General features: G+C 39.0%; 1 protein-coding gene and 1 long non-coding RNA gene across 3 annotated transcripts; one reads left to right on the plus strand and one right to left on the minus strand.

Moving 5' to 3' along the window:
* Positions 1 to 31,026: 31,026 nt before the first annotated feature.
* TM4SF1 (transmembrane 4 L six family member 1) lies at positions 31,027 to 39,912 on the minus strand. 2 transcript variants are annotated; one of them, XM_023215404.1, is made up of 5 exons: positions 39,470 to 39,912; positions 37,782 to 37,871; positions 37,545 to 37,690; positions 33,693 to 33,873; positions 31,027 to 31,876 (listed from the first exon to the last, which is right to left on the minus strand). In XM_023215404.1, exons 1-5 carry the CDS (start codon positions 39,644 to 39,646, stop codon positions 31,862 to 31,864), a joined length of 609 nt encoding a protein of 202 aa, XP_023071172.1. In that variant the 5' UTR covers positions 39,647 to 39,912; the 3' UTR covers positions 31,027 to 31,861. The 2 variants fall into 2 exon arrangements, with proteins under 2 accessions (XP_023071172.1, XP_023071174.1); XM_023215406.2 differs by having other exon boundaries at positions 31,728 to 31,876; positions 33,673 to 33,873; positions 39,470 to 39,880.
* LOC111544735 lies at positions 39,877 to 47,280 on the plus strand. Its single transcript, XR_002732268.1, has 3 exons — positions 39,877 to 40,411; positions 45,695 to 45,870; positions 47,066 to 47,280. It is a non-coding gene; the product is annotated as an uncharacterized LOC111544735 (long non-coding RNA).
* The last annotated feature ends 20,284 nt before the right edge of the window (positions 47,281 to 67,564 follow it).

Genomic DNA, 67,564 nt, shown 5'->3' on the forward strand with positions numbered 1-67,564 from the left:
CTGTGCATTACCCCTCTCTTCTTCATTGTAAATTGGTTTCAGATTTGGAGGTTCTGATTCCTTGGTAGTAGCTTCCTACAGGAAGGCACACTGGTTACAGTGGGAGAGATATACAGATTAGCTAGATAGATTAATGATGTCTGCTGTGGGGATGGGGTCAGAGAAGAACAACCTGCATGGCTAGTATTCCCTAGTCTTTGTCCAGCCCTAAACGATGTCTCTACTGATGGTATCATGTCACAGGTAGTTATGAAGGCTTGGTGAGAAAGTACATGACCAATTGTTATTTGGAAGATCGTTCCAGAAGAATGACAGAAGTGAATGAAGAGGATATTCCTGGCTGGAAAACTTGATAAAATTGTTGAAAAGGGAGCTGAGTAATTTATTTGTCTTTGGTTACCCTATTAGTGAAAATAGCTAATGAAGTCTCCCCAGATAACTCAGCATTTTACTTAATTTCATTTCTAAGAAAACACTTTTAACCTGCCTCTGGAAAAAAACTATGTTTGCTCATAAATAGCATTCTTAAAGCCATTTGCCTCCGGTAAACTCTTAATTTTTTTGCCAAAGAATTCTTACTAAATCAGGGTTTTCTTGCTAGTCCTCCAGTAACTGGGAGGAGCCACTGGGATGCCTTGCTTTTTGGCTGCTTCTGGTCTTGGCTTCCTGTTCTCCACAGCAGAGTTGAGGAAATCCGCAGGATGCCTGCTACTAGGGGACAGGGTGACTCAGGAGGAAAGACTCCACCTAAAATAGTCGTGGTATGCAGACTCTGAGTCACTTCACTTTGAAATCAGTTAATATAAGATCCTGGAATTAACCCCACAGGTGATGGGAAGTGGGGAAGAAGGAAATATCTGAAAAAAAGTTTATCCAAAAGAGAAATTGTCCATGAATATGACTTTTTAACAGCAGAAAAGGCTAATATTCAGGGAGAAATCTCACCTTCAGAGTTTAAAGTAGATAAACTGTGATTTCTTCCCTGCAGCATGGGCATAAAGCACTGGTCTGGGTCCAACTTAGGGACCCACTGGGAGTGAATGTTTGCTTAAAAACACATTAGAAAAGCAACAGCAGGGCAGCTGTGTAAACAGAAGTGTGCTGTTTTGATGCAGTTTTCCTGAATTTTGTATTTATAATCCTTTCTCTGGAATTATCTGGCCAAAATGTCCATAGTGCCAATAGATTCCAGGTTTATCTCTAATTAATGATAAACATTAAGCTTTTTCCCTACTGAGACAGGGAGAAGAATATTCCTATTTCTATTCAAAGTTCTCCAAAGCAACTTCCTGTATTTGAAATGTCCTCTCAGACCATTGTTGAATCTTCCCTTTACTCCCATCTGACTGGCTCCCTGCCTCCTAGAATTGATTTATTTATTGAAGCTCCATAGTAGGGGAGCAAGAAACTGTATTCAGTCATTTATTTTTAAAACGTGTATTAAACATTTACATGAAGACACATGATGACTGATGCAAAGAACACTCATTCCCTCAAAATGCTCAGAGTCTAGTTGAGGAAATAAAAAAGTTAAACAACAAATTTGTAATACAAAGTGTTGAATATTCAATAGATTTAACCGTAGGCTTTTTGAAAGACACAGGAACCTTGAATGGAGCTGGAGTTCAAGTGAGATTTCTTGGAAGTCTGGGGTACAAAATGGAGTCTTCAAGGTTAAGATGCAAGTATCTGGGTAAACTGAGCCTCAATCAAAGCTAAATGTTGCCAGGTGTGGTGGCTCATTCCTGTAATTGCAACACTTTGGGAGACCGAGGCTGGAGGATCACTTGAGTCCAGGAGTTAGAGACTAGTCTGAATAACATAGGGAGACCTCATCTCTGCATAAAATTTTTAAAAAATTAGCCAGTCATGGTGGCACATGTCTGTAGTCCCAACAATTTGGGAGGCTGAGGTGAGAGGATTGCTTGAGCCTGGGAGGATGAGGCTGCAGTGAGCCGTGATTGTGCCACTGTATTTCAACCAGGGTGACAGAGTGAGATCCTGTCACACACAAATAATAAACAAATACAAATAAACTAAAAACGCTAGATATTCACTGGTAGATAAATGCAGTGTGAAGCTTGATTGGATATTGGTTTAGAAAAAACATGGTAAGACACATTTTGGGGATGATTGGAAAAAATATGAATATATGAATGTAGACAGTATTAGACAATATTAGAAGGTTGTTATTAACTTGGATGTAATGATGGTGTTATGAAGGAGTTGCTCTAAATTTCCCTGAAATGGTTTAGCAAAAGAATAAAGAGAAGGAGGAGGAAGAAGAGGAGAAGAATGGTAGAAAGATAAATGAAGCAAATGTGACAAAATATTAACAATTGTTGAACTTAAATCTGAATGTTCATTGTACTAGTTTTTCCACTTTCCTGAAATTTTTGTAAAAAGTAGTTGCAACAGAAGAAACTAGCAGACACTCAGTTACATGAATGGCAATGTTTTCCAGAATTCAGAGGATAATTTCATCTTGGGAATACAAAGAAGAAAATAAATGCTCTGTCCAAACTACTGCACTTGCCAGCACAGGCTCACTGTGTTAGAAAAGAGTGGCACCCGCTGTAACTTGGAGCCAATTAAGCTTAGCTGTGTCCAACTGCTTGTGGGATGCAAGAGATATGATTGGGAGGGTGGGTGAGGATGGAGCTCAGAGCTTGAAGGATCTTCTCTATGTCATGCTGAGTAATTTGGACTTTATCGTGAGGATGTCAGAGACACTAAGGAGTTGAGGGCATTTTTAGAGACTCATTCTGGTTTCTGTTTGAAAGACAGATTAGAGTTTGGAAGGTATAGGACTAAGAGATCAGTCCAGAGGCAACTACAGTCGTTCCATCAGAGATAAAGGCCAAATGCTGATGTGAAGGGGGAGCAACAGAAATTCTCATTCATTGCTGGTGGGAATGCAAAATGGTACAGACACTTTGGAAGGCAGTTTGGCAGTTTTGTTTTTGTTTTTTGTTTGTTTGTCTTTGTTTTATTTATTTATTTATTTTACAAACTTAGACATGCACATACCACATAATTCAGCAGTTCCACTCCTAGATTTTTATTAATGAAAAATGAAAATATGTTCACATAAAAACCTATAGAGGACTATTTAGAGTAGCTTTATTCATAATCACCAAAAACTGGAAGCATTGACTGGCAAATAATTAAATAAAGTGTACATTCATAAATAGAATACTTATCAATAAAAAGGAAAGAACTGCTCATACTACAACATGGATAAATCTCAAAAGCTTTATGCTAAGTGAAAGAAGCCAGACTACATACTAAGTCACTTCATTCATATGACATTCTGAAAAAGACAAAGCTGTTGGAGCAGAAATCAGATCAGTAGTTACGGGGAGCTGGGGTGGGGGAAGCAGTTGATGACAAAGAGGCACATAGAATTTGCTAGGGTCATGGAAATACTTTCTACAGTATCTTTCTGGTGGTAGTTACACAACTGTATACGTTTATCAAAACCGTGTACCTATAAGTGTAAATTTTACTCAATGGAAACATTCTATAGGAAAAGTGAAAGATGTTTTAGTGATCAAAAGATGGATACACTAATAAAAGAAGTAGTGATATGAGAGAATAGCACCTGAGACAGCCAAGTGACTACCGCAAGGATGAAATGCTGAACCAAGTTACCTCTTGGAGTAATTCAGAATGTACTAAAATATTTTTGTCCATTTTCATGTTGTTACGTTAGAGGCTACTGTGATCTGAGTGTTGGTATTCCCCCTAAATTCATATGTTGAAACCTAACTCACAGTGCAATAATATGAAGAGGTGGGGCCGTTAGAGGGTGATTAAGTCATTAGGGCTCTGCCTCATGAATTGAATTGATGCCCTTATAAAAGAGGTTGAAGGGAGCTGCCTTTCCCTCCTGCCACATGAGGACACATAGAAGGTGCCATCCATGGAGCAGAGAACAGCTCTCACCAGATACTGAATATACTGATGTCTTTTCGTGGACTTCCCAGATTCTAGAACTGTGAGAAATAAATTTCTGTTCTTTGTAAATTCATGGGTTTAAAATATTTTGTTATAGCAACTTGAATGGAGGCAGAGGCCAATTTGGCACAAGTATTATTAACTTTAAATGTGTATAACTTTAAAAAGCACGTAAAGGATTCTCAAGAAGAAATTTGTGTTCTAGGATCACACAGAGTTAAGTTTCTCTGTGTGTATATACGCGTGGGAATGCCTGTCTTGAAGCACTTCCTTGGGATGTATTTTTCATTGATTTTATATGTTCTTTAAACAATTAAAATGTATAAAAATGCTTTCTTAATTCTAATCAATAAAAAATACTACACATCCATCTTTTATAAATGAGGAACACCTATAATATGGTGGTGGCACTGAACATGGAGATAATTTAAGAGTAGAATCTTTTCCAGGAAGAATTTTTCAGATAAGATATGGTTGCACATGGGCATACAAACCTATCAAATAAGAATTCTACTGTGGAAAGAAAGGACTGGAAATCTATCTCCCCATCCATAGAACACTGGTGAAATAGATTATGGAATGAACTACTATACGATTGTTAAAAATGAGATAAATATATTTTTGCTGATATGCAATGATAGCTAAGTTTAAAAACAAACAAACAAACATGTGACTGGGCACAGTGGCTGACACCTGTAACCCTAGCACTTTGGGAGATGGAAGTGGGATGATCACTTGAGTCCAAAAGTTCGAGACCAGCCTGGGCAACGTAACCAGACCCTGACTCTACAAAGGATTTAAAAATTAGCTGACCGTGGTGGCACACACCTGTAGTCCCAGCTACTCAGAAGACTGAGGCAAAAGGATGGCTTGAGCCCAGGAGTTCGAGGTTGCAATGACAGAAAGAGACCCTGTTTTCAAAAAAATAAGAATAAAAAGACTGTGTATAAAGTGTTCCCATTACATAACAAAAGTGTGTGTATACACACACACACCTGCATAGGCATAAAAGATCTCTAGAAGACTACAATAGGAAGCTGTTGCATTAGTCAGGATCCATTCAGGGGACAGAAACCACAAATAATGTGAATACAGAAGGTTTAATATGAAGAATGATTATTTACAGGGAATTTACTAAAAAGGAACACTAAGAGAACTCTAAACAATACCCTAGGGCTGACAAAGAGTACCAAGGAAGAAATGAGCTTGGAAAGGGGTGTCCCTCAAGGTCGGATCCAGACTTCCTGGGAGAAGGTGCAGTCCTCTGGATGTGCATTTTGCTGGACTGCTCCAGGTCAGAGCGGATCCCCAGTTGACAGGTTGGGAGTAATAAGCCAGGGCTAGCGAGGTGGAAATCCCCCCACGGGGGAACCAGCAGGCTGAGGCTGGCAGGCAAGAAATCAATGGCTGAGGGGTGCTGACAAAATTCATGGGGAAACTGCCCATGGGGAGTGCTGTTAAACTTGTGGGAAACTGATTGGGCCACTGTGGGGACACACTGGAAAGCTTCCAGGATGCTGCTGCATGACCATTGAGGAACTGGTCACAGGGAAACCAGCTGGGGCACCCACCAAACTTGGTGTGAGCTCCATCACTGCGTCGCTCACATACCAGCCCAACACCACAGGAGCAAGAGCAGAAGGTCTACCAGAATCAGGAAGGAAGAGAATCCCCTTTTTTCTTCCAGAGTCCCTCCAGGCCTTCTAGTGGCAAAACTTAACACTGTGTCAGCTGGCAAAGGAAAGATGTTTCAGTATCTCAAGCAGAGAAAGGAAGGGTGCGTTAGGCACAGAAAGGCAATAGGTTCATAAATGCCACAGCTGGTAGCAGTCGTATCTAGGGAAAAAAACTGGATGATGAGGCTCAGATGTGAGAGAGAAACTTACTTTTCACTGTAAATCTTTGTACTGCTTGATTTGTGGGAAAAACATTGAGAAATGTCCTTACTGCATCAAGTATGAGTTTCATGCTTCAGAATAATAATGACACTGCTGATAGTAAATGACAGCCATTGTTAAATGCTTTTGGTATATTAACTCACCAAATTTTTTTCCCCGGTTACAACTATTAGACCCAATTTTTACACAGGAAGAAATCGAGGCACAAAGAAGTTAAATAATGTGCCAAAGGTTCTCAAGCAAGTGAGAGTTATAACTGTGATAATCTGGCAGCAAAATCTGTGCTCTTGACCACTACATACCCTGTATTAATTTACTGCATCTATCAGTGTTTACTGTGGCATAAAACACAACAAATGAACGGAGTGATAGTCATTAACACTAATCATCTGATATTTCCAAATCATTGACTCCCCCTAGGGGTGAGTTGGGTCATGTGATTAATGAGCTGTATGTGTCATTTCCAGTCAAGCATTTTAATTGTGAGAGACTCTCCATGGCTGGTTTTTGCATCTTGCATGGAGAATGGCAATGTTAGAGATGACTCTACAATTGTAATATGATGAACAGACTTTCTATATTGACTCTAATGGGCATATCACATAAGCAAGAAATAAACCTCTGATTTTCTAAGCCCTTGCTATTTTGATACTGCTGCTTACTGAAGCATAATCTAGCTCATTTTGCTGATATAAATGATGTGTTTCTGATTAGAGTTAAATAGAAAAACATAAGTTTTTAAAAATTCCAAAAAAGTAAATATATTACTTTATTCTAAAATGTTTCTCCTGAAAATGTTGTACTTTGAAAAACTGAAGGAATAATACAATGATCACCGTTTATCTTTCAACCAGATTTATCAATTGTTCATGTTTTATCCTCTTTATCTTTCTCACATAATTTCTTTCTGAACCATCTGAAAGTTGTAGACATCATGAAACTTCACTAAAAAAACTTCATAGGCACCTTCTAAAACCAAGAACATTCTTCTACATGGCCACATTGAAAATGGAAAATCTTGATTCCTTATTGAATTACCATATTTTTAAATTCTACAAAGTACATAAAATAGTTTTAGAATTCCAATACCAATATAACTATAAATTATACATCTCTGAAGTAAAGTTTAGATTTCTTGTGGTCCCTTATTTTCTTTAGAATAAAAAGACACTAAGCATGGGTCATCAGGGTACTGTGTTTGGTATGGAAAAGAGTAATTCAAGTAACCTTTGGGTTTATTTTTACTTTTCAGATATTAGAAATGGAATCTCATTATGTTGCCCAGGCTGGTCTCAAATTTCTGGCCTCAAGTAATCCTCCCTTCTCAGCCTCCTGAGTAGCCAGGACTACAGGCATGAGCCACCATGTCCAGCTCTCAAGTAACTTTGAAAACAGTACTCTGACTATATATTCTTAGTAAGTTGTGTTCTAAGGACAAAGGGGTCTTGCAAAGAAATCTTGATAGTAATTTGACATAGACATTCATTTGTTTTCTTTTATATTCTCCTTTAGGGTTTGCTTTTTAAAATCTTTTAATTAGATGAATCACTTTTACTTGGTTTGACAGTCAGCACAATATAAAAAGGTATATTTAAAGAAGTACCACTCCCATCCTTTGCTTCCGTTCTGTTCCTACGCTCCTCCATAAGTAGATATTTTCACTAGTCTCTGTTTTATCCTTTTTGTTTCTTTTTGTTTTGTTTTGTTTTGCAAAAATAAGCACACACACACACACACACACACATTTCTTATTTTCCACACGGTAGTGTCCTATATATGTTCTCTTTTTATTTTTCACTTAATAACCTCTCCCAGAAGTCACTGCATATTAGTTTATAAAAATCTTGTTGTTGGTCAGGTGAGGTGGCTCAAGCCTGTAATCCCAGCACTTTGGGAGGCCAAGGTAGGTGGATTACTTGAGGTCAGGAGTTCAAGACCAGCCTGGCCAACATGGTGATATCCCATCTCTACTAAAAATACAAAAATTAGCCGGATGTGGTGGCATGCGCCTGTAATCCCAGCTACTGGGGAAGCTGAGGCAGGAGAATGGCTTGAACCCAGGAGGTGGAGGTTGCACTGAGCCGAGATTGCACCACTGCACTCCAGCCTGGACAACAGAGTGAAACTCCATTTCAAAAAACAAAAAACAAACCAACAACAACAAAAAACGTATTGTTATTGTTATTGTGTCTGCATAGTACTCCATCATGTAGCTGTGCCACAGTTTAATTTATTAGTGGCAGCTTGGGTTGCTTCCAGTATTTCACAATATAAATGATATTGTGATGAAAAATTTTGTATGCGTGTTCTTTCATATTTGTGGAGATGTACCTTCAAGGTAGTTTCCCAGAAGTGCATTTTCTGGGTGGAAAGGTAAATAACCATAATTATAACTGTTAGATATTTCCCAGTTTCCTCCATCAGGGATTGTATCATTCTGCATTTCCACCAGCATTGTATGACAGTGCTTGGCTCCCCCCAGCCTCACCAACAAAGTGTGTTCTCAAGTGCTTGAATTATTGCCAGTGTAATAAATAATAAATGATATCTCTACATATTTTAATTTACATTTTTCTCATTATCAGTTGAACATCTTTTTATGTGGTTAACGGCCATTTATATATCTCTTTCTGTGAACTGTTTATGATTGTGTCAATTTTTCCATCGGGTTTTTAAATTTTATTCTTTTGATTTTTAGTCACTCTTTATATATTAAAGAGATTAGTCCTTTGCAATATAAGTTACAAGTATTTTTACTAGTATTTATTTGTCTTTTGACTTTGTTTATGATGTATGCCTTGCCAAAAAAAAAAAAAAAAAAAAAAAAAAAAAAACCTTTATTTTCATGTAGTCAAATTTATCACGATTTTCTATTATTGCTTTGGGATCTCATTTTACAGCTTTGAAAATAATTATCTCCAAACCCAGTTATAAAAATTTATTCATGCTTTCTTCTAGTACTTTTTTGCTTTACTTTTTTTTTTTTTACATTTAGATTGCTGATCCACTTGAAATTTATTCTGATATATGCTGTGAGATAGGGATCTGAATTTATCTTTTTGAAATGTCTATTGTAGTTATCACTATACCATTTTTAAAAGTTATTATTTTCTTTAGTGATCATCTTTGTTATTTACTAATTTTTATATGTCGAAAAACAAATCAGATCAAGTTAGAAAATTTTAAAGAATGTATCATACTTACAAAAGAACAGTTTTCCAACCAGGAGAATTTGAATAAATGTAAGAAGGTAATAATGGTAAGAAGCTCAACTTACAGCAGTTATAGCACAGTGTTCAAAGCATAAAGGAGAAATTATTTTCACCGTTATTGTGATTGGCTATTATACATTCACATTCTTTTTAGGACAAATAGTACTGTTCAAGTTAATTTATCTATAGCTGATTGGCTTAATTTCACTGAATTATACTGGCAAGGACATAAAGCTATGCTTTGCATTTTGTTTATGTTTAGAAATTAGCATTTCAGGAAAATCGAGATGAACTTTTGGTTATATAGTTAAAGATATAAGCCTTGGGGTATATCTAAACTGTAGCCTCCATTTATTTTTTTCTTTAACACATAAATACTTGGGTCTATTTGGAAATGTCTAGTCTGTTCCATTTGTCTGTCTCTATTCATACTATATTTTTTTTAATCATAAGCAGGTGTTACTCTCCTATTTCTCTTGAAATATAATTATAAGTGCTGTGCCCATGGGACTTGGTGACTAACTGAATGTGGAGTTTGGAATAGAAGAAAGTGTCCAGGCTAACTCCCATACTTCTTTCCCAGATGACTAGGGTGGAAAGTAAGGCTGTTTGCCAAGATGTGGCATGGAGACAGCATAAGGAGAGAGTATTAACAAAGGATGGAAACTTTGTATTGCACTAGGAGTATGCCTAGCAAGAGGAAACCAGAAAAAGAACTGAGAGCAAAGAGTTAAAGAGATGTGTATTAGTTTTGTTACCTACCATCGGGGTCTTGGGCTCTCAATGCAATAAAAATTGAGGCCAAGGGTGGTGGCTCATGCTTGTAGTCCTAGCACTTTGGGAGGCGGAGGCAGGAGGATCCCTCAAGGCCAGGAGTTTGAAACCAGCCTGGACAGGATAGTGAGATTCTGTCTCTTAAAGAACGAAGAAGAAGAAAAATAAATTGACATGAGATCAAAAGAGTTTTCCCAGACAAGGCTCAAGCATAAGGGAGGGAGCACAAGAAAGAGATAATTTGGCTGGCCTCCTCGGAAGGTGATAGAAAGGCAGTTTTAAAGGAGTGAGGTTTAGAGATGCAGAGGCGGATAACTTTTAACACCTGCACAGTTTGATTTCATGCTCCTTCAAATATCACATGTCTTATTAGCATGTTAACTCTCTACCTCTGGGTGTGATTTTTAGTATTATAATGAAGCTAACCTTAAGGATTGGTCACTCTCCTGGCTTTGTATGCATGCGGGAGATAGGGTTAACTTCCTTGAGTAAGATTTGTGGTGGGAGCTGCTTATTTCAGCTTCCTTAAGGTCCTGCAATCAGTGGGTATAGCACCTTGAGCAAGATTTATAGTGCAAGGTCTGGATGGTCTGGTTGGGGTCTGGTCCATGCCAGCCCCCAACAGCTTACAGTAGAGGTCCTCGGTAGTCACAGAGCAAGTAGGCAGTGAGTTCATTCCAGATCTATCACAGCCTCTTATAGCTGACATAACAAATTACCACAAACTAGGTGGCTTAAAACAACAGAAATGTATTGTCTCCCAGTTCAGGTGATTAAAGGTCTGAAATTAAGCTGCTGACAGGGTTGCTTTCTTCTGGAAGTTTTGAGAGAGAATCTGTTGCATGCCCATGTCCTAGCTTTGGTGGTTGCCAATAATCCTTGATGTTCCTTAATTAAGCAGCATCACTCCAATCTCTGCCTTTTGCACAGAGTAGATTCTTTATAACTGTTCGCTCAATGAATGAACGAATTAATGTATTTTAAAGTAACTGACAGTACAAAGCATATTATTATATAAATTGCTTTTTCGTTATTGTCATAATTTCCTTTTCTTCCTCTTAAAAATAAATTGATTTACCTGGTACCTTCTGGTACAGATTTATATAGCAATATTTGAAACTCTTCTCTAACCACTCCTGAAGTGAGGACTCTTAAACTGGGTATTTCAGTGTTAGTTTCTCACCACTAAGATGTAGATTAATTTAAAGTCCCATATAGTCTGTTTATACTGATGCATCTTGGAGTAAATTACAGATGATATAAAATAAAACTGAATTAGAAAGTGTATTTTATTTAGCACTTATATGGTGCTTACTATATCTTCCAGCTACTATTTTAAGTATTCTACCAATACTAGCTCATTTAATCCTCACAACAATCTAATGAAGTGGGTACCATTACTATCTTCAGGAAAATAAGGCACAGCAAGGTGAAATTACTTGCCTGAATTCATACTGCTGGTAAGAGTTAAGCTAAGATTAAACTGGGTAATGTGGCTCTGCGTGGAGTCTATGTTCTAGGCTGTCTCTTGAGAAAGTGCCTTTAACATTTTGTTAGGTTGGTAGTTGCCTTTTTCTGCAGCGTGGGATGAAGAAATCAGCCTGCATGTTTCTCCTGTGATCCCCATCTACAAGCACCACACCTGCATCCAGCTGCTCACAACACACACAACTCTGTAAGAACACACAATCAGGTACACACACACTGGGCAGTGCAAATCGGAGAACAAGAAGCCATTTTCTAAAGTCACCACAACACAGAAGGCATCTTTCTGCTTAGAAACATCCTCCCACCTCTAAGTTGACATGACTAATTAAAATCCTTAATTCGAATTCTGGTTACTTTTTATCTTTCTCTTTAAAATTTCATGTACTTTTGTGCTCCATATTTGCATAATGAAAAAATACAGTAATTATTTTTCCATAACAAAGGAGTCATTAGGCAGAGCCCTCTGGGTAAATGGGTGTTTTAGATGAATGTTTTAGATTTGTCATGATAGGTCATTGATTAGGATAGAAAATAGAGTACACTGCAGTATTGTTTTTGTGAAACCTTGTATGCAGAATTTCTATTTTATATATAACAATTCCCTATACAAGGTAATTCTGCCTACAAGATTTTCTATGCCTGAATTAACACAGCTCTGCTACAAGGTGGTAGAAAGGTTAGCGCTGGACAGCAAAAGCTATGACTTATGAAACAGCCGTTTTTACAGTTTCAAAAAGTATAATGTCTAATCTCCACTGGGTACTTATATTCCATTCATATATCATGGTTTACAACGTACTTTACTGACACAGTCTCATGGACCTAATAACTACTCTGCTAGGTATGTAGGAAGGACACTGTCATCTCCATTAACACGCGAAGAGATAAGAAAGCCAAGATGGGAGAGGTGGGAAAGGCAGTCTCTTGGCTATGCTAGGCTGGAGCTGCCCCTGGAATCCACCTTTCTAGGCATTCCACAGTTGCTGGTTGAGGAGCCTGCCCTGGTACTGATCACAAATGCCTCACGGGGTTAACAGGATGGGAGATAAAATTAATTTTGAGCACCAGTTTGTAGAGGTGACTCCCTTCCCCAGTGGTGTTTCCGACACCACTTCTAGCTCAGAATGTGGGTGTGTAAGGGGGAAGTCCTCATCAGCAACTGCTCTGGTTGCCTGTGACCCAAGCATAGATCTGCTCAACCTCCATATTCAGTTAAACCAGTGGGTCCCAACCCTGGCTGCACATTAATTCCTGATTAAAAATCCTAAACCCAAAGCATACTGCAGATCAATTGTATCACACTATTTGGGGTTGGGGTTTGGGTAACAGTATTTTTAAAACTCCTCAGGTGATTTTAATGCATAGCTGAGGTCAAGATCCACAGAATTAGAGAAATACGATGTTCAATTAAGTTCAGCCTAAAGCTGCCTCCTTACATATTTTAAATCTGGCCTAAAGTTTTCTCCGTACATAGTGAACTGTTACCTAACTAGATGTGTAAACGGGCTGTTACCTACCCTTTTAGTCTTTTACTCTTTTACCAATCACTGAGTTTTGGCCACTAAAGGTGGCCAACTGTTCAAACCATGTTCAAATAATGCAAATGCCAAGCTGTAACCAACCCAGCTATTTCTGTTCATCACTTCTGTTTTCTGTATACCACTTTCTTTTTTCTGTCCATACATTTTCTTCCATCACACGACAGTGCCAGAGTCTCTCTGAACCTATTTTGGTTCAGGAGGCTGCCCAATTCATGAATCCTTTTTTGCTAAATTAAACTCTGTTAAATTTAATTTGTCTAAATTTTTTGTAAAGAGATAGGGTCTCACTCTGTCACCAGGGTGGAGTACAGTGGCGTGATCATAGGTCACTGCAGCCTCAAACTTCTGGGCTCAAGTCTCCTGCCTCAGCTTCCTAAGCAGCTGGGACTACAAGTGTGAGCCACTATACTTGGCTATTTTTTTTTTTTAATATGGGGTCTTGCTATGTTGCCCAAGCTGGTCTCAAACTCTTGGCCTTAGGGTGTCCTCCCACCTCAGCCTCCTGAGTTGATGGGACTACAGGCATAAGCCACTGTGCTCAACTAGAAAATTTTTCTTTTAACAATGGTGAATCTCATCTGGTCTAAACCTGTAGCTCTTTATTAAATGGATCAACTCTTGATTTGAACATAAGAGAAATGCATTGATGATCTGATCGATCTACACATTTTTGACTCATTTTCATGATTATAATAAAGCTCAATTTATAAAACAATCCTCAGCATTTCACTTTGCCAGTATTATCTAATTTAAACCTCTCTGAAGGTAGATCTATAGTCTCTCTAAGTCACAGGTGAGAAGGCTGAGGCACATAGGGCGATGTGCTCAGATCACACAGTTGGTAAATGTGGAACTGGGATTCAAAACCAAGTATCCTTGACTCCAACACCTGACAATTTCTGAGCAGCATTCCCTCCCATGTAAATTACTGATTTCATGAACTGGCTCTACTTTTGGTTTTTGGCATTTGTACATACATTTATGCCTCTCAAAGTTAGTGGTGGCAACTGAAATTAGCTCACATCTTCCTCCTCTCTGCTCCTAAAACTGTCCTGTACTTCTCTCCAGCCAAGTGGATTCCTTGAGTGGAGAGGCTGTGTTTGTTCTATACTGCTATCTGTTCCATGCCAGAAAAATGCCTGACACTGGGGCTCACACTCTAAACCACATGAACTATAGACATTGACTAATTCACACAGTCATATTCCTATGTATTAAAAAATGCCACAAGAAACAGACTGCGGTGTTCAACTAGAAATAAAAGCAAACATTCCAACTACAAGACCATAGTGAGTGGCATGAATAACTTTCCCAGGACATTCTTTAAAAATTATACAGTTCTGTATAAAATTGGAGACATTTCAACTGAAAGATACGTTAGAGAAAAACCTAATAATTCAGTGTAGTGTTATTTGAAATTCAAAAATTGGGTCATCCCACTCTCCCCTCTTCCAAAAAAAAAAAAGTTTGCATACCATGAAGTGAAACAGGAAATGAAACAAAGCTGTGTTTGGTGGCCTGGAGTGTGATGCTCAAGGGCTCCCAAAAACTTGCGAAAGTCAGTATTATGTAGTTAAGAATTTTCAGAAATGTAAGTAAAATCTACTTGTAACATTTGATTTAACCAGTAGGAACTGCTCCAACAACTCAATGTATCAACTCCGAAAACAAATTACTGTATCCCCTGCCTACCCTAGTAATTAGAAGGTCAGTGTCTTCCTCCTGAAGTGTACCTCTCAACCGTCCAAGTTTGGGTTTAGGCTAGCCTGGTATCTTCAACCCAAGGAGGGACCACTGGTCAGGGCTGTCTTTACTTCTCTAGGCCACACGGTGTCGCTGTTGAAGACCAGTTGGTTCACCAAACATCATCTCTGCTGTGAGGATCCAGCGGGGTGCCAGTCCCTGCTGGGGCCACAGGGCCCTTTTTGGAGGACAGTGGCCTCCCACAACATGTAGCTCTGCTCGGGCCCCATTGTGGCAGCCCTTTAAATTCATAAAATCAGTTTATGAACACCGGAGCTGGCCCCAGAAGCTTTGAGTCAAATGGATTCCACTGTTTACAAACAGATTCCACTGTTTCCTTCTAAGGATGGCCAAGGGGTAGGTGGCAGTGTTATTACCACCACAATCCTGCAACCCGGAAAACATAAAGGGTCTCTCTAATACCACCTTTTTCTAGACAATCTAGGTTACTCACCCTTTGCTTACCTCTCTTCTGTGGTTTAAATGATATGTATCCCCTTAAGAAAAAACTCCTCCTGGGAGTTCATAAGGCTCTTTTCCATCCTGGCCCATAAGAAAAAGCTGCTTGCACTTCTCTTACTAAAAACTGAAGAGCTACAAGAGAAGATTAGCTTCTCCTGTAGGGCTAAGATAAAATAATACAATTATATTTTCATTCTATCATTTTTATTTTTTAGTACAGTTCGAGATCTATGATATAATATCTTTGTGATTTTAAATGTATCTAATCCCCTCAGGGGTATTTTATCCTTTTATTTCCCCCACTACCAGACCTGCCCATATTTTCACCATACTCTGCTTAAATATTGTCTGGCCTAATGCCATATTTATTGAGAAGGAAGTGAACTTGTTCAAGTCAGGGGCAAATGTGAGACTGAGGGCCTTGACTACTAGTACATGCACTTTCCACAACACAATCCTGTGTCTCCATTTCTGGAGGTATTATTAGGTTTGGAAGGCCAAATAATTACGTACAGATTGGATGGGAGCTAGAAGTGAGTTGAGATGGGTGGTTAAGTTAGGTCTGTCAGCATCTGCACTGGTTTTCTGCATGCCAGCACTGAATACACATGCATTTGACCAGGGGCCACTGAGTTCCAGTTGCAACTGGTCATTGTAGCCACCTCACTCACCATGCTCTCTATTTTCCATATCCCTCTCTCCACCCCAGGTATTTGTCAGGTTCCCACCATGTCCACTCATAGCAACCATGTGTTATTGTTTTGACCACCTGGAACCCCCTTTTTCTTACCTTTTGAGAACTACCCTCTAGTATTCATGTGATCCTGTTCAGTTGGCCAATCATAGTGGCCTGTTACAGCTACCCACTGAATTAGGTAGATAGACTTTGCAAGGACTGTCAAAATATCTCAACTCTGGGGCCACAGTGAGTTGTTCCTGTGACCTATCTTAACCCTTTTGTACTACTATAACAAAATACTACACTCTGGGTCATTTATAAACAATAGAAATTTATTTCTCACAGTTCTGGAAGCTGAGATGTCCAAGGTCAAGACACTGGAATTTGGTGTCTGATAAGGGCCTTTTTTGCTGTGTCCTCATATGACAGAAGCCAGAAGGACAATAAAGGGCCTAATCTAGCTTTCTTCAGCATTTCTTTCAAAACAGATACCAGTAAAATTCTAAGATTTTCTGACTTGATACACGATAGGTGAAAGCTCTTCATCCGTCACCAACAATACCAGCTAGTCAAACACAAAATACTCTCTTCAGTATCTTTCTGTCCTTCCAATTGTCACTTCAGATACACAACTGGAGTTGATACAGACTGAAGTTATTGAGTTTGACAGTAATATAAATTTAAGTGTAGACTCTTTCAACAGCATCCACATGAGGTAAAAAGGAAAGAGACTAACACTTATTTCCTATTTTCTTTTCATCATTCAGTGTGTTGGGTTCTATGATGGCCAATCTCCAAGGTGGTTCCCAGTGATCCCTGCCTCTTGGGTAGTCCCTTCCCATCTTGTACTACTGTTGGCCACTGTGACAATAGAATATGAAAGAAGGAATAATAGGTAACTTCCAAGATTAGGTATAAAAGACTGCAGCTTCCATCTTGGGCTCTCTTTCTCATCACTCACTCTAGAAGAAGCCAGTTGCCTTATTGTAAGAAGCTCTATGGAGAGGTTCACAGTGTGGAGAACTGAAGCCTTCTACCAAGAGCTGTGTAGGTGATTTTGGAAGTGGATCCTTCACTCTAGCAAACCTTAGATGACAGCAGACCCAGCTGACACCTTGACTGTAACCTCTTCAGAGATCCTGAGGCAGAACCTGAGCTAATCTCCTCCTAGATTCCTGGCCCGCAGAAACTGCGAGAAAAAAACTGTTGTTTTAAACGATTACATTTTGAAGTAATCTGCTATGTAGCTGTAAATAATGAATAAGTGTTTTTCCAAGGTTACCCCTTGAACAATCCTGAGGGATAGTTATTGTCATATTTAACTTAATCTAAGATGCCTCAATTTGAGGAAGACCCATCTGTGAGCCTTTCTTCTGTCCATGAGCTAGTCTATGAAATAGTTAAAAGGGCAAAAAATACTGCTAATGAATCTATGACCTGCCCTCAGTTGTAAGATACACTCAAATTTCAGGTATGTTATTGGGTGACAAAAATGTACATCTTATAATTGATGAAACATATTGCCTGCATTTTTGTAACAGGGATTTCTTCTCATTCATTGGGAAAATAAAAGCTTTCTTTTCATCCCCATTATTCAGCTTTATGAGGAGTAGTCAGTCAGTATATGTTTGTTGAAAGGTTTTGTTTTTAATAGAGGTGGATATAACATGACTTCTAGGGTAAACCAGGACTCAGCAGAGAATTTTTTTTTTTTTTTGAGATGGTGTCTCATTCTGTCGCCCAGGCTGGATTGCAGTGGTGCCATCTCAGCTCACCGCAAGCTCCGCCTCCTGGGTTCACAGCATTCTCCTGCCTCAGCCTCCCGAGTAGCTGGGACTACGTGTACCCACCACCACACCCAGCTAACTTTTTGTATTTTTAGTAGAGACAGGGTTTTACCGTGTTAGCCAGGATGGTCTCAATCTCCTGACCTCGTGATCCGCCCACCTCGGCCTCTCAGAGGGAGCACAGATCCTGTTCTTAACTATTGATCCACGTGGAAAGTGTTTTGAAGACATAAATTCTTCTGAATCTCATGTTAGTCAAAGGAAGGCTCTTTTCCAGATTTCTTACACAGCACTGTCCTCTACATTTTCTTTTGCTTAACTGATAATGTATTGCCTATGTGGCCCTTTAAAATCAGCCTAAGGCAGTTCCCAGCTCCTTAGAATAACTGACACTGAATGTCTACACCATGCCAGCCAGCATTCTCACTTACGTTATCTGAGCCAGACATTATCATTTCTGTCGGATGTATGAGGGAAGAGAAGCTGAAGGATGCTATGAAACTTGCTTAAGATCACAAAACTAAAAAATGATAGAGGCTGGAGTTCTACCAGGCTGTTCTCACCGCCCGCCTTCCTGTGTCATTGCACCGTCTCTAAAGAATGGTGGTGTGGCCTGTCCATTGGCCTTAAAGGATTTTCACAGCAAAGCAAAAAAGGCAGCCAAGTTAGGCGAGAGTTTTCAGACACCTCTCAATGTGACTTTTACATGAATAACATGCTGTCTCTCATCTTGGGAACACAGAGTGTTTCATAAACATTATCTCATTAGTCCTCACAATACCAGACATTTTCAAACAAATGAGTTAATGTTTGCGGAAAGTCCTTGAGATATGAAGATTGTAGGCACAGTGTGAAAGTACAGCATTGTCCTAAAGCCTGAACAAGGCTGTCAAAGGGTCACAGCCTTGGAGAGCTTTCCTATGAAAATGTCAGATCTTTCAAGTCATGGAGATGGAGGAAGGAATCAAGCTGGTCAGGTCCAACAAAGCCATCTCTGGTTTGGGGATGGAATAGATGTATAATTCAGAGATGCCAAAGGGGATTCCACTGGCAACTCAGATCAATTACTGATCCTGCTTGACAGGCTGAGGAGAGATGGATTTCAAAGCCTAGGCTCATTGGCAAACAGTTCTGGGAATGAGTAGCGATGTTTACCATGGGTGTAGAACTGAGAACTGGAAGCATATGTTCTAGGAATTTACCATTCTTGAGATCAGTGATTCTCAATCATGGCTGTATACTAGAATCATCTGAAGAGCTTTTAAAAATACTAATACCCAGGCATTGCCCCAGATCAGATGAATTAGAATTTCAGCGAGTGGGGCTACTCATCTATATATTTTTTTTAAGTGCCTGGATAATTCTAATTGGCAATTCTAATCTAACTCTAAGTGAGCTCCAAGTGGTGAGTCTAACCTGACTCTAATTGAGTAGCATTCTCTAGGGCAGTAGTTCTCAGCCTTGACAGTACTTTGTGATTCACGGGTTCTATCAAAAACTTACTGATGCCTAGGTTGCACCTCATATATCCTGATTTAATTGATTTTGGGTTTGGCCTAGGCTTTGGGAATTTTGAAAGTTATGGGGTGATATTTTTAATACAGACCTTATTTTATTTTATTTTATTTTATTTTATTTTATTTGGTTTTATTTTTCCAAATATACAATTGGTTGGACCTGTTCCTGCATCTTCACCAGAAGCTGGAACACCTCCACACTGGGTGTTTCTGGTATAAATTATTTGAGCTCTGTGCATTGAAACCAGTTTGATAAGTCTTTTACTAAATAGCTCCTGAAAGATTGCCCTGGACAGACAACTTTTACTCTTCAGTCTCTCAGAGACCTCAGCTGGGATTATAAGCTTACAGCTGGGACTTCCCTACTGAGTTTGTCATATGTAGCTTTGTCAGGCAAGACTAGGTTATTGAGCTTGTCCCAAACTTCGCCTTTGGACCACTTCTTCTTTCTGGCCTTGCCACCAGATTTGTTTACTGGGTCTCTGTCTTTCTTGGCTGACTTTCCAGTGTCTTTCTTCTTCTTGTCATCCTTGGGCAGCATCGCGATGCCCAGGGGGTAGCAGTAACCACTTTAACCTCGCTAAGATGTCAGACAAAAAACTATTTAGTTTTAAGATCACTTTTAAGTTCACAGCAACATTGAACTGAAAGTAAAGAGGGGTCAGTTCACATATACCTCCTTTCCCTACCCTCAACCCCACAGCCACCTCCATACACACAAAATCTCCTTCACTTCCAACATCCTGCATCAGAGCAGTAAATTAGTTGCAATTGCAAATGATGAACTTCCATTGACACAGCATATCACTAAAAGTTCATAATTTACATTAGAGTTCACTTGCTGTTCTATATTCTATGGACTTGGACAAATGAAAAATGACATATATCCACCATTATAATGTCATACAGGGTAGTTTCACTCTCTTAAAAATCCTCTATGCTCCACCTATTCTTCCCTCCCTCCTCACTAACACTTGGCAACCACTGATCTAGTTACTGTCTTTATCGCATTGCCTTTTCCATGGCATTTATAGTTGGAATCATACCATACGTATTATTTTCAAACTGGCTTCTTTCACTTCATAATATACATTTAAGGTCCCTCTATGTCTTTTCATCACTTGATAGATCATTTACTTTTAGGGCTAGATCATATCCCATGGTCCGGAAGTCCAGATGTACCACAGTGTATTTAGTCATTCATCTACTGAAGGACATTTTGGTTACTTCCAAGTTTTGGCAACTATAAATAAAGGTGCTATAAACAGTCTCGCATAGGTTTTTGTGTGAACATAAGATTTCTACTTCTTTGGGTAAATACCAAGGAGTGTAATTATCAGATTGTATGGTAGGAGTATATTTAGTTTTGTAAAAAACTGTCAAGCTGTTTCCCAAAACTGCATTCCCATCAGCAATGGATGAGAGCCCTTCTTACTCCACATCCTCACCTGTATTTGGTGTTGTCAGTGTTAAGGACCTTGACCATTCTAATGGGATTATAATGGTATCTTGTTTTAATTTGAAATCTCTAATGATTTCTGACGTTGAGCATTTTTTTATACGCCTATTTGTCTTCTGTATACATTTTTGATGATGTGTCTGGTCAGGTCTTTCACCCCTTTTTTCATCAGGTTGTTTGTTTTCTTATGTTGAGTTTTGAGAGTTCTTTGTGTTTTTTGCATAACAGTCCTTTAACAGATATGTATTCTGCAAATATTCTCTTCCAATCTGTTGTTTGCCTTCTGATTCCTTTTGATAGTGTCTTTCATAGAGCAGAAGATTTTAATTTTAGTGAAGTCCAACTTGTCAATTATTTCTTTTACAGATTGTGTCTTGGGTGTTATATTTTAAAAAGTCATCTCCATAGGTCATCTATGCTTTCTACAATGTTATCTTCTGGGAGTTTTATAATTTTACTTTTCACGTTTAGGTCAATGATCCATTTTGAGTTAATTTTTGTATAAGGTATAAGTTCTGTGTCTGGATTCTTTTTTGTGGCATGTGACGTTCAGTTGTTTCAACATCATTTATTGAAAAACAACTGTCTTTTCTCTATTGTATTGACTTTGCTCCTTTGTCAAAGATTAGTTGGCTATATTTATGTGGGTCAATTTCTGGGCTCTATTCTGTTTCATTGATCTATTTTTCTATTCTTTCACCAATACCATATTGTCTTGATGACTGTAGCTTTTATAGTAAGTCTTGAAGTCAGACAGTGTCAGTGCTGTAATGCTGCTCTTCTCCTGCAACATCGTGTTAGCCACTGTGCATCTTTTGCCTCTCCTTATAAACTTTAAAATCAGTTTTGACACCCATAAAATGACTTGCTGGGATTGCATCAAACTAAAACGCTTCTGCACAGTAAAGGAAACAATTGACAAAATGAGAAGGCAATCTATGAAATCGGAGAAAATATTTGTAAATCATATATCTAATAAGTGGTTAATGTCCACAATATGTAGGGAACTTAATAGCAACAAACAAATGAACAAAGCCAGATAGACGTTTTTCCAAAGAAGACATACAAGTGGCCAACAGGTTTATGAAAAGGTGCTCAGCATCACTAATCATCAGGAAAATGCAAATCAAAACCACAGTGCCATATCACCTCGTACCTGTTAGGATGACTATTATCAAAAAGACAAGAGATAACAAACATTGTCAAGGGTGTGGAGAAAAGGGAACCCTTGCACACTGTTGGTGGGACTGCAAGTTAATACAGCCATTATGGAAAACAGTATGAAGCTTCCTCAAAAAATTAAAACTAGAACTAATATATAATCTAGCAATCTCAATTCTGGGTTTAATACATTCAAAGGAAATGAAATCAGTACCTTGATGAAATATCTATACTTCCATGTTAATTTCAGTATTAAGTGTCCATTGACAGATGAATAGATGAAGAAAATATATATGAAATATTTTAAGTCATAAAAAATAAGTAAATTCAACTTTCAACAACATGGGTGAACTTGGAGGACATTGTGCTAAGTGAAATAAGCCAGACATAGAAAGAAAATATTACTGCAGGATCTCACTCGCATGTAAAATCTTAAAAAGTTGAACTTATAGAAGCAGTGGATAGAATGGTGGTTGTCAGGGACCCGATGGTGGGGAAAATCAGGAGATATTAGTAAAAGATACAGACTTTCTGATATAAGATAAATAAGTTCTGAGGATCTAATGTACAGTATGGTGCGTATAGTTTATAATACTGTATTGTATACTTGAAATTTGCTAAGAGGGTAGATTGTAAGTGTTCTCACTACACACACACACACACAGAGAGAGAAATGGTAACTATGTGGAGTGATGGATGTGTTAATTAACTTAACTGTGGTAATCAATTCACAATGTATATGTATATCAAATCATCACCTTCTACGTCTTGAATATATAAAACTTTTATTTATTCAGTTATACTTCAGTAAAACTGGGAAGAAGAATCCCAAAGTTCATGATTTGTGTGAGGAAGGGGAAAATGGGGCAAGAACTAAGGAGGCAATTGTATAATAGAACTACAGTTCTAAGTTTTTTATGGCCAAAATAATAATCATATCTGATGCATAACTTTATAGTTTATGATGAATTTTCATTTGAGATCTAATTGAACCATCCCAATGTTGGTAGGCAGGTAGAGGTAATACTATCATCTCTGTTTTACAGATTAGGAAACTGAGGCTCAGAGAGAAAAAGTGACTTGTCCAAGATCAGCAACCATGACCCAAACAAAAGGTTCTTGAGTGAAAGCCCAGCACCCTTTCTGTTTCTTCAGTTGTTCAAATCATACGGTGCTCAGCTACTTAAAGCTACTTTCTATGTACTTCACAGTTGTCATTTAATACCCTGTGACATTAAGAACACAATTGTCAGTTAATTCTCTGTGACATTAAAGAGAGAATAACTTCCAAAGAAAAAAATTAATATTCACAAAGCCAAATGGGAAAAAAATAAAAAAACAAAACAAATAAAAACACCTACTTCTGATCTATGGGAACTGTTTAGTTTGCTTTACCTTCAAACCTGTTTCTGAGTGTTGCCAATGGGGGAGTGGAAGATGGGGAGCCATGGAAAGGATGGTGCTTAAGGAGGACCCAGAGAGCCTCTGTAACCCTCCTCATTCTTTTTCTCTGTGCCTGAGCCCAGTTCTCCCACCTGGCATGGCTCTGCAACCATGAAACCCTGATGCCCTCACATGCATAAGGAGCCCTGACAATGTGGATGTGGATATGTCTCTCATTCTGCAAAATGAGACTCACGATGGCCTCCAGTGTGATGTTTCTTTGGGCCAAAACAAAAAACAAAAAAAAACAAAAAAAAACACCTGATTGCTTTCAGGTTGCCTGACTCACAGGTCTCGATGCTCTGGCCAGAGATACTGAAGACTGAATCACCTAGCTTGCCTTTGCAGAAACTGTTTACTAATATGTCATTTCATTTCTGTCTTTTTCCAACCTTAAGCTTTGTGTGCCCCTCATCCACAGCATGTCCTTGCCCCCCATACCTCTACTCCCATGCATAAAAGGATGCATAGGCAAATGTACATGGAAGTCTCTTTTCAACCTCTGCAGGGGATTGTAGGTGACATATACTATTGCCCACACTTACATACAAGTGTACCCTATGATAAGCATTATTGGGATTAAGAAATATTGAGTGGTACTTCTATCTCTGAAATTCTGTTGTCTCTCCTATTTAGAGAAGACTCTTGCAAGTCAACTACAATAAGACTTTTTTCCTCCAAAATTGTGACACCGGAAATCAGGACTCGCCTTACAAACCCAGGGAGCTGAATTGTTTAAAGGACATATAGTATTTTCCTAGAGAATTGAAGCAAGAACAACAGGGTAGAAGCCCTGCAGACCTGTTTGAGTGCAGAAGACACGGACAAAGCATATCCATGTTCCCATCCATTGAATAGGCCGCAGCTTATAATGTGATAAATTTTATTTTCTCATCCTAAGCTTTTGGTTGTCATTGAAGTACTCTTCCAAATTCCACATATCTATTGTCATTTAATGAGAATTTACTATGTTTCCAGCTCTGCGATTTTCGTTACATCTGCTATTCATTCTCTTTCCAAAGCTGTGGCCCTACGGTCTCACAGTTAAATAATTCAGAAGTTTTGAGTTAAATAGGTTTTTACAACAAGATTTTTAAGAGCTAGTGGAATGTCCATGTGTTTAGTGAATCTTTTGGAAAATTTATTTGGTATGTATTATTTCCCAGACTTTTTCAAGGCATCTCATAAGACATGTTTAGTTCAGAAGATGCTGCTGAGGTCTCAGAGACTGCTATCCCCTTCTCTGTTAGGAGTTGAGTTGTGTCTTCTTAAAAAAGATATGTTGAAGTCCTAACACTTTAGAATGTGACCTTTTTTGGAAATACAGGCTTTACAGAGGTAATCAAGTTAAAATGAAGACATTAGAGTGACACTTATTCCAACATGACTGGTGTCCTTATAAAAAGGAGGAAATTTGGACAGAGAGGCAGACATGGGGAGAGGGAGGACAATGTGAGGAGACAGGGAGAAGATGACCATCTACAAGCCAAGGAATGTCTGACATTTCCCAAAGCTAGGAGAGAGGTCTGTAACAGATCCTTTCCCAGTGCCTTCAGAGGGAGTATGAGCCTACTGACACCTCGATTTCAGACTTCTGGCCTCCAGAAACATGAGACAATATATTTCTGTTTTTCTAAGCTACCTACCAGTTAGTCAGACTTTGTTTTGGCAGCCCTAGGAAACCCATATGTTCTAGTTGGTGGTAGGTAAATCAGGCTCAGTTTCTCCCCTCTTTACTTCTTTGTTTTAAAAAATATATTTGAAAACTTCTATCATAAGTATAAAATTAACAAAAAATACCCATTTATCTCCTTTTCCATTGTAATAGAAGTATCCATTTTTTTCTAGGCAAATAGCCAGCTACATTAGAAACAAACTTTTTCTACAAATGACCACAGAATAAATATTTTAGGCTTTGTGCGACATGTAATCTCTGTCAACTGCTCAACTCTGCCATTATAGGGGAAAAGCAACCATACACAACATGTAAATAAATCAGTGTTGCTGTGTTCCCATAAAATTCTATTGACAAAGCAGGCAACAGACCAGATTTGTCCCTTGGGCCATAGTTTGCTGACCCCGGATTACTGAGCACCTACTATATGCCAGGCACTATTCTAGAAGTTGGCAATGCAATAGTGAGCAACATAGTCAAGGTTTCTGCTCTCACAGAGCCGGAAAATCTTGTTCACAGCTGTGTCCTCAGCACCTTGTGCAGTGCATGACATACAATGAGCAATCCATAAATACTGAATCAGTGAGTGACTGGAAGTCCCCCAGGCAGGAAGAGATGAGCCAAACCTTGAGAGTGCTAGGCTAGAGGAAAATTCTGGGAACCCTAGGATGCTAACTAATGCAAAACAAAAGAAGCTCCACTAGCAGTTTGATTCCTTGACAAAAAACAAACAAACAAACCAAAATCAGTGAGTTCTCATATGCACCAAATGCACCAAAAGACATGTACAAAAATGATCACAGCAACATATTTCCTAAGATCCCAAAACTGAAAACAACTCAATGTCCATCAATAGAATAACGGATGTGATTCTACTCCACTGCAACATTTCACACAGAAGTTTTGTGTTTTATTTTTATGTATTTATTTTTCATGTCAATGAATTCAAAGGAATCACACATAGGTTTTTGTATAGAAACAACACTAGTTTCCTAAGAGGTGACTTTTCAAGATATCTATGTTCACTAGTTGTAGCTTACAACTAGAAGGCTCTGTGTGTCAAACATTCCACTTGCTACTAATTCTTACCACACCCCTCTTTGTTCCCAGAACATGTACCCCACATGTACCCCAGAACTTAAAGTATAACAAAAAAAATTAAAAATAAAACAATTAAAAATTAAAAAAAAAAAAGAAAAGAAAAAGAAAAGGAATGGTGAGAGGAGATAACTTGGCTTTGCACACAATCTTAGTGGGAAAGTTTCTAGTTCCTCATCTTGAAGTATTATGTTAGCTGCTTTTTGTAGATGTTCTTCATCAAGTTGAGGAAGTTCTCCTCTATTTCCAGCTTCCTGGAAGTTTTTATCATTAATGAGTGTTAAATTTTATCAAATACTTTTTCTACAACTAGTGATATAATCATGTGATTTTTCCTCTATAGCCTGTTGGTGTGATGGATTACATTAATCAATTTTCAAATGTTGAACCAGACTTTCATACCTGAAATAAATACCATTTGGTCATGGTGTTAAAAAAAAAAGAAAGAAAAGAAAAAAAAACAAAAAACAGGAACTCTTTGGTAAAGATTATGATATAATTTCTTAAGACTGGTGGAAACAGCAAGGCAAGGACTTTGAGGTAGGGGGTTCAAAGGCTCTAGAGATATAAACTGCTGATGTTTTCTATTGAGGAGATGGTGGATCTTTCAGAGAGTTCTAATAATAAATAATAAAGTTATTTGCTTAAGAAAGAGTCTCCTGGAATAGTAAAACTGTGCTCAACAAGAGTATGGAATAATAAAACCATGAGGATGTCAACAGTAAGCTGTGGAGCAGTTTATGGTTTCAGTTCTCCATGCCCAAGTTGTGTGAGTCTTGGGGGAGGAGGGAGTAGATGATTTGGGTTCTTAATATTTGTGGGATTCATTCATGCTGTTTCATGTATTGAATATATGACAGTTTATTATATGGATATCATCTATCATCTGAGACAGAAGTGGCCCTTTCAATTGTCCCTTAATCTTGCACACAAATCAAGGATATCTGTACACATGTAACAAAGAGAAGTGTGGTGAGATTTGGTAGCTGGTGGAATGCTTGACACAGAGCTTTCTAGTTGCAGGCTGCAACTACTGAACACAGGTACTTGAAATGGCATCTCTTGGGGAACTGTATTATTGCTCCTATATGAAAATCTGTGTGTGACATGTTCATGAGATATCTACCGTCTCTGTCTCAAGGAGTTAGCTACATTAACTGAGGTTACATCCAGAACTATTGTGTCCTCAAAACTGGGGGGCAGGGAGGGAGGAGAGATTGTTTTGATTCTATTTATTTATTTAAGACAGATTCTGACTCTGTTACTCAGGCTGGAGTGCAGTGGTGCCATCTTAGCTCACTGCAACCTCAGCCTCCTGGGTACAAGCAATTCTCCTGTCTCAGCCTTCCCAGTAGCTGAGATTATAGGCATGCACCACCACGTCCAGCTAATTTTTGTATTTTTAGTAGAGATGGAGTTTCACCGTGTTGGCCAGGCTGGTCTCGAACTCCTGACTTCAGGTGATCCACCCGCCTCGGCCTCCCAAAGTGCTGGGATTACAGGCCTGAGCCACAGCGCCTGGCCTTGATTCTCATTATTTACAAGGATCATCCACATTGTCTCATGCAGAAGTAGTTTGTTCTTTTTAATTGCTGTGTATTAGGAAAGTGTGTGTGTGTGTGTGTGTGTGTGTGTGTGTGAGAGAGAGAGAGAGAGAGAGAAATGAGAGCAAATAATTGATTCTAGGAAGTAACATGAAATCTAGCTCCAGAAAAATGTAATAGACTTCTTTAACTATGATAATTAAAGTATGTGTCTAAATTGGCCAGGACTTGCATACACAAAATATTTAACGTTAAGAGAAGGACGGCCAGGGAGGGTGGCTCATGCCTGTAATCCCGGCACTTTGGGAGGCCAAGGCGGGAGGATCATGATATCAGGAGTTCGAGACCCCTAACCTGGCCAATGTGATGAAACCCTGTCTCTAGTAAAAATACAAAAATTAGCTGGGCATGGTGGCATGCGCCTGTAATCCCAGCTACTCTGGAGACTGAGATAGGAGAATCGCTTGAACCCAGGGGGCAGCGGTTGCAGTGAGCCGAGAAAATTAAAATAAGGAAAATCCAAGCTGTGGTACACAAAGCCCTGATAAAAAGCCAATGCTCAAAGTAAAGGTATGTCATTACTTTATTTTTAGAATACAGAAAACAGATACATGGTTGATATTTGTAAAAATCTTACTTAGTGGCTAGACTAAGTAGAAACTGTGCACTTAACATTTCCCAAACACACAATAGAAATTATGGGCTCCCCATTATATTTTTAGCCTGTGGTTACTGCCAGCCTCACCTGGCCCATCCCTTCACCTAATTGCAGGCATAATTATTCCCCCGCGTTTACGGCAGGATGACTCCTCTGTCCAAGCACAAGAACAATGGTTTTCTCACATACCCGGGGAGTTTCCCTTAAACACTGTGGACTGTTCCCTGAATTATTTTAGGACTGCATCTTTCTTCTCATCTCATTTTTGTTTTATTTCTAAAAGTAATATGTGCTTATGGTAGAAATTTCAGAAACTATAGATAAGCGAAATGAATCAAGACAAAAATCACATCGAAACTGATTAAAATTCCTTTTCAGTAATATATTTAAATGGTATGTATAATATACATACACCTAGTAGAGAGAGATATAGAACCCTTCTTTTCTATATTTTCGAAACTTTCTCTTTCATGTAATGTTGTGCCGTTCATACATTTACCTGATTTAACAGCCACTGACTAGATTTATCAAACCAATTCCTTATTATCAGACATTTAGGCTCTTGTCATTTTTTTCCTGGTGTTACAAACAATACTCCATAATTACTCCTGGAAGCTGAACTACTGTGAACATCCTTGATGATTCTCTTAAAATAAATTTCTACAAGTAAAAATACTTGGCTAAAGGATGTGCGGGTTTTATATATTGTCGACACATATCACCAAGTGGCTTTTCTGAAAAGTTGCATCAAATCCCATACCTGTTCTCATCATGGGTAAGTGTCAGAGAAAACAATAAAAAAGAACTCACACACACACAAGAAACTCAAACTGTGGTGAAGGTAACATTCTATCAATTGTCTGAGATTTCAATACATGTGATTTCCTTTGTGTAGGAATGTGTTTATAAATTTGGTCAACTATGGTAAATTGACACTCAGAGGCTATGTGCACTATTCAAGTGATTCAGATTCCACAGTAATTTTTATTGTTTTAATGTTGCCAGGTAAGAATGAGCTGTTTTGGTACAACCCCTGAGGGAGTTTCCAGCCAAATTGAAAGGCCTAGAATATTACAAACATGGAGTGTAGGCTATAAACAGAACTTAGCGAGGGTGCAAGGTAACTTCATGACAATGTCTACTATTAAAGGATTCACAAACAAGGGGAAATGTTGAGTCACTCAAACTTAGGCTCTAGGATAGGGATGACTGAGGCTCTCAGGGGCCAAAGTCCCCATTAGGCGGGTGGAGTATCTGAGTGCCAGTGTAGGATAAGAGGAAGACTCTAACCCCTGGGCCCTGGTGGCAGAGAAGGTAGATGAGGCAGAGGAGAGGAGCAGGGAAAACACAGAGTTCATGTTACACCTACTTGGATTCAAATCAGTTTTTTGGTTTTTTTGGCTATAGTTTTTTCATTTGCTAAAGATGTGGCCTTGGACAGATTACTTAACCTCACTGAGCTTTGAGTCTACAAAATAGAGACAAGTAATACCTTCTAGCGCTGTTGAGAGATTTCAGTGGAATATTATGTGTAAAACTAATTACAATGAGTGACATACTGAAGGGACTCAAGAAACGGTTGCTGTTATTATGATAATGGTTGATAATTATTATTGCCATTTCCTTTGAGGATAGATTTAGGAAAAAATGATGCTTATGACTGATTATCATGCCTTTGTTCTTGGATCCTGTATTGCACGGGTTTTTAATCTGGTGTCCAGGAACTCCCAAAAGGCCCCATGGATAAATATCTGGGGGAATGGGATGTTAGACGGGAAAAAAGTGTCATTTTTTACTAACTTACAACAAAAATTTAATATTTCCTTTAATTATGACTATGCAACAAACCAAAGTAGCATCAGTAATACTGATCATACTTTGATCTACAATAAAAAATTTGCATGTTTTTATATCACACAAAATTTGCTGCAGGTATCTCGAAATATCATTTTAATTGAAATCGTATTTCAAAAGTACGATACTTAGGGGGTGGGGGGCCAAGGGGAGAGAGGGCAAATACTTAATGCATGTGGTTGATGATGGGGTGATAGGTGCAGCAAACCACCATGGCACATGTATACCTGTGTAACAAACCTGCACGTTCTGCACATATATCCCAGAACTTAAAGAAAATAAAATAAAAATAAAAATAAATAAATAATAAAAGTGCTTAGCATATTGGCTAAATCTGCTCCGAAAAAAAAAAAAGTACGATAGTTCCTAGACCCACTCATTAGAAGGCTGTTAGAACACACGTTATCACTGTCTGTCCACAGGTGTTGAAGTGACAGACTAGATGTCAAGACAACTACACTACACATTTAAAAACAATTTTCATAAAATATTCTAGTGTATTGGTTTTCTTCATAATTCTGTGCATTTTATGTATTTATGAACACTATTCTTCGAAGATGCCTGTAGGCTTCACCAGCCTACCAGAGAGACCGTGGAACACAACGGGCTGAAATCTTCAATCAGGGGCCGCCCACCTCAGGGCAGCTTGCCCATAGGAGGAGCTCTGCTGTCTAACAACTGGTTATGCTTCTTTATAAATTTGCTTGTCTATTGTCCAGACCAATGAACACCAAAAACAGAACATTTCTATAGAAAATTCCCAATAAGTCCGGGAATCCTGTCACTTGAAAGAGCCTAACCCTGTAAGTAAGGAGAAAAATGCCTGTTACCCTTCCAGGGAGGCTGATACCTGCAGCACATGGTAGAAAGGACCACTGCCTAAATGAGGTGATGATCCCACAGGTACAGCAATGGCAATTTACAGACAGCAGAGAAAGAGGATGAGGGAGAGAGAGTAGGATAAAGAAAGGAAGCCGTCAGCAAAAGGGGCCACATAACCTGCAAACTGGGAACAAAAAAGGGGGGAGAACAAAAGAGAACTTTAAGGACAATGAAACTAAACAACAATAAAATGGTAGTGAATACTTTATTTTGTTGTAAACAAGTTAGTTTTGAAGGTATTTCCTCGTGGTCCTCCTGCCCTCACACCTCCCCCGTTCCTATGATGCTGATCAACTGCTTTATTCAGTTTCCCATCTTTCTTCTGGCCCAGTCATCTCAGCCTTTCTTTTTTTAAACATGTGATCCGTAGTACTCGTCTTTGGAGGACAAAGGGCTTTCCATATGTTGGAAAAATTTGAATCTCATAGTGCTCACAACAACTAGCAGCATTGTAAGTTTTGATGCATTCATTTGGATTGGAACATTCTCAATCAGTCCTTCCACTCTAAGTAAATATTTGTTTCTCACAGAACACAGGGCAATTCAAAGGGCCTCTTGTTAGAGATTCATAGGTGTATGAATGGGAAACATCATACAAGCAGTGAAAACAAAAATCTTTCCAGGTTGTCGGATTTTCTCCCTCTTGGTCTTATAAAAAGCAACTAGACATCTTTAATTTAAAAAATACATGCACATATATACAATAGTGATTGGAATGTTATTTTTATCCAAAACATTATAAAGTTTATCTGAGATATACTGAGGACTCTCACTCAGTCTGTAAATTACCCCCAGAGGGTGGTTTGTTTCCTCATTCCTTAAAAAAAAAAAAAAAAAAAAAAAAAATAGCTTTACTAAATGTAAACACTGACATCCTGTGAAGATGCCAGTCTTTATAGGCCTTTGTAAAAGTAGAATATGGGGAGTATGTTACACTAGTACAAAGTTTTACAAATGAATACAAGTGAAATATATAAATTACAATGACATAGAGGAAGATTGTGGCTCTGTCCTGGGGTGGTTCTTTTAGCAGTCATATTGCTGTAAAGAAAATAAAATACCATTAGGTTATAATCACAATAAATAATGATGACATTTTAGTCCTTTAAATTCCTATTTTAAGCGAACATAAACAGACGGATCTCAGCTTCAGCAAAGCTTAGGCCAACCATACTTAGGGCTGAGACAATGCTCACGAAATGTTTCCTAAACAAAACCGGATCCCTTGTCCTCCATGAGTAAAAGCCGCAGAAAGGGCCCATGGAAACTACAGGATACTGATGCTGCGTTGCTTTGAGTGCATGTGTGTGGGGTTTTAATCTTAGGGATTTAAAAGATAATGCCATGGAAGTTTCACACTGGTATGAGCTCAATGTGGGTAACCTTTCAAGTTAGATGCTACCGAGTTTTGACCTGACTCTTCTACGTGAAAAGCTCTGCCCTTTGAAAGTGTCTTTTGTCCTATAAACAAAGGTAACAGATCTTCCCTGTAGTATCTGGGAAGACGCCATCCCCACAGTGACTCAGCTGGGAAACCCAGTGTATTTACTACCCCACATCAGAGGAGAGTATCACTCCCTGCCACATCACTTCAGCCATTTTGGTCATCGGCTCTTTATGCTTGTCCCCAAAATGTACTGAGTGAGTGCATTTAGTACAAGTAATCACTTAGTTTGAACTCTGCCTTGTATGAAATTCAAGGCTAAAGGTAAGCTGCATTACAACAATCCCCAGAGGATATTTCTCTGCCCTTCCCCAATCATATTGCTTGAAAAAAGCTCCATATTGAAGGTTTCCCACTCCCTTATTTTCTTGGAAATTTGTCAAAGAAATTCTTAATCTTGCTATACTTGCCTGAAAAGGAAGACTAGATTTCATTTTAACTTTCCCCCAAAATTACAGAAAGTTTCCTTTTATTTTCAGCGAAGTTTTTCATGGTGGCAATGGACTTTTAATTTTCATTAGGTTTTTGTCTTATTTTTAAAAGAAAATTAACGGATCTGGCACCAGAGGAGTAAATGGTTTGAAAAATATAAGACATAAAATAACCCTCTCAAAGATAGGATCAAAGCTGGACTGACATCAATTCAATAATATATATATTTTAGGAGGATATAGAAACAAGAACTTTCACTGCTACAAACAAATGCATTTTTTTTCTCCTAAATCATATCAGGAAACAAGTGCTTCCTGGTTTTCTTTCACAACGAAAGGCTTTTCATGAGCTGCTGTTCAAAGGCTGCTAGTGATTCTCCATACTTACTGCTTAGGCATTTTTATGACTCCTTATTAGGAAGCAATTGCAGAAAATCCAGCAGAACAGCAAGTGTGGAATAAAGGTTAAATGTAGGAGCTTTTGCATAAAATGACTCAAGGTTTGAAGCCTGTCATTTCCTGAGTAGGTGATCTTAAGCCTATCGCTTAATATTTGAGTCATAGTCTTACCTGAAAAATGGGTTTAGTGTAGTGCCTGATGCATGCAATGGTTGGCTATTACTTATGTATACTAGTTGGGAATATGACAGCAAACAAAGAGTAGACATCACTTTTTTTCCGTCTCTGCAGCCAGAGCAGAGGCAGTGAATTAGATCCTGAAGGGAGCGCTGTGTCTATGGGCAGCGTGTTCCTGTGTACATAAAACCAACTGCAAAGAACTGAGACAATCCTGTGACTGTGAGACTCGAGGAAGCTTGTTACTGACAGCTAAAGTGAATGCTATAATTGTGTTGCTACAAAGATGATATCAGAATAAATGCTGGTAGGTCGAGCATGTTTGGTTTTGCCTTTTTCTTTATGATGAAAACAATGGTATATTAACACCAGGGCCAGACTACGACATTTTTATGCAGGTTCTTACCTGTTGGCGAGAGCAGCAAAAGCCACATATGCCTCCAAGCACTCCATTTATTACTTGAATAAGACACAAGATGAATTCAATTCCACCAAGAGCCAAGAGGATAGAAAACAGAGATACATTCCATTCCACAACGTGCTTGGGTTCAGTGCACTGGGACCATGTGGAGGTATCCAGAAGGTACCTGTGGGTAAAAAGAGAAACTTCTGACACATGGCCATACTTAAGGGGATACTTCATAAACTACTTTTGTTTGGCGGTTTTTCATTCAGAAAAAAAAGAATGAATTTTTCAATATCCTGTGTAAGTTTCTTCTAATGCATGACGTTCCATAAAATGGAGGAAGTTAGCCCAGATCCTACTATAATGATAAACATAAAATTATAATTTATAATTTTTGACCTCTAATCTAGGATTACATGGTCAGAAATTCTCACCTTATAATGATGTTTATATTCCCTAACAGACATCTGAATTCTTATAAACAAAAATAAAAATGTAAAACTGTATTTATGCTGTGTTTAAAGCTAGGTAAAATTCATGTATGTGTATGGAAGTAAACTATGAGCAAATGCGGAAAAATGAGAATAATTCATGTGCTAACGTAGAGTAATTATAGGTGTTTTTAAAAACTGTTTTCCAATTTTATTGTTGTTATTGGTATAAAGATGGGTATTTGTATTCAATATTGAGTGAATACTTAGAAAATACAATCTCTTTAGGCTAGTTTTTTTTAACTTTAAAATATTAATTTAGATCATTTTATTACATCTCAATGTGTTACTTTTGAAAATTTTCCAAATTCTGGCTAGTTTGGAGATTTAATATGCTAGAATTTTTCAATTGAGACCTTTGGAACAAAGCTATTTTTTGCTTTTAAGGAATAAATTAATTTGCAACATGAAGCACAGGGATTAAACCTAACTAATTTGATAGTGCTTTACTTTTTTTTGAGACGGAGTCTCACTCTGTTGTCCAGGCTGGAGTGCAATGGCGCGATCTTGGCTCATTGCAACCTCTACCCCCCAGGTTCAAGCCATTCTCCTGCCTCAGCCTCCCAAAGTGCTGGGATTATAGGCGTGAACCACCACGCCCGGCTGATGCCTCTTCACTTTCATGATGCTGTGCCCAAGGGTCCATAATAGCAGGTAGCACACTGCATTCGCTCATTCAACAAAGGTTATTGAGCACTCAGTGTGAGTCTGACACTGAGCCAGAGCTGGGGATATAATGGAGCACAGAGCACGGGCTCTGTCCTGAAAGAGCATGGCTTCTAAAGGAAGAGACAAGTCACAAGTAATCTCAATGCAACAGATACGCTGATCAGTAAACAAAGTATAGAAGAGCCACAGAGGAAGGGCATCTAACCTAGTCCAGGGAGAACACCTGCTTATATATCTATTCAATAAGGCTGAGCTCCATGAAGGTAGGAGCCAGACCTATTCATCATTGTATATCCAGCCGCTAGAATAGTATCTGACACACAATAGCCCCTCAACACATTTTAAAAGCAGTTGAATGATAAATAACAACATGAAGTTACTTTGTGAAATATCAGCAAACCATACTGAGGTGATATCTGACTATAGATTATAGGATTTAGTCAATTTTATAAATACCTGGATATTCTTCCAGTATGAATTCTACTTCTGATAGCTCTCCTAGAATTTCAGCCTTTGCTACAGAGTATTTGGATTCTTAACGAAATATAATACAATCATGTGGGAAAATCAAGGTTTGCCTTGATTCCACAAAGAGGCCTGGTATAATTCTTTTCTCATCACGACTTCCTGCCACAACAGAACAAAGGGGCTTGGAATTTGAGACCTAACTTTAGAATCGTTTATTGAGCCAATCAGAGATTATAGTTGTTCATTTCAAAAAAAGTTCTGTCTTTGTGGCCCTGTCTTGCTGCATGTCAGCAGAACAAAAATTTGTATTTTCAGGTTGCAATGTAAAAAAAATTCTTTGGCTCTACCTGACTCCCAGGCAACTAACCTGTGGCTTGTGACTGTTAGTTATTTCCCATATTGAAATCCTTGGACAGTTTTAAATGAAGAATGACGTAGAAGAGAAGGAAGGTTTCTTGTAGAACGCATGGTGGATAATGGGAGGGGCAAACAGTCAAATAGCTATAAAAACCATTTAGCAATACTACCAGCACTTCCTGCTTTATGGCTGCATAAGTCATGACTTTTCTTAGAAGTATGTTTGTGCAATAGTTTTGTATGTTTGTACATATGTGAATAGCCATTTTCTATGAGTACATCCAGTATATTCTGATAAAAGCTGAGTCATGATTGATCACAGTTTTGAACATCAAAATTTCAAACTTCCGTAAGTATCAATTTTCCTTCAAAGGCTACCATTGGGTTATGTTTATTGTAAGGTAGTAGATAATATTAACAGTTAACAGTGGCAGTTGCTCACGATGTGGCAGCCTCTGTGGGGAACATTTTACATATTATTTTATTAATTCTCATGACAATCGCAATTGATTTTGTTTTGCCAGTGGAGTAACTGAGATGCAGAGAGCTCAGTTCACCTTTTCCTGTAGGTAAGTGCAGAGCTGGGATTAGACCTAGGTAATTCAAATTCATGATCTCATAACTATGCTAAATTTATGAGATTCGTATATCCTCACTACATCCTTTAAACTCATGGGGACAAACACTCTTGATAATATAATTCGTTATTAATATTATTTTTAATCATGAATCTCAAAACTAAACCTTTCAAAATTCATTCAGAAAGTTGAGTAGGGAAAAAGTAAACTCAGAATCAACTGCTCAAAGAAACATGTCATTCATTCATCACCACATACATCCATTTCTATCAGCTGTGCTGTTTCTGTTCTTGATAACTGATAGAAAAAATTAGTATCAACATAGAACGATGGAACAGCACCAATTATCCTGATATTACAATTGTGAATAGGCCTTACTTATATAGCTTAGTAACTAAAAAAGGGGGCATTGTACATAGTTCATGTTTTATATGAGTGTATGTGTGTATAGGGGTAAGGGCATGATTTACCCTGGGTTTGGGTTAAATTCATATAGTTGCCATTCTTGTTATATATGGATTCTATAATACTTTCTTATAAGATAGTAAAATGTAGTACACGTAATCAGACAATTGTTCTGATATAATGTATGAAGTAATTGAGATGCACTGTGTGAACACAAACTCTACATCTAGACTGCCTGGGTTCAAATGCTAACCACCACTTTCTGGCAACGTGACCTGGGATGAGTTACTTCATCTCTCTGGGATTTCATTTCCTCATCTTTAAAATAGGAAGTCACTTCATGGGGTTATTATGAGGACTGAATTACTGATTCTATTCAAAAGTACTTTGTATTTGGGAAGCTGAGGAAAGAATAATGCTCGAGCTCAGGAGTTAGAGGCTGCAGTAAGCTATGATTGTGCCACTGCATTCTGGCCTGGGTGACAGATCAAGACCCTGTCTCTGGAAAAGAAAGAAAGAAAGAAAGAGAAAGAAAGAAAGAAAGAAAGAAAGAAAGAAAGAAAGAAAGAAAGAAAGAAAGAAAGAAAGAAAGAAAGAAAGAAAAAGAAAGAAAGAAAGAAAGAAAGGAAGGAAGGAAGGAAGGAAGGAAGGAAGGAAGGAAGGAAGGAAGGAAGGAGAAGAAGCATTTAGAACTTGTTTAGGTCAGGGACTGGGCATCCATCCTTGGATACCTATTGCCTAAACCATGCCTGAGTCAGTGAGAATAAACAGTGGCTAGGTGGGTGGATGGATGGATAAGTGGATGCCTATCTGGTTTGATGGAGCTGCCACTATATACATGTGGTGGATAAAAATGTGCAGCCATGTAGAGAATAATTACGTACTGGCCCTCAGTGCTGGCAAAGGTGTAGTTCCACTGGCCGAAGGAATCAAGACATAGTGGTCCTTCTGCCAAGCCGAGGGCTGCCACAATGACACAGTAGCCTGATCCTGCAATTCCAATGAGAGCAGCCAGTACAGAAGAAAGCATCTAGGGAAAAGGAGAAACACAGGAAGTGAGCCACAGAATGCCACAGCTACATCTTAGGAGTCATTTTCACCACCAAAGCAGGAGGACCTACCGCACATCGTTTGCCACAGTTTTCATGGCCACAGCAGCCACAGCAGTCATCCTGTTCCAACCCAATGAAGACAAATGCTGGCAGGAGCATCTGGTTAGGAAACAAACAAAGTCAAGTCATTGACTTGCCCAGGCTCATATGGGTCAGGTTAGGCATCTCTTGGTAAAATATATTTATTTCTATTGATGTTAACTGGCTTTGATTAGGCTGACCAAGTATCTCAAAGAATGTAAGCCTCTGAGGAGAAAAAAAAACATCTAAATGTCATATCTGCTTGTTTTCAAGTAATCTGTCAAAGCATTTTTTAGGGTGAGGGTGTAACATGGGAGGAGTAAAATAATAAACTATAAATGTGTTTATTCCACAAGAGTTTGTCATACAGTCCTAGATACAAATTCCGTTTTGGAAATAGTAAACCCTTTTATTAAATCTAATTTTTTCCCCTTGTAAAATGCAAAAGATACCAACAAATCTTTAATAGAATAACAGAAACTTTTTTGTAAATGGGAGACATGAAAGCTATATATAATAAATATGAACTGCTTCCTTGATTATACAAATGCATAGTTTTAACTTAACATTATTAAGCTCTTAAGATAAAGTAAGCATGAAATACTTCAGGTTCAAGATCGAAAGAAACTTAAGTGTGATGTTATGTTTAAGACAAATAATCATGTTAACAAGATAATAATGCTTAAATCTCAGGCAGACGGGCACAGTGGCTAATGCCTGTAATCCCAGCACTTTGGGAGGCCAAGGTAGGAGGATCACTTGGGCCCATGAGTTCAAGACCAGCCTGGGCAACATGGTGAAACCCCATCTCATTAAATAAAATAAAATTAAATAAAATCTCATTAAATAGATAATTTAGGGCAGATTTGCCATGTCATAATCAGTGTATTAGGTTTAAACGTTTTAGTATCTTTTATTTGATTAAGAAAATGTATCATGTATGGTGCCATTCCATAAAATTTCTCTTTAAAATTTTTAATCCCAGTACTTTAAAGTAGCAAACTTAAGTTTGTTCACATTCTTTCCATGCTGTGGTTGAAGCTAATGCTTTCAGCTCCCAGGTTGGCAGAGAATTTCCTTTCACTTCAATCAAAAACAAATCTTGGAAAAAACAACACATTCCACTGTTAGCTTCAGACACCGACCTGCTGCTAACTGTGGGGTTTTTCCAAGATGCCACACCCCAGCCTTACATAAAGGAGAAAGCTTAGAGTTCTTTTAAAATAGCAGTGCACTCACAATTCATTATTTTTCCCTATCACAGATGGCTGAAAATAAACAGTAGAGAATTTGGATTCAAAACTGTTGATTTAGGCAGAAAACCAGCCAACCCCTCCCGGCTCCCCAGAGCAAATGTTAAATGACTACCCACTCTAGCAGAAACTCTATAGTCTCTCAAATCTGATTTAAGAGCGAATATCTGTTTCCTACCTATAGAGTTTAGCAAAAAGGCAGTTCACTTTTAGTTGAAAGAGAGTTTTGTAAAACAACATCTAATAAAATTACCAGGCTATACTGTACTTACCTCGCTTTTGTATAATCTGCTTTCAAAGGAATGAACAACAAAAAAGTCCCTTGATTTGGAAATATACATTACAAAAAACTTTCCATGAAAATACATAATTAAAACATCTAGGAAACAGGAGATAATTCAGTAATAATCCTGAACGACTTACCAGCAGGCCCCCTCCTACGATGCCAGAAAAGAACCACACGAAGCGGCTGAGGTGGTTTTCGGAGGCATACCTTGTTTCCCCATTGGGAAAGTAAAGCAAAATATTAGCTGTAATGCACAGGAGGGCGAGCCCCACCAGAGAATGTCCGATGCATCGTGCACACTTCCCGTAGCACATGGTGGTCTGCTAGGTTTTCTCCCCTTTCTCTTTGTCTTCAGCTCAGTGATACCCCAAATTAGATGAAAGCGTGCCCTTCTGGTGGAGAAACCAAACACCACTCTCAGCCCATTCCTGCTACCTCTTAAATACTGCGATTCTTAGTCACTGAGTGGATGAGGTACTTTGCTTTCATTGGTCCTAATGGCAGGCTCTGGCTGTGGTGCCAAGAGGCAGGGGGAATGTCCCGCCCTTCAGACGAAATCCTTGGGACAGGCAAAACCAGGGGCAGGACGTGAGAAACAGCCTCAGTTATAGGCAACAGGGAAAATGATTAATCTTGAACAAGGCATTGACTGTGCAACTCCTCCACAAGATAAAGAATCAACAGGAAAGCCTAACGTGACTTTCCAGTAACTGCCAAGTGTCTGAGATGCGACAGCCCTGGTTGAGGCTTTGAAAGACAGTGGGCTGTGCCCCTGCTCCATGCAGCTGTCTGGACAGCTTCCAGTCTGAGAGCTCTGTGTTCATTTCTACCTTTGCGCTGATTTAATTTACAACCTGGGGCAAATCTCCTGAGCTCATTTCCTTGCCTATTAAATACAAAGTGTCTGAGACATCACCCATGGATTTGAGGAGGCTGTTGGGGAAACTACAGAGCAAACTTCTTTACTCTGCCTACAGCAAGCTCTGCAGGATGGATTTCAGTGTTCAGCCTCCCTGGATATCTGCCCTTAAAACAAATCTGCACAACAGAGGCGGCATCAGTCAGCACAAAGGGCTCAGGTGCTTTTTAAAAATTATTGAGTGTTGCTGTCAAGAAAAGCAATGCCAGGAAGGGCCAAGGAAGGCTTAAAGCATGGGACAAAAATAAAAAGAGGAAGAAGAGAGGGGGAGGAAGAGAATGAGAGAGAGGGAAAGAGGAAAGGAGGAAGGAAGGAAGGAAGGAGGGAGGGAGGGAAGGTGGGAGGGGGAGAAAAAAGTAAGAGAAAGGGACTTGGCAAGCAGAGTGGAGAAACAAGGTTCAGAGAAACAGAACTGACTAGGACTGTCACAATCCACACAGAGGTAAACAGATGGTTTACCCAGCCAGATCCTGAGATCAGCTTCCACAGGCTCCCCATACAGGGCAGATAAGGGGTGTTAGACTAACTTTCTATGTGGTTACCTTGCAGAAGCGGGGGCTGGGCACTGAATAAATTTAAGCTTTGAACAGCAGATTGCACCAGCCAATGGATGGCGGTGGGAGGTGGACAGGGTGGTTGGGTAGGGCCAAGACTGGAGGGCCTGGTCACCAGGACAGGATAGAGAGTACAGAAAATAGAAAAGGCTCAAGGTAGGGAGGCTTTAGCTTAGAAGAAGGTGAATGAGGTTCGTGAATCTAGAGTCTGAAGGATTTGACCCGAAACTAGAGCGTGGGACACATACCAAATTTGAGGAGAACAGCTGTGGTTCATGACATGGCATGGGACCAGAGGAGGGCCCAAGAAGTATGGCATCAGCACACTAACAGGGGTGAAGCCAGGATCCAGGATGGCCTGAGGAAATAAATCAGTGGAGTCGGGGAGCCTGGAACCACCCACCTGCTCAGGCAGAGGCAAATCCTCACAAGAGCGCCACTGGGTCACCACCATGTGTCCAACAACAGGGAACGTGTGTTCGGCCTGACGGCTTGGAGACAGGATTCCACTGGTGACAGAGCCTGGGCCCTATGGGTGAATGACAGCTTGCTTTGTTGAAGCGTAATCATTGCAACCCTACTCTCTGCTGATCTATCCCACCTGGGGCCAAAACAGGGAAAACTGATTCTTAAACTGATATGGTTAGGCTTTGTGTCCCCACCCAAATCTCATCTTGAATTGTAATCCCCATAATCCCCACATGTCAAGTGAGAGACTAGGGAGAGGGAACTGAATCATGGGGGCAGTTTCCCCCATGCTGTTCTTGTGATAATGAGTTCTCATTAGATCTGACAGTTTTATGAGGAGCTCTTCCCCGTTCTCTCAACACTTCTCTTTCCTGCTGCCTTGTAAACAAAGTGTCTTGCTTCTCCTTCACCTTCCGCTATAATTGAAAGTTTCCTGAGACTTCCCCAACCATGCAGAACTGTGAGTCAATTAAACTTCTTTCCTTTATAAATTACCCAGTCTCAGACAGTTCTTTGTAGCAGTGTGAAAATGGACTAAAACGACGACTTTGCCCTCAAGTGCTTAAATCTCTTTCTGTCTTCTTTCCTCCATCTCCAAGTCAGTAGGGAATGGAGAAGAGTGAGGGACTTGGAAAGAGAAAGCCTGGAGTGAGACCCCCAGCTCTGCTATATTTCAGCTGTGTGGACTCAGTCTAGTCACTTACATTCCAGGACTGTTTCCTAATCTATAAGACAAAGGGCAGGGCTAGATCAGTAGTTCTTAGAAGGTTTTTGAGAATCTTAAAATAAAAAATAAAACATTTTTTGAAAATCTTAGAATAAAACCCTCTCCCCAGAAAAAAGAAACATACATGCTGCAGGATGCTGCTCATATGTGACTTCGTCAAAGAAGTCCTCTCTGAAGACCTATCTAGTGAAGATATTCCTCTATCTTCAGGTACGCTCCATCACGTTACCCTGCTGTATTATCATCACAGAATTTATCAGCCTCTGAAGTTACTCTGTGTATTTGCTTCTTTCCTTTTCTGTTGGTGTCTCACCTCCCAACTGAGTGCAGACACCTTCTGCCTTGTCCACCATTGTTTCCCCAGTGCCTGGAGCATGTCTGGTGCATAATAGGTGCTCAGTAATAGTATCGAAGAGTTGGGTGAATAAAATAAGTGAATCTATGAGTTTTTAAGCCTCTTGTTAACCAGGCTGATGCTCCAGTCTCCCCACCCTCAATTTCATTATGCCTCTCTGTGAACTCAAGATCTCCCAGCCTCTCACACCATTGCTCCCAGGCCCTACCACTGTCTGGTTGTTTGATTTGGGGCAAGCTATTAACCACTGTGTACCGTGTACCTCTATTTCTGTAATTCATTCATTCACCAACATCTGTTGATTCCTACTATGTGTTGTAAGTTCTGAGGATATAGCAGTAAGCAAAGCAAACAACAAAATTCCTGCCTTTAAGGAGTATCCACTCTATCGGAAAGAGGGAGGCAAATAAAAAATAATAAGTAAAATACAGAGGATATTAGATGGTGGTAAGAGCAGAAAAGGGAAATAGGTGGGAGGAGAAGGCCTTACTAGAGGACCTCTCTGAGACAAATAATAGAATCTGCCTCACAGGGTTGTGGTATGCAGAACTGAGTCAATGTGTATAAAGCTTGAAGCTTCTGGCATTTAGCAGTCACGCAAAAAATGTTACTTATGATTACTTGCTATTTTTATCAGCCTGCTCTCTCAGGGGAGATGTCTCTACTTTATCTGTGATTCATTATATTTACTTTTCTGGGATTCTATCACTCCAATATATGTTGAATTTCTTTGTTATCTTTCCTGATAAATTTTAAAATACTGGACTTCCCCAAGTTATAGTAAAACTCATTTCTAGCTCCTTCATCCCTTCTGGAATAACCCTTAATCCACGACACCCTTGGAAGCAGTAGTTTTTACTGCATCACAGAACTGCAGGTTCCAGAGCATGAGCTGCTGGTTCTCAGCCCCATGTTTTGGATATGCCAAAACTGCCAGAAAGGCCCTGCTATTCCTGCCCAGCCTACCCTACCCCTGCCTTGTTACTCTGACTGAACTTGTTACTTCATCCATGATGCCTTTCATCACACCCCTGCCTGCTTCCCCCAACCACCCCACCCTCCGCCTGCTCATGACTCCCGCTTTGTTCTTGTACACAGCACACCTCCATGGCAGCCCCGATCCGACTACGATGTGCAAGTGTGTATCCTCCTTAGCTTCCTTCACTGAAGTCTCAGAGAGCAGGGACCTTCTATTTTCTTCTTTGAGGGCACAGCGGCTAGCACAGTGTCAGGCATTTAGTTGACTCTCAATTAATATTTGCCAAATTTTGTTCAGATGAAGAGGGAAGTTGAATATGTTCAGTTCTAAGGTTATCTGCATTTAAGCAAAGTCAAAACATCTTATGAAAAGTTTGGGAAAATTGACATTTACTATATTTAAATTAGAAAATGTTCAATTTTACCTATCATTAACATAAGCAACTGGTATATGCTTCTTAGGGTTAACTCTTTCAACGTTTTCATGCACAGACTGTGGCTTGAAGAATAATTCCAGGGGAAACTCCTTTTGCTTATATCAAGTGCTATATAAGCATAGATTTTCATGCTGAAAGAAGCCTCAATAGAGTGAACGGAATCATTATGGCCATTTTATAGTTAATCCCACATAAAAACTCTTCCCAAGGTCATCTGGCTAGTTTGCAGTGGAATGGGGTTACCTTTAAGAATTAACATAAACAGTCTATAATTCTATGTGGTTGTGTGATTCTAGGAGGAAGATTTGAACTCAGATCTCTTGCACCCTAGTTGTGTTTTTTCCACATGTATTTCTCCTTCCTTGTAGACTCTTACTCATTTGAACACGACAAATGTAATGATTCCTATATAGTAACCATGCTCATTAGAGCCTTCTGATTATAGTAACCATGCTCATTAGAGCCTTCTGATTATATTGTAGAAGCCAGTTGAGTTACCTAAAACAAAGGGGCATTAATTACAAACTTCAAAGGTGGAGATGCAGACAGGACGATGGAACTCATGGACAGGGCAACAAAGGTCTGAAAATTCTGAATGAGCTACTCCACATTTTGCATTTTTGACTCTTTCTATCCATATACTTTATTCTTCTTAGTGTAGTCTCATTGTCTCTGGTTCTCAGTTCACACACAAAAAATATGGCTACTGACACTTCTGAAGTTTATGGTTTTCTCACTTCAAGAGATTCATCCCAAGTCCAGATTGTGAGAGAGGGGACATGCATTGGACAAGACCAGGCCAGGTGCCCATGCCTGTGGGACCAGGCGCCCATGCCTGTGGGGCCTGCATAAACTTGGCTGCTGGGAGCCATCCCTGCAACCAGGTACATGGAGGAGAAGTCGTTCTCAGGAAAAGGTGAGTGTGGGACCAGGCAGGGAAGCCAGTTGCTGTCCTTTATTTGGAACTATAATCAGGGCAGACAACCACAGTAAAGAGATGCAGGGGCAGGGAGCAGTGTAAAACCACCTTACACACAGCTTCCTGGCTTTCTCCTCACTTTAGGTTATAGCTCAAATTAGTATTGGGCTAAAAAATAAGCTCTGTTGGCCCAATAAAACCAGAATTAATCACCAATTCCCTATCTCTATCTGGTAATTTTAGTTCAACATTGCTCAGCTGATGGCTCATTAAGCCAAGAACTCTCCCAGGTCTCAGTTGCCATTTTCAGACAAGGCACCTCCTGGGGTGCCTGCCCTATGGTCTGAAGCTCAAGATGTGGCTCTGGGTCTCCCTTCCTGAGGGTTAGCTACCCAGAAGGGCTGGTCTGACTTCCTGTTGAATGAGTGAGCTGATGGCATCCAGGGCACCTAGGACATCTAGTGCACAAATACTTGAAGGGGGAAGGACTCTCATGTTCTGATTTGAGTATCTTTTCCTTGGGTTGAATAATTAGAGCCTGGCATGTGAGATGTGGAGGGCTTCAAAGACCATTTGACTTTCCACAGAAAATGGTCTATGGTCTAAAGCGACACACTCTGATTCAGCCCAAGGGAAATAGAATGTCTATGGGTGAGGCCAAGAATCTGCATTTTAAGTAAGTCCCTCAAATGACTCCAGTGCACAAGCAGAGTTGAAGTTCACTGATGTAGGTGGCCCAACTTTCTAGTTTTATACGTGATGCTACACAAGTTCAGCAAGGTTCATTTCCGTTGAGAAGAAAAATCATTGATTAAAATAAAAAACCCTAAAAAATTTAAACTGATGAATTAATGTGTTTGCACCTTTTGAACCTGGTTGACCAAGTGGTTCTTTGTGAGATAGGAGAAGTAGCAGGCCACTTCCAGTTCCTCTCTCTGTCTGATGAGAGACCAGTTCCTCCCTGGGAAAAGTGGGAAGTTCTCTCATGCTGGCCTCCTTCCCCAGATCACAGCTGCCTTTGGGGAGAATGACAAAACTGTTTAGGGTTCCTGGTTAATACGTATCCACTTTCTGTGCATTCAGGGGAAGGGGAGTGTGGAGTGGAAGGAGAGTAGGCACATGCAAGTCACTCTGATGCTGTAATTTAAATTTACAGCTCCCTTGTGCAAAGCTGTTTACAGGTGAGGAAACTGAAGCTCCTCTGGGTTAAGCATGCGGGCCACAGTCACAAGGCTGGTGAGTAATTAGGCCTGGATTCCTCCTACGCAGGGCTCCCTGACTCACGTACCCATGCTCTTTCCTTCACACACTGGGCGGATTTTACTACAATGTTGATCAGATTTGGGGACTGTTTCTTTGGCATTTCTAAATAACATAACTTTGAGACATTAATCACTTGGATTCTACTTTAATTCGACGAATGATTTTAAGGTTAACCTGATATCTCAAAATTAAAGCGACAGCTCCTGTTCTACAAACTTGGTTTTATTGTAGCAAAATAGAACTATCAACAAACAAGAGATGTGTGCAATTAAAAGTTTTTAAAAGAATTGTCTAGATTCAGTAGAGGAGAGAAATAATAAAGCCTATTTTCATTTCCTTTACCCTGGTCTAACTTATAAAAGGATTTCCCTACCTGTGTCACTGGTCATGATTGCAAGTTGTCCAGGTTCTCGGTGTTTTGAACAAAGAATTGGACAAAATGCCCAGCAAAGCAAAGAATGAAGCAACAAAAGAAGAAAAGCAGGTATTTATTGAAAATGAAAGTACACTCCACAGTGTGGAAGTGGGCCCAAGCTGCAGCTCAAGGGCCTGAATACAGAACCTTCTTGGGTCCAAATATCCCCTGAAAGTTTCTCATCGGCTACTTCATGCTCACTTCATATAAATGCTGTGGTAGCCTGAAATCAGTCTGATTGGCTACAGACAGCAGACAACCAGAGGATGAAGTGAAGTTACAAAGGTCACACTCCCCTGCAAACATCTAATTGGTTTCAAAAAGCAACCAGAGGGTAGGGTGAAGTTACAAAGTTATACTTCTATACAAACTGAAGACTCCGCCCATGATCAGTCTGATCAGAGCCACAATCAGACCATCCAGAGTCTGGAGTGAAGTTACTAAGTTGCAAACAAAGACTGTACCAGCAATCAGTTTGATTTGTCCCTTACAGCCAATTTCCCATCTGCCACACAGGAAAGGTCAAAAGGAGTAGCCTCTGGTCCTTTTGTTACTGAGTAATGGAAAGTTAGGGTTTTCCTTGCAATTTAGTTCTAGGAAGTCGACAGGAAAAGCCTTAGGTTCCCTGTCTCCAGATTCTATTCTCCTGCCTCACATGGCCTTTTGACCTTATATAAAATGTGCTTGCTTTTTTGCAGAAAGATTGGGGTGGAACTCTCCACTCCTGCTTTCACATCATTTGAAGTTCAGACCAGTGAGACTTCCATCAGTTGGGAGTTGAAGATGCCACAAGGACAAGAACTGAGGATGGTTTGCTCAGAGCTGATTTTTAGACACCATTTTCCAGGGATCCCTGGTGATAGAGGAGCATTTTTTTGTGGTTGAGTTCTGAATTTAAAAGTTTCCTACTATACATTTGTTTGGTCATTTCTGTGACTTCACTACTCTCAGAGACTTGGACCAAAGCATAAATAAGAGGCAGTGTGAGCATTCTCCAAGTAATCATTCCAAGTTGGTGAGTTCATACTACACCTAGACCTCATGGCCTCACCACTCTCAAGTCAGACTGGTTTTTGTGGCTGTCAAAGTCCAACATGGCAAATTTCCCACTGATACTAAGTGAGCTGAAAACTCAAATTACAGTTGATTTTGCCCTAGGGAATTTTAGCAAGAACAGCTTTACAGCAGTGGAGAGTTGAAACGTGTGTGTGTGTGTGTGTGTGTGTGTGTGAGAGAGAGAGAGAGAGACAGAGAGACAGAGAGAGAGACAGAGAGAGAGAGAACAAGTGAGCATATGTGTTAGAAAGACAGACACCCCCAAAAATGTGACAGATTTGGTTTGGCTACACTGCTTGCTCTTCTGGCCCAGGTGGACAGTTAACCTTCTTTCCCCCTCCCTTTTCATAGTCTCTGGCTTTGATGCGGTAGAACCGAAGTCCAAATAAGCATGACCCTAGACTCTAATACAAACACCATGCTTCAGATTTCCTCCCCAGAAAGGGAGTTGAGATTCTAACCAGCTGAATCATCTAGTGACAACTCCCTTCATTGTGTTAAGTTACAAAAACATAGTTGTTCACTATGGGAACCCTGATGGGAAATCCATTCCACTTTCAGGTTAAACCGTTAGCCTGGCCTGTTTCACATAACTATAAGATTCAACAAGGTCCTGATATTTCAATAATGCCTTCACCGTGATTTGGACGTTACTTTTTCAGACTTAGAAGGTGAGGAAAACTTCAGTAAGAATTGCAAAGGAACTGAAAAACCAATTTGAAACATGAACACTATCTGGAATGTTTATAATGCATTTATTCCTTGCCCAATAGAAACCAAATAAGCTTCTCTGCTGAGACCCTTCAGAATAGCTGTCCCTAAGAGGAACTAAATCAGGAATTGGGGATAGCTGGCAAGAAGATTTATCAAAGCAAGCTCAGGATGTGGAATCCCTACGTTGCCCTGGATCTTCTTTTGCAGGTGCAGGTTCCTAGGGTTCTTATTCACCATCCTGAGGACACCAGGGGAATAAGAAGGGTTGCGGGGCCTTGTCCTTCTTGACTTTCTCGCCCTCTGATTTCCTGACTGTCTTCTCAATGGTCCTGATGTCTTCTATAATGACTTGATGATTTTAGGAATCAGAGTCCTGGACACAGAGACACATCCAGGTTTGGCACCAGGCTTGTGTGAATTCTTTTCTGACTATTTTTTTAATGAAGAAGAAGGAAGAGCATAAACAAGTGTAAGTGGAAAGCATTTTCTTTTTCTTCTAGGATCACATATGTGATACTTTACATGGATTTCTTCTAGGTTGTCAATACATCAAAAACAGCTAAAAAAATTATTACAGGGAATTCTTAAAGTCTTAAAAGAAGATAGTCTCACATGAGGATGAGATCCCTGACAAACCTATATTTTAATTATTGTCTTAAAAGGATGTGGAGCAGAATTTTCCCCTCATTTTCATTCTTCAGTTAGAGCTTCTGATCAACATAAGGATCATTCACCCAACAAATATTTACTGAGCAATCACTTAGTGCTAGGCATAAGTCTAAGAGCTTCACACATGTATCTTACTACGTTCCACAGCAACCTTCTAGGTAGGTGCTATCGTAAACACTATCACACAGGGTATAAAACTGTAAGAGCTTAAGTGCCTTTCCCAAGGTCTCACAGATTTTCCAGGGTGGCCAGGATTTTAATTCAGGCAGTCTAGATCCAGAGCCTCTTAACCACTATACCGTGTTGCCTCCAACCTGGGGGAACTGGTCTGAAGAGAGCAAGTATTACCACGAGTGTTAATACCATTATAGGTAAAATACACACAGTGCCCAGATACTGGTTTCTAAATACGATTCTTCAGTGAAAGAACCAAGGCACTTTGGACTTTGGAGAAGTGGCTGACTGCAGGGCTGAAACAAGAAGAATGTGAGATGATTCTGGAATATTTTGTGCCGGTGTTCTGTGTTCTTTTATGAGATGGTCATTCAGGTGAGGTCACAAAAGGACATACAAGGAGGCTCAGGAAGTTTACTGTACCCACAAATCTTAAAGACAGGAGGCACAGTACACCACAAAGAGCCTCAGGGGAAAGTTCTGGGGTTGCCAGGAGGCAGAGGGTTAGGAGTGAGAGGAGAGCCAGGCCATGTGGCCATGGGAAAAGTGGGGCAGGGTGAACTGTTTAGGACTCGCTGGTTTGAATATTTTCCATAGGCTCTAAGTCATGGAGGTGTCCTCTAGTTGCTTGGTATCTGGCCTTGGAATGACTAAAGCAGAGAAAGGTTACCTCTTGTGTGTATAGCCAAATAGAAGAGGTAATGATCTGGTCTGGTTAGTTTACATATCAGAGACATGCTCCTGGCTGAGGGGGGTGTTGGTCTCTCTCCCCAGTTCTCCTGGGAAAGGATTCACTTTGAAGCTTACTCTGGTCATTGGCAGAATTTATTGCTTAGTATTTGTAGGACTCTCACTTTTTTGAAGTCAGCAGGAAAACAAGACTGTAGAGTGAGTCTGCCAGCAAGACAGATCCTTACATAATGTAACAATCACAGGAGTGACATCCCATCACCTTTGCCTTATTTTATTGAATCCCATCACCTTTGCCTTATTTTATTGATTAGAATCAAGTCACAGGTCCTACCCACACTCAAGAGGAGGGGATTATATGAGGATGTGAATACTAGCAGTCAGGGATTTCGGGGGGACATGATAAAGTCAGCCACAGTGATGCTGTGTTCTCATTGCATCCTATGAGGTGGTTCACCATATCCCTTAGTCTACTACAAGCGATGTTAACTTGAATCACTTAATGAAAGTGGTGTCCACCAGGCTTCTCCAGTGCACTTACTCTTTTCCCGCCTTGTAAATAGTATTTTGTGGAGAGATACATTCAACAATGTCAATATTGCCTTTTCATCAAATTTTAGTTAATATCTCTATGAGCTCATGAAGTCCTATTTTGTTCAATGAATTATAATCCATTACTAATGCTCAAATTGTCCCAGATTTGGCCTGTGAAAGCCCTTTAAAGCTGGCTCCTGTGTCCTTTTCACAGGACATTATTCTTTGGCCACTTCCTTACTTTCTGGAGGTATTGTTTATATTTTTTATTTTCTGTATATTATAATGTTTTGATTTCTTAAAAACCTTGATTATAGCCTCATAGAATATGCAGCTAAACTGCCCAAAGTCTTGACCCACAGGAACTGTGAGATAATAACTATGTGTTGTTTTAAGCTGCTATGTGAAAATTGATTGACTGCAATATAGAAAAGTAATATAGTTGTTTCCATTTTATTCTCACCAAAGATGCCTGCAATCTTCAGTTGCATCAAGATAACAAAAGTAAGGAAAGACTGAGGAAACATGCTGGGTTGAAGGAGACTAAGGACATATAACCACACAATGCAAGATACTATCTTGAACTGGATCCTGGACTGGAGGGAAAACTATTGCTATTAAGGACATTACTCTGACAACTGGTAAAATTTAAAATTGGTAAAATTTAAATATGGACTGCGGGTTAGATAACAGCATTTTATAAATGTTTAATTTCCTCATTTTGATTATTGTATGGTAGTTATGTAGAAAATTATAAAGTGAATGTGACAAGATGTTAATTTGTGAACCTAGTAAGGGGTATATGGGAGATATTGATACTATTCTTGAAACTTGGCAGTCAGTTTGAAGTTATTTCAACATAAAAAGATAGAATAGTCCAGCCATGTTTGTTCATACCTGTAATCCCAGCACTTTGGGATGCCAAGGCAGGAGGATCACTTCAGCTCAGGAGTTCAAGCACAGTCTGGGCAATACAGTGAGACCTCGTGTCTACAAAAAAAAATCAAAACATTAGTCAGGCATTGTGGTACACACCTGTAGTCCCAGCTACTCAGGAGGCTTAGGTGGGAGGATTGCTTAAGCCCAGGAAGTCAGGGCTGCGGTGAGCTGTGATTAAGCCTGGGTGACAGAGTGAGAAAATAAAAAATAAAAAAATTTCTAATGTGTGATTTTACTTTTAGAATAGTATTGGAAATCATTCAAAGAGCTCTTTTGCCTCTGTGGGAACTTTAGGGACTTGAGGAGCACTGAGATATAAGGTACTCACCTATCAGTGTCACATAGGTATAAAGAGCATGAATGATACATAGCCTTTTATCACATTATATAGGTTTAGTGTATTGTCAGGAATTTGATGTCAAGACTTGCCCTTTATGACTAATTCTTATGTGTCATTCACCTAGAAGCAATAATCCTTGGATAGGTGTGCAGTAAATTTGGCGTGACAACAATGTTGTCTTTGGTAGACCCTGATGGGACACAGTCCAGCTCTCTTTCTGGCCTGAGGCCCTTGTTCCTCCTCCTGCTGAGAGCGTGCTGTGAGTGTTAGCCATCCACAGCCCAGGTTCTCTCGGGGACTGCCCTCTACCTAAGGAAGCTGCGTCACCCAAGCTATGGCCCCTCCCTGAGGAGAAGCCATCTCTAACCACTGAGGAGGCAGACTATATACCTGGCTTCCTTGCCTCAACTGACAAACTTGGTAGCAGTAGGGAGTTGAATTAACTCATTTCTTTTAGGTCCTATACATGTGTTGTTTTTTTTTTATAAATCAGAATTTAAAAATTCACGTTCCTTATGGCTCAGAAATGTTCCTGTCTGCATTCCATAGGAAGCAGCAGCAATGTTGTCAGGCAGCCTAGGGTTCGGGAGGTGAGTTGATGGGTTTGGAGAACGCATGTGCTGAAGACAGGCTTCCCTGGGAAACAGATTCTGCGTGGAGATGAGCTTACAGGTGGTCTCTTAGGGAGTACCCTCAGGATCATCCCTATGAGGAGAGAGGAGTGAGGGAAGCAGGGCTGGGCAGCAGATGAACTCTGATGCAGTTCAACAGAGGCCTCCGCCAACCCCACGGACAGCTGTGGAGCTAGGATGACCCTACAAAGTTTGTCAGTCTCACGGACCCTCTTGTGATACAATGTCCCTTTTCAGGACAAAATGATCTTTAATGATTTTGTTTACTTAAATAAATAAATAAATAAATAAATAAATAAATAAATAAATAAATAAAATAAAGCACAGGCTATGAAGCGCAAAAAAAAAAAAAATTTTTTAACATATCCAAAATTAGAATAATATAATATAAAGCCCCATAGATTTTCTCTCACATGGCTCCAACAATTATCCGTGACCAATTTATCTGCTTTGATACCTCAACTATTCTCACATTATTTGAAGCATATTCCAGATATAATATTATTTCATCTGTTTTTCAGTATCTTTAAAAGAGAATGAACTATTTGAAAAAACATAATCCTCATAGCGTTACGTAAAATATTATAAATTAGTAAAACAAGTTCTTTAATATCATCAAATATCCTTTCAGTGTTGAAATTTCCAGGTGTTTCATAAATGTTATAAAAGTTGTTTTGTTTAGACGGTTTGTATATTTGAATCAAAATCCAAATAAGGTCTGTGTATAATGATTGGTTGATAGTCTCTGAAGGTTCCCCTCCACCTACCTCTTTTTCTCTCCCTTTCAGTTTCTTGGTTGAAGAAATCTGTAGAATTTCCTGCAGTCCATAGACTGGAAACCTCTGGTACTGCTTAACATGCCAATTGGACTTTGGACTTGGAGGCTTCATCAGCTTCAAAGTTTTGTTGTTGTTGTTGTTGTTGTTATTTTTGCTTTTTCCTGTATTTGGCAAAACAACTTTTTATGTGGGATTGTGCTTTTTCATTAGGACACACCTAAGGCCAAGTTGTTTTCCTTTTGGTAAAGCTCACTGTGGGTGGCCAATGTCTAGGTACAATCATTCATTAGGAATTATGAATTTTATCATTCTGTTTTAATTTATTAACTGGATTATTTTTTATGAAAAGAAACTTCTCCTTGTCTATTATTTGATGATCTGGAGACTCAGTTTGTATTAAAAAGTTAGAATAGGGCCGGGCACAGTGACTCACGCCAATAATCCCAGCACTTTGGGAGGCCAAGGCGGGCAGATCACCTGAGGTCGGGAGTTTGAGACCAGCCTGACCAACATGGAGAAACCTTGTCTCTACTAAAAATACAAAACTAGCCGGGCATGGTGGTGCATGCCTGTAATCCCAGTTCCTCGGGAGGCTGAGGCAGAGAATTGCTTTAACCTTGGAGGAGGAGGTTGCAGTGAGCCGAGATCACACCATTGCACTCCAGCCTGGGCAACAAGAGCAAAACACTGTCACAAAAAAAAAAAATAAAAAAAAAAAAAAAAAAAAAAATTAAAATAAATGCTAGATTCTTTGCCTGGAAATACCAATTTTTAAAATAATTTGTTGGTTCGCCATCATCTACCCACTATGACTGATTAATTTTCATTGTTTAATATTAGTATGAACTTTATGCACTCCTAATGTATTTCATCATAGCCATTACAGTTATTATCTTTATATTGATGCTTAACTTGCTCTGTCTTTGGTCAGTAGAAGCCTCTTCAAGTTAGTTCATGAGTCCTTTTACCATGGCACTAGTCATCTTCATAACTTTCTTGCTATATGGTATTAATAAGAGGTGCCAGGCTCATCCTGTACATTTCCTGCCCAAGACCTGCAATCAGTCATTTCTCTAAGAAGTCCTGGTTCTTTTTGAATGGTATTTCAAAACCATCATATAGGCTGAAGTAGGAGTGCCCTGTAATTTTTTTAAACTCCTACCTTGAGAGTAGGTAGGAAAAAGAGATTCTGTTACTATCCTTTTTATGTCCTTCTATAATATTTGAACTTTTATCACATATATTTATTATTTTATTTTCTCCACACAAATTATACATAAGTACACAGTTGAAAAAAAGTCAAAATAAAAATTTTCCCCACACCTTTCCCATACTATTTCCTCTGCCAGAGATAGCTATAGTTAGCAATGTGTTGTGAATTCTTCTAGAGTTTTTCTTAGATAGTATTGTTACCTAAATAAGACTAAGGCACTTAGGATTCCAGATTATATTTTAATCTATTTGGACTATTCAAAGAAACGGAAGTCTGAGATAAAAATATAATCGACAGCTATTTAAATCTTCTTTGGGATCAACAGCCAGGGCCTCCGCGTTGCCAACTCCAGGGGGTGCTGTGTACATTCAGGTCTCTGTAACTAATGTCCCCTTGGCGTTTGCAACACAGCAAACCTGCTAACAAACCAATAGGACAATGAGCAAGGGATATGAGCACACAGAAAAGAAGATGGTTCATAAATATATGAAAAGATGTTCAAATTTGCTTTTGACAAGAAAGTGCAAAATAAAACCACCAAAATATTATTTTTCATCTCTCAGATTGGCAAGGATTAAAATGCTTGTTAACATACCCTTATTCAGTGCTGGTGGAATGACTGCATTTTCGGCAGTTTGGCAATATGCATTCAATTATAAATGTATTTGCAGTTGCTAATTTAAAACACTTCTAAAAAATATACCCTACACATATACTTGAGTGTTTGGGAAATGATGTGTGTATAAGGCAGGGTTTCTTAACTCTAACTAAAATTTGTCATTTCCTTTCATTATGAAAGCATACAGGAAACTACGATAGTATCAGCCTATGCCTTTGTTACCAATAAAATCACAGATGTTTTACGTCACATTACACTTGTTGCAGATATTTTGAAACAGCATTTATGCTCATTCATATTTTGAAATTACAGGAATTTGATCCCCTGCTAGATCTTATTATGTGTTAATAATTAAGTACATATATTTCTAAATAAATCTTTATATAAAGAATATTTTGATACCTATATATCAGCATAATTGGTTTCCTTTTAATCCTGAGGATTTTGCATGCACTGAAAAACATTATATTAAGAAGAAATGAATAGGCTTCACCAGACTGCCAAAGGGGTTCATGACACAAAATAAATTACAAATCTACAGCATCGTGTATGCAAATTATGAGAAGCAACCAAGAGTGGAAACTGACGAAAAACCATTTGTACCTTGCTATAGTGAATACTCTGCAGCTGAAAAAAAGAAAGAAAGAAAGAATGAAGAATCTGTCTAATAAAATGAAACAATATCCAAGATATTTTACAGAGAGTAAAGCAGGGTACAAAATAATTTATGTAGCAGGCTGCTACTTGTTTTAAAAAAATGAAAGAGAGAGTGAATATATACAAATATCTGTTTGCTTGTATGTGCATAAAATAGCTCTGGAGGACACATAGGCAACTGATAATATTGGTGGCTTCTGGGGATGAGAACTGGGTGGTTTGGGGCTGGAGTGTTATGGAGACTTTTTCCTGATAAATCCTACAGGACCTTAAAACTTTTGAACCTTGCAAATATATAATCTATTCAAAAATTAAATTTAAAAAAGTGAACACTTAAGAACTCCTTACTGGAGTCTGTACAGGAGATTCATACACAGCCCCAAGGCAATACCTGGTCAAGTCCTTTCTCCCCAGCCTGCTCTGCAGCAAGCCCTGTAGTTTCTATGCCCTCAGTCTCCTATTCTGAACCCTCAATCATAACTTTCTCTCTAAGCCTTCTTTGGCTCTTGCCTTTTCCAACACCTTTAGCATTTTCTCATGAGCCTATTCTAATGCAAAACACGCACACTCCAGCCCTGTCTCTCTATTTTTGCTGCACACAAATTGTTACACGTCAACTAGGCTTTGGTGGAACTGTTCTTAATGGGCAGTGAAGTATGTGAATATTCACAAGTTTTTTGTTTCAAGTTTTTTTTATGTTTTCATAGTATAATTATTTTAAAATGAAATCCTATTCATAGAATGAGGGCAAATTTTTAGTTTGTTGGTCACAAGTGGGGCCTAATCACTACTATTTGTAAGAGGGCATAAATATTATGGGATTAGATCACTAAAATATTTCATCTTCCCAAAACTCCCCTGATAAATTTTCTACTATTTCAAAAATGAAGCCAAGTTTCAGCACAGTATAGTGATGACCACCCTTGTCCAATACATCTTTGGCTATAATATAGGGTACATTTATATTATAAAACTAACATATTTTGAAGAAAACAGTAATGCCAAGCCCTGAGTGATGATACTAGCATGAGTAATGATTGCCAAAATTATGCAAGTTGCAAAACAAATTTAAGCAGGGTTTATAAATATTTGTTTAGAGCCTTATAACAAATGCTGACTCTTCTTGAGATTTGGGTCAGCAGAAGGAAGCCTGCTATATTTTTGGCAAATATTTTGTTTAAAAGGTTCTTTGTATGATCAACAAAACTATAGCAAGGTCTTTCCATAAGAATCTGCATGAACAAATAATTTAAAATTAAAATATAACCTTATTATTTTTATGGTGGACTCTGGGAAAATATCTGAGTTCTCAACAGAAACTGCCAGTTTGTTTTTGAATGGGAAATGTGTTTTCTTTGGAGTCATGAACAGGACGAAGAAAACTGGGACAACTGCCAAGACTGGGCTTCGGGCATCTCCATGCTGCAGAACAGAACAGGGCAGCCGGTGGATGTGGTGGGGGTGGGATTTAGAGAGGAGAGAGAAAAAATTTCCTGTGGCTTCTGAAGAGCTGTATAACAAGGTGAGTTATTAAGAAAGGAATAACTGGCATTTCCAGCTTCTTTTCTCATTCATGACACCTAGTACAAAAGTTTTCCCAGATTGTGTTCACAAAGGAGAGGCATGGATGTTGTCTTTGGAGTTGAAGACACAGAAGCTACCTAATTTAAGGAAACATTTGATTTTCCTCAGGCTAGGAGTGAGGAGTGTGCACAGGAATCAGGCAGGTTTCTGGAAGGGCGTTGGCTCCCTCATACACATGTGCTGGCCAGGAATTATTTCAGGATGTGCTTTAGAGGCTAAACACTTAACGCCAAGCTCACAAGAGACATTGAGATCCTGAAGGTCTCTGTGGGCCTATGTGTGGTCAAGGAGTGGACCATTATGAGGCGCATCTCTGGTCTGGCTGGAACATATGGCCTGTCCAATGCTTTCAAACACTGGTGAGCCACCAATGACTCTGACAAGCATCTTGCAAGCTTCTGTCACTCCAAATACTAGGAGATTTTTGGATGAACACTGAAGCCCCCAAATATTACTGAGATTGACTTTTCTGCCATCATGTGAGTGAAAATACAGAACTAATTTTCTGTCACATTTACACACCAGAAAGTGGCACAGTGACATTCCCACCTGCTATATTGGAAGTATTTCTATGCAGTCACATTGAAAGTTCACCTCCCCTGGGCTACTACTGCTCCCATGCAAACATACACGCAAGCACATTCTTCTATCAACATCTTGGAAGCAAGATCGGCTGGGACTGGCTAACCTCCCTGCCCTTCTTCACATACGCCTCAGTCTTCATGTTGTCTGTCTCATTTGTCTTCTTTACTTGTTGGCCTCATTCACTTTTCATGGAATTAATTCTGCAGAAAATCCAAAGAACCCAATATTTGCCTGTAACTCAAGGGCATAATTTTGGTCTCAAAATGGTCATGGTCTAGAGTTTGATGCTGAGTAGAAGGTAGAAGGGTATGGTGGGAGGATATGAGAGCAGTGCCAGCCCATGGAATGAGGACAGGGAATTTTAGTGGTACAGAGGGGTGGGTAACCCAATCTGGAACAAGAGGAGGGGTCAGGTGAAGATTTTACAAGAAACTGATGACTTAGTATTAGCAGATCTTAAGTTGCAGAGAGTAAATAGGGACAAGAAAAGCATTCTAGGGAGATAGATTAGTCAGGAAAATGCTTGGGGACATGAAAAATACGGTCTGCTCCCTGAACCTCAGAGTTTAGCATTGTAAAAATGTAAGCTCCAGGGGGAGCAACCAAACACTCTTTCTCCCCATTCTTGTGTGGTTTCTACACATGCTCTCCAAACTGTCCTTAACAGTCATCTAACTCATTTCTCCACCTCTCAAGAGTCTGCCCAGTGTGGATCCATGTAAGAAGCAGCAGCAAATCAAGCAAAATGATTTCTAGCAGCAAAATGAAAGACTAAACTAGACTGTTGGGGGAGTTTTATCAGACAATTTCTGAGCTCCTCCTGCTATATAGGATTAATCAATATATATTAGTCAAATGCCTAGACCCTTTCATTTCTGTACCTAGATTAAGATTTGTCATATAATCATTTTCTGAGAACCAGCATACATTAACAGATGTTACTGCAAGAAATATATTACCTTATGTGAACAGATTGAATGTATAATATAGTGCTTGTCAGTTGAAAATAGAATTACAAAATTATTTCATGCATAATTTCATTACCTAGGCTGACAGGACACAGAGAGTTAGTTCAGGGCATGGATTTTCACATAAAGACAAATGTTGTTTTCAGACTCAATGCAGAAGGTCTTCTTCAAGGTAAGATTTTATCATTGGCTAATTCCTCCACATAGATATTCCTTCCCCTTCCACGTTATTCTGTCTTAAATTGTCATTCCTTTCAGGAAATGTCCCATGAACCAAACTCAGTTTGTTTTCAGCACACCGTTAATTTTGCCAAGAATAAAAAGGGACATCATTTCTACACATGTTTATTGCACATGTGTTATTTGTCAAGAATTCATTCAATCAAGTAAATAAATGGAAGAGATGATGAAATTAAGGAATTGTTGCCCTAACATCTCTCTTCCTTAAAAAAAAAAGTTTTGAAAATTTTGTTCCTAGGGAATAATTTAAGATTTTCAGTGAATGTCTTTTTAGAGCAAGTTTTTAAAACTTTTATTTGCACTGTGGACCCATGTGGTAGCAGAGTAATACCTGTACCCCTCTCAGAGTACTGTTTTTAAAGGCATAAAATAGAATACATAAGATGACAACTTATGTATGAAATAGAAAACTAATTATATGGAAATACAGTTATCAAAATTACTCTTAAAATTTCATTATAAAACAACATATGTGTTTCTTAACATATTAAATAATAAGATCCAGCTGCAAGTCTAGTAGCTACCATATTTTGAAGTTGTGATTAGTGCAAAGGATAGTTTCAAGATACAGTCATACATTGCTTGATGGTGAAGGGTGAAGGATGAGGGTACATCCTGAGAAATGGGTCATTAGGCGATTTTGTCACTGTGCAAATATCCACAAAGTGTACTTACACAAACCTATGATGATATTGCTTACTACACACCTGGATGTATAGTACAGACTATTGTTTCTAGGCTGCAGCAAGTTACTGTACTGAATACTGTTAGAAATCGTCTCTACTAAAAAATACAAAAAACTAGCCGGGCGAGGTGGTGGGCGCCTGTAGTCCCAGCTACTCGGGAGGCTAAGCCAGGAGAATGGCGTGAACCCGGGAGGCGGAGCTTGCAGTGAGCTGAGATCTGGCCACTGCACTCTAGCCCGGGCGACAGAGTGAGACTCTGTCTCAAAAAAGAAAAAAAAAAAAAAGAAAGAAATTGTCATACAACAGAAGGTATTTGTGTGTCCAAACATAGAAAATGTACAGTAAACATATATAATCTTATGGAACCATTGTTGCATATGCAGTCTGTAGTTAACTGCAATTTTTATGCAGGGCGTTACTATCTCTAAAATTATCTTGTGAGAGGAAAATATATTTTTTACTTACCTTGGTGACATACTTACAGGAACAGCTAATAATTGCCATGGTTTGGAGTCTAAATTCATAACTGAGAGAAATGCTAGAGGTTCAGGAAATCAAAAACAGGAATGTTTTTCTTCATCCAGGCCCATGGACTGACTGAATTCTATCCCTGGACCCAAAGAACGCTTGTTTTCAGGGGCCCCAGATCAACATACTGACTCAATTTCTGCCATTAATATAGAGATGACCCTAATGAGATCAATTTCTTCACGAGAGGGCAAGGAGCTTCTTAATCTCTGATTACAAGGTATGAGAAGGAAGAGGAGGTCTACTATTGTGTTGTCCCTCGAAGATGCTTCGCTGCAAACTCATTCTGCACTCTCTCCTACCCTAATCCATTCTAACCATTTCAGAATATACTTTTTAAAAAGTTTTAACCCAGAGGCAGCCCAGAAGAATGAAACAACCATGAGCTTGACAGAGGCCTCCTGAGCCCCAGCCTCATCTCCTGTGTGACATTGGTATGTCCCTTAACTTTGACTGTCAGTTTATTCACCATAAAACAGGTGCAATTATGCCTACCTAGCAGTGTCCTAGTGGTGTTTAAACATGATGACAATTATGAAAATGATTTGTAAGCTATGAAGAGCTGTGCAGTCTTTCCTATGTCTTTTTCTCACTATAGTACACAACTATGGGATATGAGAAAGGCAAAGCTAATGACAGCACATTAAGGAAGAAGAGCCCAGGTTAGATTGGTACAGAGCACGAGAAAAGCAGAGAATATTCCCTACACACTGGAGGATCTCAGAGCTTTTCTCCCTGCTACTTCATGGTTATATAAAAGCATTCTCCCACACCAGCTCTTACAAGAACAACAAAAGTGCATATTTGCTTTAGTAACCCAAGTGTTCATCCTTCCATCCACCCACAGTCATGAGAGGATGTTAGAAATGGTTTTGCAGGTGCCAACCAATTGGAGTTACATGGGCAAATGATCCAAATAGATATATTGATATCTCAAAAGACAGACAAAAGACCACAAATATATATATTTAAAAATTCTCAGCATCATTAATCATCAGAGAAATGCAAATTAAAACCACAATGAAATATCACCTCACCCCTGTTAGAATGGCTCTTGTGAAAACAACAAAAAATAACAAATGCTGCCAAGGATACAGAAAAGGGGGAACCCTTAAACACTGTTGGTGGGAGTGTGAATTAGTAAACCCATTGTGGAAAACAGTGTGGAGGTTTCTTAAAAAACTAAAAATAGAACTACCATGTGATCCAGCAATTCTACTATTAGGTAGTTATCCAAAGGAAAGAAGTCAGTATATCAAAGGGATATCTGCATTCCCATGTTTATAGCAGCACTATTCCCAATAGCCAATGTATGGAATCAACCAAAATGTCCATCAACAGAAGAACAGAAAGAAAATGTGACATACACAATGGAACACTACTTAGCCATAAAAAAGAATAAAATTCTGTCATTCATGGCAACATGGACGAGCTGGGAAGACATTATGTTAAGCAAAATAACTCAGGCACAGAAAGGTAAGTACTGCATGTTCTTACTCATATGTGGGGGCTAAAAACATTCTGTGCTAATAGAAGTAGAGAGCAAAATTTTGACTATTACAGGTTGGGAATGGTAGAGGGCTGGGGAGGTTGGGGAGAGGTTGGTTAACAGATACAAAATTACAGCTAGATAGAAGAAAGGAATTCTGGTGCTCTACAGCACTGTGAGGGGAATATCGTTAATGATGATTTATTGCATATTTTTAAAAAGCTAAAAGAAAGGATTTTGAATGTTCACAATACAAAGAAATGATACATATTTGAGATGATGGTTGTGCTAATTACCCTCATTTGATCATTATCCATTGTATACACGGGTATTGAAATATCACTGTATCCCATAATAAGTACAATTATTACATGTCAACTAAAAATAAAAAGAAAAGTAAAAAATAGAAATTCAATGTATACATAGCATTCAAGGGCACATTTGCTTAATCCTTAGAGTGACATTTTGTTCAGTGCAAAAGAGTGATGCAAGAAGTTAAAATGAATGTGCAGGGTATACTCCTTACTAATAATACTAACAATACTTCCATTTATATAAACTTTTATGGTCTTCAAAGCCCTTCTAAATGTAAAACCAAAATGTTGAGAAAAGGCTATATGATTGCTACATTTACTGACCAGAACTGAGCTATTTTGTTTGACGCTCCAAACGATGTTATGATATAGGTAGAGAAGGTGTTTTATTACTTCATCGTTATTATTATTATTATTTTACAACTGGAAAAACTAAGACTCAGAGAGTTCAGATGGCTTGCCCAGAATCCAGAAAAAGTAGCAAGACCAGAAGTAAACCTATGTCTCCAATCCTAGTACCTTTTCTCTCCTAATATACCATACAGTTTCTAAGATAATTATGAAGGGTAATTAACCTGAATCACTTGTTTAACTTTGAAGAGAGATTTTCTTTCCAGATCTCCAGTTGCCTGTCAAGACCAGCCCTCTGTCAAGACTCTTGGAGTCATGACTAACAGGAGGGGAGCAGGTGGCACCGTGGCCACCTGCCATGCAGAAAGACTGGGTCATTTCCTGTTGGTAAAGGGTTTGCTGGTTCAGGTTTGTCAGGCATTCTAAAATTGAGAGAAAAACAAAAGCATCTCTAAAGCACATGGAAAAATAAACACCAAAGTCAATGTTTCTGTGTTCTAAGTGAAAATGTCACTTTAAAGAGAATCAGCTATTATTTTTAGAAAGAAAGAATACAATTTCAGCTCTGTATACCAAAAGTATAGCCTCATCCATTAGGGACACTGATGTAGAAGCAAGTAGAAACTATTCAAAGTCTGCAGTTCCTACCTAACTAGGTAATGCTTAAATAAATAATCGGTTCCCATCATGCAACTCAATGTTTAGCTGAGTTCAAACATACTGCTGCCAACATTTTAAAGTCAACAACGATATCTAAAATAAACATAGGCTGACTAACACACACTAGTACTTTAATAAAAATATATTGTGAAATAGCTCCTTACCAATAGAAGTTCTTGGGCTCTTTCTTTGGATAACTGTGGACTATTCGGAAGAACGTTAAGCCACCTATATATTTTTTAATTAATTCAACAACATCCCCCATTTTTTGAGCACTTACTCTTAAGAACTTGAAGGATCCGAGATTTTATCCTATTTTATCCTATTTTGAAGCTATTTGTTAGCTTGCCAGTTTCAAAGAAGCTGGTAGAAGTCATGACATTCTTGGGTCAGAGACAAGTGATTTTGTTATTTACAGCAGTAGAAGTAGCCAGTGTCAGCATTTGAGAGGAACTCTGAGCTTAGGGAAACCAGACCTTTTACACTGAACAAGAAGCATGCCTACTCATTACTCTTGAGACACTTTTTCACTCTTCCAAGGTGGTCTGCTACACAAACACCCTTGAAAAATAGTGCAGAACAAGGTCAGTCAATCCCTTTACTCGTAAGACATGTAGAAATGTGAGAAATCCAAGGAGAATTGTCTCCAGACACTTACTCTCTACCAGACATTGTAATAGATGCTAAACATATGAAGATAGAAAGAAAGAACATGCTACCTAATTCTTGATAAATATAATAGTGCTAATAAATTCAACTATGACATTAAACTCTCAAGTTCTGTCCATAGAAAATGTGGGAAGTTCAGTTTGTTTAGTAACCCTCTTTAAATTCTTCTAATCAAGAAAATTGGTGAAGGATTCACAAGGCAGAAAGCCTGGCTTTTTTCATCACCAGCTTGTTTGCCAGTGAAGTGTTAAAGTGCTATGTGTTGGCAAAATGGAACTAATGCATTACAATTACATTAGAGTGCAATATCTCAGCACTTTTCAAAGTGTTCAGTCTGTGGTGTAATGATCAAGATGACATAAAGGCAAAGGTCACTGGCAGGGGAAGTAGATAAGAAAAAAGTGAAATCTCAGAGAAAAAAAATATTATCAAGGAAACCTTTCTTAATTGTACTGGTAGGACTTTGCTATAAAAGAAATTAGAGTTAAACCACACCAAAATTCAGACCAAAACAGCTGACTCTAGCAAATGCATGAGTTACAAATGCCTTTAGAATACAATTTAGAGGTGAGTTTTTCTTTTTTTTCTTAAAAACAAGCAAAGAAACAAACAACAACAACAACAAAATAGGATATATGTGCAGAATGTGCAGGTTTGTTACCTAGGTATACGTGTGCCATGGTGGTTTGCTGCACCTATTGACCTGTCCTGTAAGTTTCCTCCCCTCACCCCCCACCCCCTACCCCTGCCCCCCAACAGGCCCTGGTGTGTGATATTCCTCTCTCTGTGTCCATGTGTTCTCATTGTTCAACTCCCACTTATGAGTGAGAACATGCAGTGTTTGGTTAGAGGTGAGTTTTTCTATGGGGACTTGAGCATTATTACCAGAACAAATTTTAAAACAAAATTTTTAAATTCCACTGAAAATACACAGTCTGACCTTCTGAAAAAGATATGGACAGGTTTTCTAAATCATTTCTACTTCTGTTAATTCTTTATAATGCCATTTCTCCCATTATTCTGATCCAGTTCCCTTTAGGTTCACTCCGTTTTTGACAAGGAACTTTTCAAAAGTAAATTGACTTCCTAAGCAGACTTTTCCACAAGTGAGAGAAAATTCTGACCTGACAGTATGGATATTTCCGACTCCTTAATAGCACTCTTTTTTTTTTTTTCCATTCCAAATTAGTTAATGGGCGATTTGATTTGTCAATAAGGCTCTTGTGAATTTAACTAGCATAAGCCACTTCCATCAGTCTTTCTCCCAGGTAACATGAAAAAAATTACTGGATATTTTGAAGATGCAAACAAACTGTTGAGAACTACTTTGTTCCTAAGTGGGCTCATGCTGAGGCTCCACTGATAAGTACAAGTCCTCTGGAGACTGAATGGCTTACCTGATGGCTGTTCTCCCTTTGATTTCTTTTCAATATGATAATAATTTTGCCTTTTTCCTTTCATTTTTCCATGAAAGTTAAAATTTAAGGACCTGTTGAAGATCTGTCTCTAGTATAGTACACAAAACACCATTTCCTACATCTGTGCTAATATTATTCTCTTGGGCTACCTACAAAACTGGCAGTTTCTATGTAGGGTAGCATACAGTCACGTCTGTAATTCTTTGATCTGTCACAGGTACAGGAGTTCCTCTAGGACTATAGATGTGTGTTTATAAAACTGGTAACATGTACTGCACTTGATTTTAGCCAAAAGGCTGAGAAATGATTATATATATATATATATATGTGTGTGTGTGTGTGTGTGTGTGTGTATGTATGTATCTATATGTATACACACACACAAATATATATATGCATATATAGGATTGCCAGTATATATATATGTACGTGTGTGTATATATATATATATATATAGTATTTTGAGACATAGTGAAATAATATTGGATAACAAAGGCCTAAATGGAAATACAATGCATGTTTAGATTATTTAAAATAATTTAATATTAGCAAATAATTATCCTCAAATTAATTTATCATCCTGAACTATTTGAATCTTTTAGCACTTAGGAAATTTTTAAATTTCCCAGTGTCTCGGGAATTTTTCCATGAGAATTGATTCCAGTGTACTTTGATTGTGAAGCAAGGCTGTGAAACAAGTCTGTTATCTCCATATTCAGAGGCATCCAATGTTCTGATTGTTCTTAGGAAGATTATAAAAGTCGTAAAACTTACCACTGTGAAGAGAATTAATAAAATACTTTTATAACATCTATTGTCTGTGTCTGAAAGAGTTAATGCTACGGGTAATGTGGCTGTTAGGTGGGCTTCTGAGGAAATGGTGGGAGAGGCCCTGGTGAGGCATCTTCATGAGAACCTGCCCCACAAACCCATGCACTTACCCATAGCAAGAGATGTCCAGAGCAAAGCTTCCTTGGATGTGTAAGGAGGAAGGAAGGAAACATCAAACCAGTGGAGCCAAATTTGCTTCTCTATGATTTCCTTTTGGGTCGCCATCAGTCAGAGGTGTGTGCCTTTTCCCAGCTGTCAATAGCCTGAGTCATAAGAGAAGGAAGATAGCAGATCACCCAGAGAAGCTGATGAGCCATAGCCGATCAATTTTAGCAGGAAATGTTGTGGGTATTTGATTTGAAGAGAGATTAAACATGTGCACAGGGGCCAGGGGGAGGTCTGGTGTCTACCCCCTGCATGGAGTTTCCAAAAGTTGTATATTTCATAAACAAATGTGGCACATCTTATAAGGTTTAATATTTTTAGTGAACAACTTTGATATGACAATTGTGAAGGCCACGATGAAAAGACAAAACAGAAAACAGTGTGAAAGTAGGAGCCTGACATTACGAAGAACGACACCTTTGTGTGTTTGCTCCCCCAACAGCCAGCACCAGACCTTGCTTTCCGCCAGCGCTACCACGGGTTTGCACTCTCTCAAGTTAGATGCTGGTTATTTTCCCAAGCAAAACAAGGGATATAAACAAAAAAGAAAAAAGAAAAGAAAAAGGAAGAAAAGAAAAGCACTCATCCACCTGAGTTAGAATCTTGGCTGCCATTCTCTAACTTGACTCAGTTACTTGGCTGAGTCTCAGTTTCCTCACCTGTAGGATGGAGTTTTTTAAACACCTACCTCCCGGAGTATTATAAAAATGTAATAAGATAAAGTTTGTGTCTCGGTTTGGGTTCCCAGAAGAGACCTGAAACTAGGACCTGAGTGCAAGTAGTTTATTTGGAAGGTGAAGGGAACACTCAAAGAGGAGTGGGAGCTAAGATAAAGGAAAGGAAGAAACTCTTCAAAGGAGCATTAGCTGAGCCTGGGCAACATAGTGAAAACTCGTCTTAAAAAAAAAAAACAAAAAATCAAAAAATTAGCCAGGTGTTGTGATGCATGCCAGTAGTCCCAGCTACTAGGTAGACTAAGGTGGGAGGCTAGAGGCTGCAGTGAGCTATGATCATGCCACTGCACTCCAGCCTGGGCAACAGAGCAAGCCCCGTCTCAAAAAATTACACAAAAAAGCTATTAGCAAGCCACCTTTCCCTGTGTGTTGCTGGAGCTTAGAATATCACTAACAATTCTTTGAAAGAAGGAAAAAAGTCAGAAAATATATATGCACACATACCAATACACATGTATATTTGTTCATGCAAAAAAATATATTTAAACACAAAAAAGGGTGTTAGAGAGGTTGCCTCTGGGGAAGAAAACTGGAGGACAGGGAAACATGAGTAGGAGGCATACTTAAATTTGCTCATATCACCTCCTGTACCTCAAATTTTCCGTGCTTGTGTATACTTTTGAATGAAGAAAATTGACAAAGTTTGCTAATACTGATTATTCCCTAGCCCACTCCCTTTTCTTTTTTAATCCTGAGGCTCATTACCTGACAAACTCAATGTTACAGAAGAATTTTTAAAAGTTTTAAATGCGAAGCTGGGCCTAGCGGCTTGCATCCCATAATCCTAGCCACTTGGGAGGCTGAGGCAAAACTGCTTGAAGCTAGGAGTTTGAGGCCAACCTGGGCAACATAGTAAGAGCCCATCTCTATTTAAAAAAGAAAGAAAGAAAAAGAAAGAAAGAAAGAAAGAAAGAAAGAAAGAAAGAAAGAAAGAAAGAAAGAAAGAAAGAAAGAAAGAA

Source organism: Piliocolobus tephrosceles, chromosome 2 (assembly GCF_002776525.5).
Source record: "Piliocolobus tephrosceles isolate RC106 chromosome 2, ASM277652v3, whole genome shotgun sequence".
NCBI lineage: Eukaryota > Metazoa > Chordata > Mammalia > Primates > Cercopithecidae > Piliocolobus > Piliocolobus tephrosceles.

Coding starts and splice junctions, on each gene's coding strand:
- TM4SF1 (XM_023215406.2), bottom strand. CDS start 39,646: ATGTGCTACGGGAAGTGTGCACGATGCATCGGACATTCTCTGGTGGGG. Junction 37,691..37,781: donor ACTGTGGCAAACGATGTGCG/GTAGGTCCTCCT, acceptor CCTTTTCCCTAG/ATGCTTTCTTCTGTACTGGC. Junction 31,877..33,672: donor GTAAGAACCTGCATAAAAAT/GTCGTAGTCTGG, acceptor TTTTCTTTACAG/CAATATGACTGCTAAAAGAA.